Here is a 70,638-nt window from a genome sequence, read left to right as displayed (position 1 = left end):
GAGGATGTCATGTACACCATGGTGACGAGAGCTAACAATACTGTATTATATATTTGAAAGTTGCTAAGAAAGTAAATTTTAAAAGTTCTCGTTACAGGGTAAATAGTTATAGCTATCTGTGGTGATGGATGTTAACTAAACTTATCGTGGTAATCATTTCACAGTGTATACATATATCAAATCATTATGTTATTTACTGAAAGCCAGCACATGTAATATGTCAATTATATCTCAATTTTAAAAAAAAGTATATGTGGGGCAGAAGTGGGGGTGGAAAGATGACCAGAAGGAAATGAGCCAGACTGTGAATAGTGGTTCTCTCTTGTCAGAGAAGTAGAGTTGGGGAGATTGGGCTGGGAACATGAATGACCACTGAAAGAGGGCTTGCTTGACTCACTCTTGAAACTTCTATTTCATGTAACACTTGCCGTTAAAGTCAGATTTGTTGTTGTTGTGTAGTCACTAAGTTGTAGCCAGCTCTTTGCGACCCCAAAGACTGTAGCCTGCCAGGTTGCCATTTCCTTCCCTAGGGGATTTTCCCAACTCAGGGTTCGAACTCGTGTCTCTGCGTTAGCAGGCGTATTCTTTACTGCTGAGTCAAAAAGACTTACTGCTGGGAAGCCCAAAACCAGATTTATATACAGTAAAATTCATCCGAATGGGTGTATAATTCTATGAGTCTTGACAAATACACACAAATATGTTACCACCACCAAAATCAAGACATAGAATGTTTCTGTCACCCCCTAAAGGTCCCTCATGCCCCTTTGTAGTCAGTCCTCTCCCTCCCCACTAGCCCTTGATCTGATTTTTGTTCCTTATAGAACTTTCGTATACTAATAACACATTTGTGTATCACCTATGTAAATAAATCCATTAACCTAAATAAGGTTATTCTTCCTTTTCCCATTATCCACTTGTGCTCATTTCAGGGGAATAAAAGCAGGAAATATAATATGGAATCAGAAGATGAAGTGCCAGTAACATCTTAATAAAGTTCTAGTAACATCTTCCAACTTCCTCAAATAGGCAGCTCGACCACACTTCTCTAATATGTTTGCTCCAAACTGACTCACATACGTTAATTTGTCCTGTAATTAGCTAATTATCCCAACTCTCTTTATTGAATGATATAATATCAGAGTCTATGGTCCAGCTTACTCCTTGGAAGGAAAGTTATGACCAACCTAGATAGCATATTCAAAAGCAGAGACATTACTTTGCCAACAAAGTTTCGTCTAGTCAAGGCTATGGTTTTTCCTGTGGTCATGTATGCATGTGAGAGTTGGACTGTGAAGAAAGCTGAGTGCCGAAGAATTGATGCTTTTGAACTGGGTGTTGGAGAAGACTCTTGAGAGTCCCTTGGACAGTAAGGAGATCCAACCAGTCCATTCTGAAGGAGATCAGCCCTGGGATTTCTTTGGAAGGAATGATGCTAAAGCTGAAACTCCAGTACTTTGGCCACCTCATGCGAAGAGTTGACTCATTGGAAAAGACTCTGATGCTGGGAGGGATTGGGGGCAAGAGGAGAAGGGGACGACAGAGGATGAGATGGCTGGATGGCATCACGGACTCGATGGACATGAGTCTCAGTGAACTCCGGGAGTTGGTGATGGACAGGGAGGCCTGGCGTGCTGCGATTCATGGGGTCACAAAGAGTCGGACACGACTGAGCGACTGATCTGATCTGATGGTCCAGTGAGTGGTGGATGGTGAAGGTACAGGGAAGATGAGAGGTACCTCAGAGGCAGAACTGACGCAATTGACACAGCTGTTAAGCTATTAGTAAATACTGGGTATTTAAAGCCTTATGATGTCACTGCAGAAATAAGAGAAGCTGGTTTTAGGGGTAAGCGATTGGGTTCGAGTTCAGCATGTTGAGCATGTAGAAGGCTCACAGGGTGGTCAGAAATACCTTTTTGGGGACTTACCTGGCAGTGCAGTGGTTAAGACTCGGTGCTTCCACCTCAGGGAGCGTGGGTTCCATCCCAGGTCGGGGAACTAAGATCTCTCATGCTACACACAGTGCGGCCAAAAAGAGAGAAACACCTCTCTCAGAGAGAATCAGCAGGGGGGCTGTGGATTTAAAATTCATCAATTAGAAGTGGTTGTTGAGAACAGGGAATTGGACAGTCACCCAAAAAGAGTACAGGGGAATCATGGAGACGTGGGGGACACCTTGTGAAAGAGCCCCACCTTGGAGATCGCCAGAAAAAGAAAATATGCCAGAAATAGGAAAAAGAAAGGTGTCGTTAAAGAGGCTGGCAAAGAATCAGAAGAGTGTCAGGAGGCGTGGCAGAATCCACAAGGACACTGTGTCCAGCAGCCAAGGAGGAGAGTTGTCATCATTAAGATGCTGATGGACACTCGGTACAGGTTCACGGCGGCCGAAACTGGTGTGCGGAAGTGACGGAGGAGAGCGCGCTGCTCTCAACAAGGGGCTGAGGCTCTGTGGCTCTGGCCCTCTGTGTCCCCTTTCTGTCTTCAGTCTGGGAGGAGTGTGAGCAGAGAGGTGAGCCATGTGGCTCGTATTACTCTCTAGAGGGCGGGGAGGAAACCTCTGACCTCACACTGTGTATATCCTATCGAAGGTGTGGATGTCGTGTGGCTTGTGGGATCTTAGTTCCCTGACCTGAGGAATCAAACCCCAGCCCTCAGCAGTGAGAGCACGGACTCCTAACCACTGGATGGCCAGAGAATTCCCTAAACCATCGCTTAGTGTGCATATTCCCCCATCGCACTCTGCACTTAGCACCATAGCAGTGAAGACAATTTTTAAAATGATGTCCTTTACAGATACCTTCTAGCTTTGCGTGTTTAGGGGGTGATTTTCTTGGCTTGTCGTGGTGTCCCCAGCTCAGGAGAGAAAAGGCACCTGGCCCGGATGGAGGAAATGAAGGTCACTCTGCTCTGCACTAGCATAGAGCACTGAGGAGTTTCTCAACAACCCCAGTCCCTCACTGCCTAGCCTACCTTTGAGATGCCCCCGCCCAGAATATCTGCTCAGATGTTACTCCACTCACCAATGAATAACTCACTCCCAGTGGTGGCAAGACCAAATTATGTCTCAGAACCCTAAACCAAGTTATTGTCCTCGTACACAATAGCCCCTCTGCCCAGGATTTCTTTATCTGAAACGGCTGAGAAGGAATGTCTGGATTCAATTGTGAGCGGCTGGTCTCTGCCAGACCCAGCGCTGAGCACTGGGTGGATGACAAGGTGGCACAGACGAAGGCTCAGGAGCCCTGTCTCTCCCTGAGGCCAGAACAGATGCTCCTGCCCATAGCATAACCCTAACCATAGGCTCCACCACCAGCAATGCCTGCGACACACAGGCACGGGGCCAGGCAGCTGAGGAGGTGCTCTTTTACACGCTCTCATTTGGTTTCACAACAGTCCTTGCAACAGCCAGACCAGCATTTTTTTTTTTAATTAATTTTATTTTATTTTTAAACCTTACATAATTGTATTAGTTTTGCCAAATATCAAAATGAATCCACCACAGGTATACATGTGTTCCCCATCCTGAACCCTCCTCCCTCCTCCCTCCCCATACCATCCCTCTGGGTCGTCCCAGTGCACCAGCCCCAAGCATCCAGCATCGTGCATTGAACCTGGACTGGCATCTCGTTTCATACATGACATTTCACACGTTTCAATGCCATTCTCCCAAATCTTCCCACCCTCTCCCTCTCCCACAGAGTCCATAAGACTGTTCTATACATCAGTGTCTCTTTTGCTGTCTCGTATACAGGGTTATCGTTACCATCTTTCTAAATTCCATATATATGCGTTAGTATACTGTATTGGTATCTTTCCTTCTGGCTTACTTCACTCTGTATAATAGACTCCAGTTTCATCCACCTCATTAGAACTGATTCAAATGTATTCTTTTTAATGGCTGAGTAATAACTCCATTGTGTATATGTACCACAGCTTTCTTTATCCATTCATCTGCTGATGGACATCTAGGTTGCTTCCATGTCCTGGCTATTATAAACAGTGCTGCGATGAACATTGGGGTACACGTGTCTCTTTCCCTTCTGGTTTCCTCAGTGTGTATGCCCAGCAGTGGGCTTGCTGGATCATAAGGCAGTTCTATTTCCAGTTTTTTAAGGAATCTCCACACTGTTCTCCATAGTGGCTGTACTAGTTTGCATTCCCACCAACAGTGTAAGAGGGTTCCCTTTTCTCCACACCCTCTCCAGCATTTATTATTTGTAGACTTTTGGATCGCAGCCATTCTGACTGGTGTGAAATGGTACCTCATAGTGGTTTTGATTTGCATTTCTCTGATAATGAGTGATGTTGAGCATCTTTTCATGTGTTTGTTAGCCATCTGTATGTCTTCTTTGGAGAAATGTCTATTTAGATCTTTGGCCCATTTTTTGATTGGGTCATTTTTCTGGAGTTGAGCTGTAGGAGTTGCTTGTATATTTTTGAGATTAGTTGTTTGTCGGTAGCTTCATTTGCTATTATTTTCTCCCATTCTGAAGGCTGTCTTTTCACCTTGCTAATAGTTTCCTTTGATGTGCAGAAGCTTTTAAGTTTAATTAGGTCCCATTTGTTTATTTTTGCTTTTATTTCCAATATTCTGGGAGGTGGGTCATAGAGGATCCTGCTGTGATGTATGTCAGAGAGTGTTTTGCCTATGTTCTCCTCTAGGAGTTTTATAGTTTCTGGTCTTACGTTGAGATCTTTAATCCATTTTGAGTTTATTTTTGTATATGGTGTTAGAAAGTGTTCTAGTTTCATTCTTTTACAAGTGGTTGACCAGATTTCCCAGCACCACTTGTTAAAGAGATTGTCTTTAATCCATTGTATATTCTTGCCTCCTTTGTCAAAGATAAGGTGTCCATATGTGCGTGGATTTATCTCTGGGCTTTCTATTTTGTTCCATTGATCTATATTTCTCCCTTTGTGCCAGTACCATACTGTCTTGATAACTGTGGCTTTGTAGTAGAGCCTGAAGTCAGGTAGGTTGATTCCTCCAGTTCCATTTTTCTTTCTCAAGATCGCTTTGACTATTCGAGGTTTTTTGTATTTCCATACAAATTGTGAAATTATTTGTTCTAGCTCTGTGAAGAATACTGTTGGTAGCTTGATAGGGATTGCATTGAATCTATAAATTGCTTTGGGTAGTATACTCATTTTCACTATATTGATTCTTCCAATCCATGAACATGGTATATTTCTCCATCTATTAGTGTCCTCTTTGATTTCTTTCACCAGTGTTTTATAGTTTTCTATATATAGGTCTTTAGTTTCTTTAGGTAGATATATTCCTAAGTATTTTATTCTTTTCGTTGCAATGGTGAATGGAATTGTTTCCTTAATTTCTCTTTCTGTTTTCTCATTATTAGTGTATAGGAATGCAAGGGATTTCTGTGTGTTGATTTTATATCCTGCAACTTTACTATAATCATTGATTAGTTCTAGTAATTTTCTGGTGGAGTCTTTAGGGTTTTCTATGTAGAGGATCATGTCATCTGCAAATAGTGAGAGTTTTACTTCTTCTTTTCCAATTTGGATTCCTTTTCTTTCTTTTTCTGCTCTGATTGCTGTGGCCAAAACTTCCAAAACTATGTTGAATAGTAATGGTGAAAGTGGGCACCCTTGTCTTGTTCCTGACTTTAGAGGAAATGCTTTCAATTTTTCACCATTGAGGATAATGTTTGCTGTGGGTTTGTCATATATAGCTTTTATTATGTTGAGGTATGTTCCTTCTATTCCTGCTTTCTGGAGAGTTTTTATCATAAATGGGTGTTGAATTTTGTCAAAGGCTTTCTCTGCATCTATTGAGATAATCATATGGTTTTTGTTTTTCAATTTGTTAATGTGGTGTATTACATTGATTGATTTGCGGATATTGAAGAATCCTTGCATCCCTGGGATAAAGCCCACTTGGTCATGGTGTATGATCTTTTTAATGTGTTGTTGGATTCTGATTGCTAGAATTTTGTTTAGGATTTTTGCATCTATGTTCATCAGTGATATTGGCCTGTAGTTTTCTTTTTTTGTTTAGGGGGTGATTTTCTTGGCTTGTCTTGGTGTCCCCAGCTCAGGAGAGAAAAGGCACCTGGCCCGGATGGAGGAAATGAAGGTCACTCTGCTCTGCACTAGCATAGAGCACTGAGGAGTTTCTCAACAACCCCAGTCCCTCACTGCCTAGCCTACCTTTGAGATGCCCCCGCCCAGAATATCTGCTCAGATGTTACTCCACTCACCAATGAATAACTCACTCCCAGTGGTGGCAAGACCAAATTATGTCTCAGAACCCTAAACCAAGTTATTGTCCTCGTACACAATAGCCCCTCTGCCTAGGATTGCTTTATCTGAAACGGCTGAGAAGGAATGTCTGGATTCAATTGTGAGCGGCTGGTCTCTGCCAGACCCAGCGCTGAGCACTGGGTGGATGACAAGGTGGCACAGACGAAGGCTCAGGAGCCCTGTCTCTCCCTGAGGCCAGAACAGATGCTCCTGCCCATAGCATAACCCTAACCATAGGCTCCACCACCAGCAATGCCTGCGACACACAGGCACGGGGCCAGGCAGCTGAGGAGGTGCTCTTTTACACGCTCTCATTTGGTTTCACAACAGTCCTTGCAACAGCCAGACCAGCATTTTTTTTTTTTTAATCCCTATTTTTAAACAGAAGCCAAATATTTGTAGCAGCACTCTTCACAGAGTCAAAAGGTGAACAACCCAAAAGAAACAACCCAAATATCTATCAGCTGATGAACAGATACACAAAATGTGAAAAAAAATGTGGGCTATCCATACAATGGAATATTTTCAGTCTTAAAAAGGAATGAGATAATAGATACAAAAAATATGCTAATTAAAACAAAACAGATATAAAAGGCCATGAATTGAGTGATTCCATTTGTGTTAAATGCCCAGAATAGGCCAATCCATGGAGACAGAGAGCAGATGTTTGGGTAGGGAGCAGAAGGGAATGGGGAAGGGGGGCAGATAGTGACTGCTAAAGGCTGTGAGGTTTCCTTTTGGGGTGATGAAAGTGTTTTGGTAGAGGTGGTGGTTGCACAGTACTGTGAATATACTAAATACCAATGAATTATACATGATAAAATGGTTAAAGCAATGAATTTTATGTTATGTGAATTTTAACTCAATTTTTAAAAAAGAAAAAAGAAACCAGTGTTCACTAGTGTCAGAAGCTGGCTACAGTCACCAGGGTCAATGTTGAAAGTGAGTCGCTCAGTCCTGTCTGACTCTTTACAACCCCATGGACTGTATAGATACAGGGTAATTCTCCAGGCCAGCATACTGGAGTAGGCAGCCTTTCCCTTCTCCAGGGGATCTTCCCAACCCAGGGATCGAACAACCCAGGGATCCTGCAGTGCAGGAGACCAACTCAGGTCTCCCGCATTGCAGGCAGATTCTTTACCAACTGAGCTATCAGGGAAGCCCTAACAGATTTAGGGCTTCAAACTAAAAAACTAATGCTTCACCACTGAAAACCACAAATATTACCTATTTTCTATGATTTTGGTTTTTTAAGATTCCACCCAGAAGTAAGATCCTTAGACACCTTCAACTCACACACAGATGTATGTCAATCACAACTCAGTTCAGTTCAGATCAGTCGCTCAGTCGTGTCCGACTCTTTGCGACCCCATGAATCGCAGCATGCCAGGCCTCCCTGTCCATCACCATCTCCTGGAGTTCACTCAAACTCACGTCCATCGAGTTGGTGATGCCATCCAGCCATCTCATCCTCTGTTGTCCCCTTTTACTCCTGCCCCCAATCCCTCCCAGCATCAGAGTCTTTTCCAATGAGTCAACTCTTCGCATGAGGTGGCCAAAGTACTGGAGTTTCAGCTTTAGCATCATTCCTTCCAAAGAACACCCAGGGCTGATCTCCTTTAGGATGGACTGGTTGGATCTCCTTGCAGTCCAAGGGACTCTCAAGAGTCTTCTACAACACCACAATTCAAAAGCATCAGTTCTTCAGAGCTCAGCTTTCTTCACAGTCCAACTCTTGCATCCATACATGACCACAGGAAAAACCATAGCCTTGACTAGATGGACCTTTGTTGGCAAAGTAATGTCTCTGCTTTTGAATATGCTATCTAGGTTGGTCATAACTTTCCTTCCAAGGAGTAAGCGTCTTTTAATTTCATGGCTGCAGTCACCATCTGCAGTGATTTTGGAGCCTAAAAAGATAAAGTCTGACACTGTTTCCACTGTTTCCCCATCTATTTCCCATGAAGTGATGGGACCAGATGCCATGATCTTCGTGTTCTGAATGTTGAGCTTTAAGCCAACTTTTTCACTCTCCACTTTCACTTTCAAGAGGCTTTGGAGTTCCTCTTCACTTTCTGCCATAAGGGTGGTATCATCTGCATATCTGAGGTTATTGATATTTTTCCTGGCAATCTTGATTCCAGCTTATGCTTCTTGCAGCCCAGCGTTTCTCATGATGTACTCTGCACATGAGTTAAATAAGCAGAGTGACAATGTACAGCCTTGATGTACTCCTCAATCAAATCGAAAAAACAAACCTCCCACAACCAGTGCTTCATCATGTACAATGTTGACTTTTAGCAAACCAATCAACCAACAAGCCAACCAACAAATAAAAAGGCCACCAAAAATAAATAACAAACCTAGGGTTTGTCCCAAAATGAAGGAGGTACATAGTCAATAACATGTGGAAGAGAAAGATTATATTTCCTAATATAGGCATAATGTTCGGTGTTCAAAAGAGTACTTGAGCTCAGCCTTAGCCTGTGGGCAGCCATCACACCATCGTGATAGGAGAAGCTGTTGGCTGCTGCCGGATAGCTGCAGCTGCAATCTCCAGGACCAGCCCTCGAGGGCTCCTGCACCCTGCCCTCCCGCCGCCATCCAGTCAATTCACTGCTACTTCCACAGGTCACAGGAGACAGATGAGGAATGCGATACCCGCTGGGTGACATACTTCAAAACGTCAGATGTTGATGCTCAAGAGTTGCGTAAAGGGAAGAATATACTTGCTGGCTATGATCTCGTTCCAGAACCCAAAATCACTGTTGCTGGTTTGTGAGCGTACCTATGCTTAAATGATTTTGCTAGTACAGTTCACATCATAGAGGTCATTAAGAGCAAAGCAGGACCTCATAAGGAAATCTATCCCTGTGTCATCCAGGAACTTAGACCAACTTTAAATGAATTGGGAATCTCCAGTCCAGAGGAACTGGGCCTCCGCAAAGTGTAGACCTCATGGTTGGGCTTCCCACGGATTTATTGACAATGCTACTTGATTATAAACAGTCACCTAGAAATACTGGTGACAACAAATCACCTTTTTTTGAACCAGTTTTCCTTTGTTGAATACCAAACCATGTGATGTACCTTGGACTTTAATAAAGGAAATGGGTTTGAACTGAAAAACAAAAAAGAGTACTTGAGGGAGTTCCCTGGCAGTCCAGTAGTTAGCACTCAGCACTTTCACTGCTGTGGACTTGGAATCAGTCCCTGGTTGGACAACAAAGATCCCATAAGCCTTGTGGCCAAAAAAAGGAGTACTTAAAATGTGTGTATGTTTACTTGAGACAAGTTTGTGTTTATACTGGCGTAATTATTGGGATGGCCAAAATATTTGTTCAGGTTTTCCGTAACGCCTTATGAAAAAAATGGAACGAACGTTTTGGCCAACTCAATCTAAGTAAATATTTGTTGATTTTCTAGTGTGTGTTAAGGATTGGAGATTCAAACTGACTTGGAATCATTCCCTGCCCTTGAGTACTTTCAGTCTCGTTAGGGAGCAAGGTGACACTACAGGACACCATTGGCGAGGGCGAAGGAGTGGGGCAGACAGTAGAGGGGTCAGAGAAGATTCTTTGGAGAGGTGGTCCTTGAATACAGGCGGTCAGGCCTACCAGGCAGAGAGACAGAGGATCTTTCCTTTGAAGGAGGGCGAGGCAAGTCTGAGGAAGTGATTGGGGCTTTATCCCAGCTTGAATTTGGATCACATCATTTTTGCAAGAGGGAACCTCCGACAGTTTCTGAGAAGGGTGATGATGTGTGCTCAGTTAACTAATTTGCACTTCTTTGGTGGTGTTGAATCAGAAGAAGCAGAGCTTGAAAGAAAAGAGACTTTTAGGTTACAGCACCAGTCTAAACATCAGGGGAACATCTGAATTAGAGTGTGGAGTTCCGTTTCAACACATTTAAGCACCTACTATGTGTCTGAAACTCTATGAGAAGCAAAGCAACAATGATGGAGGCAAGATGGCCCCTGCCCTTGAGTTGCTCACATCTAGTGGCAACAGAAAAACTAGCATTAAATTTGAAGTTAAATTTGGCCCCCAGCTGTATTCCTTACTAGTTCTAGGGTCTCAGGTCTCATCTTCCTCATCAAATGATAAAATTGAACCATGTGCCTTCTTTGGGGACACTTTTAATTCTGTCCTTTTTACGATGAAAAGAAAATACGAGTTATAGTAGATGCATTTTAAAGGAGAAGACTGTGGTATAGGTCTTGATTCTGTATGATTCTAAGCTTTTGCATGTCAGGGCTATGTAAATGGTAGTATCACGGACAGAAATGAGGCAATCTAGAGGGGGCTACTGATTTAAGGGAAACTTGTAAGACCTCAAACCGTAAAATTCCTAGAAGAAAACATCGGCCATACACTATTTGACACGGGCCTAAGCAGTATTTTTTCTTTTTTGGATCTATCTCCTTGGGCATGGGAAACAAAAGCAAAAATAAACAAACTGGACTACAGCAAACTAAAAAGCCTTTGCACAGTAAAGAAAGCTATCAACAAAATGAAAAGGCTGCCTACTGAATGGGAAAAGGTGTCTGCCAACAGTCTATCTGATAAGGGTTTACATAGCCAAAATATACAAAGAGCTCATACAACTCAACATCAAATAAATAAACCATATGATTTTAAAATGAGCCTTTTTCCAAAGAAGACATGCAGATGGCCAACAGATGCAGGGGAGGGAAGGGGCATGAGTGAACTAGGTGAGAGAGATTCAGAGACAGAAATTTCCAGGTACAAAATAAACGAGTCACAGGGATGAAGTATACAGCATGGGGAATATAGTCAGTAATATTGGAATGACTTTGGTCGCAGATGGTAGGTAGACTTGTGATCATTTTGTAATGTATAGAAATATTGAATCACTATATTGTACACTTGAAACTAACATTGTTATAGGTCAATTATACTAAAAAAGAGAGACATGTACAAGAATGTTCATTAGCAGCTCTAGATATCGCCAAGCTGAAAGCAACTCAAATAGTTATCAATGATAGAATGAGTAAATAAGTTTGGCTTTTTCATATAGTGAAATACTATACAGCCACAAGAATATACAAATGATTACTACACCTCAAAACATGGGTGAATTTCATGAACATAATTTGAGTGGAAGAAGTAGCTATAGAAGAGCACAACCTATATGATTCCATTAATATAAAGTTCAAAAGCAGACAAAACTGGTGTACGGTTTTTGAAGCCAATATGGTGATCTTCTTTGGGGAAGAAAGGAAGAAGTAACTGTGAAAAGGGCATTAGGGAGAATTCTGTAGAGCTGCTAGTGTTCTGTCTTCTGGTAAGAGTGTGTTCATTTTGTGAAAATTCATTAAACTGTACACTTACGATGTTGTGTACTTTTCTCTGTGGATGTCATACTTCAACAAGAAAAAACTTTTTTTAAAAAAGAAGCCATTTACAATAGCAAAAACAAAACCCTGTAAGGTATACTTGTAAGTTAGTTTAACACACATCTGTAAGTCCTGTATGCATAACATTTTAAACTCAATGGAACAATATCAAATATGACCGGAATAAGTGGAGATATAGCTCAAGTTCATAAATAGGAAGACTTGGTACTGTAAACCTATTGTGTGTGTGTGTGTGTGTGTGTGTGCACGTGCACACTCAGTTGTGTCTGACTTTTGGAGACCCTGTGGACTGTAGCTCACCAGGCTCCTCTGTCCATGGGATTTTTCCATGCTGAGAATACTGGAGTGGGTTGCCATTTCCTTCTCCAGGGGATCTTGTCAACCAAGGGATAAAACCCACATCTCTTATGTCTCCTGTGTTGGTAGGTGGATTCCTTACCAGTAGTGCCACCTTCCAAACATATTAATCCTTTCCAAATTAGTCAATAGAGTCAATGTAGTTCCTTTCATAATCTGAATAGGCTTTTTCATGGACATTGACACATTGATTCTAAAGTTTATATGAAAAAAAGGAAAACCCAAATAGAAACCAAGACACCGGCTAAAGGAGAACAGGGTATGAACAGTAGACTAACCAGATACCAAGATTTATTATAAAGCTATAATAATAAAGACAATGTGGTATTGGCAAAAGGAGAAACAAAACAAAACAAAAAATCCCTGATCTTTATAATAGTATAAAAGACGCCCATAGAACTGTATAGTTGGCTCTCCATATCTGTGGATTCAACCAGCTGCAAATCAGAAATACTTGGGGGAAAAAATTGCAGAAAGTTCCAAAAAGCAAAACTTGAGTTTGCCATGCATCAGCAACTATTTACATAGCATTTACTTTGTACTAGGTATTATAAGTAATCTGATTTAAAGTATATAAGAGGATGTAGGTAGGTTATATGGAAATACTGTGCCATTTTATATAAGACTTGAGTATCTGCAGATTTTGATATCTGGGTTGGGGCTTTCCCAGTGGCTTAGTGATAAAGAATCCGTCTGCGATGCAGGAGCTGCAGGAGACTAGAGTTCAGTCCCTGGGTCCAGAAGATCCCCTGGAGGACGGCATGGCAGCCCACTCCAGGGTTCTTGCCTGGAGGATGCCGCAGATAGAGGATTACAGTCCATAGTGTCACAAAGAGTGAACACAACTGAAGCAGTTTAGCATGCATGCATGCAGCTCTTGAGTTGGGAGGCAAATTCATTGAATTATACTATTTTTGCTTTAAAACTTATATATACTCTTTTATAAACCTTTACAATATTTTTAAAATTAAATAATTTAAAATAGTAAAATAATCATTAGCATACTGTATATTCTTGTTTTCCACTAAAAATAGCATACAGATTGTTCCCTATCAGTACACGTAGATATACCTCTTTCTTTCCAATGATTAGTATTCCATTGACTACACCATCATTTATTTAATCAGTCCACCCTAAGGATGATTATTGGTTTTTTTTTAATCTATAAGCAGTATTACAGTTATTATTATGCATGCCTCTGATGGAGTTCAGGACACGCCACCACAAAATAGCCCACTTTGGCATATTGGGGCCTCCCTGATAGATCAGTTAGTAAAGAATCTACTTGCAATGCAGGAGACCCCGGTTTGATTCCTGGGTTGGGAAGATCCCCTGGAGAAGGGATAGGCTACCCACTCCAGTATTCTGGCCTGGAGAATACCATGGACTGTATAGTCCATGGGGTCGCAAAGAGTAAGACACGACTGAGAGACTTTCACTTTCACTTGGCATATTGACTATTTTGAATTAAATTTACTTAAAAAACAACTGGTACAAGAAAAACACTCTGACCCTCCTTCATTACCTTAAGTGGAGGAAATAAATCTCCCACGTGAAAGGTGCCCTCCTATACCAGAAGGTAGAGAGACATCCTTATCAGAAACAGGGAATTCAGGGATGAGAAGGCTATATAAACGAAGCTTGTTACTTCTTTACTAATTTACTGCTCCAAGCTCAAACTTGTCTTATCAGTTCTTCACAAATTTATTGTTTCTTTGTTTAAAAATTATAAAATTTGCCTGCCCTGGTCACTTCTTTGGCTCTCATAGATTTAGGGCCCCATACATATGAAATTAAGTTTGTTTTTCTTCTGTTAATATTTATTTTATTACAGAGGGTATCTCAGCCCAGAACCTGGAAGGGTAGAAGGAAAATTATTTTTCCTCCCCTTACACATCTTTATATAGTAAGCTGAAAGATTAAATTTCTAGTAGTGGAATTACTATGGTAAGAAATGTATTATAATTCTGAACAGATGACTAAATTGATTATCTAACTTCAGACAATAGGAGTTTAAGGCAATGGTGGAAAACCCAAATATGGGAGTCCTACAGATACCATCATTAAGAAGTCCCTGAGGACATCTGTGAGTACTGGAATGCTTTTTGCACATGCAAGATATTTGGAACAGAGTAAATGTGAAAGTGGAGTGAGAGGGGCTATTTAGGTATTCACTACTTGAGAAAGCAACATTAGTGATGCAAGGCCTCCCTCCATGCTTGGTGGACAGCAATTCCACAGCCAGCCTATGGACTCAGCCAAACTCTTGCCTTTTCCCAGAGGGTGGGCCAGAAAAGGCTTGGAAGGGAGAGAATAAAGGACAACGCTCCTAACCTTGTGTGTGTGTGCGCTCAGTTGTGTCTGACTCTTTGAAGCCCGCCAGTTTCTCTGTCCATGGAATTTTCCAGACAAGAATACTTGAGTAGGTTGCCATTTCCATTTCCTCCTCCAGGGAATCTTCTCGACCCAGGGATTGAACCCATGTCTCCTGTGTCTCCTGCAATGGCAGGCGGATTCTTTACAACTAGCGCCACCTGACCTTGGACATGTCTGTAGCTGGGATAGCCCCTGGGGCATCTGAGCTAGGCTTTTCCCACAGCACTGGCCCAGCGTAGAGGCACACCCCAACAACAGCATAAACAGGGGTGACCCTGAAAATACCTTTTTCTGGGAGAGAACAAAGCCAGTTAAATGGATGCAGCCTCAGTACCAGGATCCTTTTATTACAAACCACGAGCTGAAGTGGGCAAAGCTGTGTGCAGTTCTTCCGTGTTATAAACACAAACCACGAGCTGAAGTGGGCAAAGCTGTGTGCAGTTCTTCCGTGTTATAAACAAACCTGGATGAGCACCCTTGATCTTCCCTCCCATCCAGCATGGTCACTGGGCTTCACTTCTTTAGATCCCTATTTCTTTTTCTGTAATGGCAATGTGATTCTCAGTTCTTCCTTCAGAGCCCTCTCCAGAAGATGAGACTAGACTGAGGCAACTCAGGCAGTCGCTCTGTGTGCAAAATTTAAGGGTACGCCAAAAAATCTCAGTAATCAAGATAATACTTTAGGGACCTCCCTCGTGGTCCAGTGGTTAAGACCCTGTGTTACACTGAGTATTACACTGCAGGGGGCAAGGATTCAATCCCGGATCTGGGATTTGAGAATCCCAAATTCGGCATGGCAATAATAATAATAATGCAGTATTTAAAAAATTCAAAACTAGTGCAAAAAAATCCATGATGAACAAAATACTAAAACTTAAAGCGTTAAAGACAAGATCCAACTCTTCATGTTCACTACCCTGCTTCACTCCTCTCACCAGTCCTAGTTCCACTAAAACTTTACAAAAGCAGGTGGCCAGCCCACTGACTGGTTTGCCAGTATTCCTATTAAAAAAAAAAAAAATATATATATATATATATATTTTTTTTTTCTGGTAAAGTAGACATAAAAGTGACCTTTTAAACCATCTTAAAATTTACAGTTCAGTGGCACTAAACACATTTACGTAATTTTAAAAATATTACATTAAAATATTGTGTGTGCTTAGTCACTCAGTCATATCCAACTCTTTGCAACCCCATGGACTGTAGCCCACCAGGCTCCTCTGTCCATGGAATTTTTCAGGCAGAAATACCGGGATGGGTTGTCATTTCCTCCTCCAGGGGATCTTCCTGACCCAGGGATGGAACCAATGTTTCTTGCGTCTCCTGCATTGGTGGGCAGATTCTTCAGCTTCTGAGCCACCAGGGAAACCCATTATTAAATATTAAAATATTTGCCTCCGCCAATATAAAATATTTATCTATTTATTATTAAAATATTATGTGTTGTGATTACAGGGTTTGGGGGCGCCAGAGGCCAGCGTCTTGGTTGCGTTACTCTAGTCACACTGCCTCTCCTCCTCGTCACCCACTCCTGGCGCCTGAGGATGGAAAGCTGAAGGTTTCTCCCAGGTGGCGATCTGGGAGATCGGTGGAGATAAGGCAGCGGCGGTGGCGATCAGGCCAAGGAGCACGTCTGTCCGGACCGCCGCCGACGACAGGAGGACTCGCCCTGCCCCCATCCGCCTGCCCCTGTGCTCTCGACAACGAGACGCACCCGGCTGGCGCGCCCTCGGCCTGCCTAGGACCACCCGGTGCAGCGCGGACCCCGGCCTGCCTCGGGCCACCTGGCCGAGCGCGCCCTCGCCGGCCCGCCCTGCTCTGCCAGGCGTCCCGCCGGCCAATGGCGAAGCGGCCCCCGCGGAGTCCCGCCGCGCGGCCAATGGGAGCGCGGCATGCAAATGAGCAGGTGCGGTGGCGGCCGGCCCGTCAAGGCGGCGGCGGCCGAGGGCTGCCAGAGGCGCGCCGGGCAGCCGCCGAGCCAGCCGAGAGCTCCGCTATCCCGCCATGGCCCCCGCTCCGCCCCCCGCCGCCTGCTTCTCCGCCGCCGAGGTCCAGCGGCGCCTGGCGGCCGGCGCCTGCTGGGTCCGCCGCGGGGCCCGCCTCTACGACCTCACCGGCTTCGTGCGGCAGCACCCGGGAGGCGAGCAGCTGCTGTGGGCGCGCGCGGGCCAGGACGTGAGCGCCGACCTGGACGGGCCGCCGCACCAGCACTCGGCCAACGCGCGCCGCTGGCTGGAGCAGTACTACGTGGGCGACCTGCAAGGAGATCCCGAGGTACAGCCGAGCGGTGGTCCCACACCCCTGCTTCCTCCCCCACCACCGGCTCACCACTGCCCTCGAGCCCCGTGCACCTGCGCTCCAGGAGGGCCCAAGGTGACAGCCACCTTCTTCTCTCCTGGTAACAAACCCCTGTCCGCCACCACTGGCTCCCCAACCAGGAATTTGCCCTTCCTTTCCAGCACTTCCCCTGACCCTCTGCTGTCTGCTACTTCTCCCACCTCCCAAGGTATCTCCTACTTCCTGCTGGTTCCTGCTGCAGCCTCTGGCCATCTGACGTCTTGGGTCACTTTTTCCCTCCCAGCCCCTCACACACCCAATCTTTCCTTCCTGTTCCCTTATCAGCCTCTCCCTTTTTGCAACTTCTTTTCATTTCTGTTTGAATAATAGCTTCCAGGCTCACCTGTCCTCCCCTCCCCATCTCACTCTACTCCTGCATCCAAAAGGCACAGGCTGGTCACCCTTCTCAGTTTAGATTTCCCTGTGCCACCTTGTCTTGCGCCAGGGCTTCCCTGGCCCAGTGGAAAAGTTGGGGCAGTGCCTTAGACGGCCTGTGTCCTCCCGCCCTTCAGATCTCCCTTCGTTTAGTGCCCTGAGAGCTGGCCTGGGTGTCCAGCAGAGTGACGTGACGGGGTATGCCAGTTTTGCTAGGGAGAGGGAAGTAGCACTCTGGGCTGCATGCAGCTGTGCATTCCAGGCTCATGATGATATTCAAACCTCTGTCTGATCCCCGGGTGTATTTTATTATCTCCATTTTAGGATGTGGAAACTGGGACCCAAAGAGACAATATAGTAGTTTGAGGTCAGTTTGTGATCTGAGGGAATCTGAGCTAGATAGTAGAAAAGTCAGGTGTGTCTGATTCCAAAATCAGTACGCTATCCATTCCAAGAACCTTTGGGTGTGGGAGATGATCTTATCTATTGGGCTCCAGGTAAGCCTGAGCCAGAGGCAAACTGACTCTTCAGGGCTACCCCAGGCCCAGCTGTAGGACTGGGGACAGTGGGGCCATCATGCTTGGACATAAACCAACAGGTGCTCCCTGCTTCTAGCTCTTCGTTCAAGATGGCCCCAGCAAATGCTTTTAGGTCTTTGGATGAAAGGACTTGACTCTCACTGTTCCAGGTGTCTTCACTGAATCATCCTGCCCAGTTCTTTAATCATTGATTCACTCACTTGATGTGTTGATGATTGGCAGCACTGAGCTAGGTACTGATACCAATGGACTGAGGTACCAATGGACAAAACAATGTGGTCTCATTCATGGACCTAACACGCTGTGGTAATTCTTCAGTTGCCTGGTGCTATCAGAGTAGGAATCAGGGAGAACTTTCTGGAGAAAGTACTGTTTACTCTGGGAGCTAATCAGTGGATACCTGGCTTTAGCCAGGTGGAATGTGGTGAGAACAACACTCCAGACAGAGGGAACAGAATACCTGGAGGCTCTGAAGGGTAAGGACTTGGCAGAGTCAAGGGACAGAAATAAAACCAATGTGACCAGAAGCTGGTGGGCACGGAGACGGAAGTGGAAGGAAGCCGGAGATCAGCCAGGCGGCTGTGGTCAGGATTTGGGGCATGATTCTAAGAACAACCAGAAGCCAGGGAATGGATTCAAGCGGGGATGTTTCATGGTCAGATTTGCACCTTTGGAAGAGCATCCTTGCTGCAATGATGAGAAGGAGTGGAGGGAGCCAAAGTGGGTGTGCGGAGACCAGGCAGGAGGCTACCCTGTAGCCCAAGTGAGAGGTAACAGTGGCTTTGACCAAGAAGAGGGGAAGATTGAATTTGGGAGACTTCATAGGTAAAATGACAGGACTCACTATTCTGCAGCAGGAGCCCAGTTTAATGTTGGAAGCTGACATTTGGTGTCAGGTCATGCCGAAGGGGTTTAGCTGTAGGTATAACTGAAGCTGAGTGCAGGAAATGAGAGGCAGAGGCCAGAACACTAGAGACTTCCAGGCATGTGATGGCTTATGGAAGGCATCCTGTACTGTAACTATAACCTATCAACAGGAGCCTAGGGTGTGACCTCTCCTCCCAGCACCGTCCAGAGTATCTCTCCTGAGATGGCTCCACCTCCCGGCTCTGCTAGCCACCCAGCACTGTGGTTTGATTTGGCTTTGTTTTGCTTTGCTTCCCTCATAGCTCAGTTGGTAAAGAATCTGCCTACAATGCAGGAGACCCTGGTTCAATTTCTGGGTCAGGAAGATCCCCTGGAGAAGGGATAGGCTACCCACTCCAGTGTTCTTGGGCTTCCCTTGTGGCTCAGCTGGTAAAGAATATGCTCGCAATGCGGGAGACCTGAGTTCAATCGCTGGGTTGGAAAGATCCCCTGGAGAAGGGAAAGGCTATACCCACTCCAGTATTCTGGCCTGGAGAATTCCGTGGACTGTGTGGTCTGTGGGGTTGCCAAGAGTCGGACACAACTGAATGACTTTCACTTTCACTTGCTTTGCTTTACCTAACCTTCAGAGAAGGCTCTCAGTTTGCTTCCTATGCCTGCCCTCACCTGTTGCTCCAAGAGTCCCAGTGTGGCCATGTTTCAGGTGTCCTTATAACTGGGCTCCCACCTGAGGATATGGGGGAAAAAACTAACATCATACTTACAAACCTGTGGCCCAGACTTGACCTATGGCCATAATCACCCAATACTCCAGTTGCTTGTCAGCTTCCGTCTGCAGATTTCTATTCTGGAAACAAGTGTAGGGTTGTCTTTATATTGAGGAGGAGAGGTAGCCAGACGAGAAATCTAGAGAAGCTGTCCCATCAGAGAGAAGCCCTCCGTGTAAGGCCTGAACACAGAGAAGACACTTCTGTTCTTCTCCCTGGTTAAGCCCTCCTAGCAGCCCCTGTGCTGCCTTCTCCACCTCTCTCCTCTGCTCGGACTTGACCAGGGACACTGACACCTGTTGAGGCTAGAACCCAGCTCCTGTAACGTGAGGACAAGGAGGGGCCTTGACAGGCAAGGGAGTATCATGAACCAGCTCTATTCTCTGGGGCTCATTTCTGAATGTTGCCCATCCTCAGAATCCTTCTTCCCAAGTGTAGTCCTTGGCGAGGAGCCTGCTGGAGCTCTGCCATAGAATTGCAGGGACAAGACTCAGCCCCGTTGGTTCCCCTGTTCCCCACTTTACCACACCCCCTCTGTATACACACTTACACACACATTCATTCACACTCACAGGAAAGCACACACACGTGAAACAAGTCAGACTTGTTTAAGCCAACATACTGTGGGATGAGACAAGGTTTGTTATAGCCTTGGACTTGAGGAAGAGGTGAATCAGTGATGACTGAGCAGGGAAGTTGGCCCTCTTCTCAGCCGGGTGCTCTGGGCTCCTCACTCCAAGCTTAGGTAAGAGTGGCTCACATTGTCAGGGGGTGTGAACCCCATTGATTGAGCTGCAACCAGCTTTTTTTTTTTTTTTTAAGAAATAAATGACCTCCCATGAATCAGTGTCCCAGTTTTTTTTTTCAAATTGGCATAGGACTTGAACTATTTAATGTTTATCTGTAAGTAGACTCACTATCTGTTTTACCACTTACTTGCCCTGGGCATTATTACCAGTGAAATCACAGGTTTTACATGCATGTTGAAAATAGAGCTGTTAAAATAAATGCTCATCCTCCCATCCCCTAAAATCCTGAGCACCATCAGTGAAGTGAGTATCACACTTTGGAAGACACCTAAAGCGAAGCTTCTTAACCCTGGTGACCCGCGGAGTATTTTCTGAGATTGATGGAAGAGATGAAATAATGTGTAAAAACGCATGGTTGTGCATTTTTCTGGTGAGAGAGCTACAGCTTTCATCACAGTCCAAACAGAATCCTTCCCTCACTCCAGACCTGCCGCGATGAGGAAAATAACTCTGAAAGGGCAGATCATATTCCCCCCACCATATCACACTGCTAGACCTCAAGAATGCTTCTTGTGGGCAGACATCTAAGCTAGCCCCTGGAGAAAAGCCCTGTTTGAGGAGACCCTGGAGGAAGGCAAGCCCTGACTCCCAGCGCCTCGCCTGCTGTTGGGCTAACCCTGCTTTCTGAATGTCTCTGGGTGTCGTGTCCTAGTCCCGCAAGGCATACCTATCTCTGAGTGGCTGAGAAATCCACAGATTCTGCCATGTGTGCTCTGCCAGGTTCTGAGGGTCCGGCCATGCAGAGGTTCAGAGCTTGAGTAATTAAGGAGGAGATCTAAGTGCAGGAAGACTCAGGGTTTCCACCCCACCCCAGGCTCCAGAACAGCTTGAGCACAGCGCAGCTTGGAGCACAGGTCTGAGCGGAGAGTTCAGGTAACAGCCGGTGCTTGGGGAACTTGCCAGACTGCCCCACCTGCATAGCAGAGTGGGCATGACAAGTCTGCTGACTGACAGGGATCACGCTCTGCTTAGCCTACAGGAGGGCCCCCTAAATGGGCCTGCCTGGCCCATCAGCGGCTACCATCCTTTGCTACCTGCCAGGGCCTTGTGGTGGCAGGTGTGCTTTACCTGGAGGATGAAGCTAGTGCCAGCTGGGAGAGAGCCAGGGACCCAAGTCATGGTGGTTCCATGTGACATGGGGTAAACACAGGCTCCAAGACTGCTCCCTGGTGTCACGCTGGAATTCAGAGAAGGGGCTTCAAGACCTAAATTAAGGGGAAGGTTGAAATTAGGGCTTCCCTTATGGCTCAGCTGGTAAAGAATCCACCTGCAGTGCAGGAGACCTGGGTTTGATTCCTGGGTTGGGAAGATCCCCTGGAGACGGAAAAGGCTACCCTCTCCAGGGTTCTGGCCTGGAGAACTCCATGGACTGTATAGTCCACGGAGTCACAAAGAGTCAGACACAACTGAATGACTTTCACTGTCACTGGAAGTTAGGACTCTATGGGGGAAATTAAAAGAAACAGGAATCTCAGAAACACCTGAGAGTAATCATTTCTGGAAGCATTCCCAGCAGAGAACCAAAATTGATGCCTGAGCAGCTCCCATCGTCTTCACTTTCTTTATTATTTATCTTAAGACACACACTCACCATTGGTCCATACGTTGCCTTCCGTTCATTTAGACAGACAAGTTGTGAGCATCCTGTTCTCTCTGAAACCCACCGTGGTACTGAAAGTGCCCTTGTCAGGGTCATCGGGACCTTCCCCTGGCTAAACCTGATGGTCAGTCCTCACCTGGCCTGGCAGAACTCTGACATGGCCATCACTCCCCTGTCCTTGATAGGCTGTGTTCACCTGGCTTCTGGATACCTCACTCCCTTAGCTTTCTACCTGCATTTATTTTCTTCTGCTGCTGTAACAAATTGCCACAATCTCAGTGCGGTGAAGCAACACCATCTTCTCTTCTGATTCTGGAGTCAAAAGTCAGAAATGAATTGGCAGGGCAGCCTTCCTTCTGGAGGCTCTAGGGGAGAATTTGTTTCCCCCCTTTTCTGGCTTTTAGAGGCTGCCCATGTTCCCTGGCTCCTGGCCCCAGCTACCAGTCACGTTGCTCTCTCCTCTGCTCTTCTGTCTCTTCTCGTTCTTGGCCTCTGATTCTCCTGCTTCCACCTCTCACTTATAAGGAACCTTGTGGTTACGCAGTGCTCCTCGCTCCCACACACACACCGGACAATCCAGGATCATCTCATCACAAAGTCCTTAGTTTAACCACACTGCACAGTCCTCCATGCCATATAAGGTAACATAGTCACGGGTTCCAGGTGTTGGGATGTAGATTTTGGAGGGAGTGCATTATCCCACCTGCTTCACCCCTTACGGTTGTTAGTGCTCAGTCTCCACCGCTAGTTCCTCTTGTTCCTGGTTTCCCAGAACGGCACATAGAGCTTAAATGGAACCACACAGTGGCGTGCCCCTCGATACAGCTTTTTTCACTCAGTACTACATCTGGGAGATGATCTGTGTTGTCCTGCTGACTCCATTCCCTGCTCTGTCCTAAAGGATCCAGAGGCTATAGAAGGGAGTGGGGGATAAAGCAGACTGGTGGCTGGGGCAGACCCTTGCTCATCCTCACGGGCCTTCTGAGTCTTCCTTCAGACGTCTGCCCACTACTCCCCTGCCATGGCCAGAGCCTCGTTACACTCATTACTGCAGCAGTCCCCTGGGCAGTTCTCTCCCTCCCAGCATTCCCTGCAGCCCATGGCCTGCGAAGCTTTCCAAAGAACGTGGTTATATTACAGCAGTATTCCTAAATCTTCAGTGGCTCCCAATTGCTGCATCCACGGCTCCACACCCAGAACACTTAGTTAAATTTGGAGTTAATTCAGATAACTATCCACTCTACTTCTTCAGTCTCCTTCCTTTCCCATCTAGAGCTAGGTTTTTCCTTCTCGCACACTCACATAGCACTTGGCCTCTACCTACATTACAGCATTCAAAATGTTCTTCCCTATTCACTGCTTTCACTGCATGTCTTATCTTCTCGACTAAATTGTAAACTCCCTGAAGACTGAAATTGCTGGACTCACCTGGGTTTCCCTGGGAGACACTAGCACCCTCGTGCCTGCCAACAGGAAGTAATAAATGTCTGAATGAATGAATGAACGAGCTGCTGAGAGCAAGGACGGCTCTCGATCGGCGTTTCCAAATGCCGAGATACGTGCCAAATTGCAAAGGAAAGCGGTGATGGCACGCACAGGATGCTTCAAGTAGTAAGATGTGGAGTCGCAAACAAACCTCTTTCCAGTTTCTTCTTTGTTAGCGGAAAGGACTGTGAGCTGATGGAAAGTATGGAGGACTATCAGGTGAGTCCCTCATTTCTGCCTTTGCCCTCAGTTTTTCATCAGCCGGAAGGAGTTGCCAAAACACCTTCCACGTGAGGCTACTGCAGTTCACTCCTACCCGAGTCCCCGACAAGGGTAGAAGTCAAAGGAACCATAGGAAATGCCGATCGAGAGCCCTGCTTGCTCTCAGCGCTGTGGCTTGTAACCGTGTGTCTGTAAGTGTTTGGATGATGTGTGGAGGTAGAACCCAGGTTCCTGGGTTTCCAGTTCTGTTGACTCTTCCCTGTGTCTTTTCATGCAAAACTCTCTAAAGCGTGTCATCTCCAAACTGTGATTGTCAATCATCTCTAATTCCTGCTTATCTAAAATGGGCAGAAGATTCTAACGACCTCTCTTCCCACCTGCTCTTGCCCTCTGATGGAAACCAAGTTCAGTCATAATAGTAAGGTTGGAGAATACCAAACTTGATGCTAGCAAGAGCTGTAAAGTTATCATTGAGAAGTAGAAACCTCACTCAGGATTTGTTGTTGTGAAGCCTTGCCCTAAAACACAGTTATTCAAATGCATTGTTTCTTTATTGCGATAGTATATTGCAAGGTGTTAAAACAGCAATACCAAGTAAGCAAATTTGAGGGGACTTGTTTTAATATATTTGAACTGCGATGCATACAGAATGTCTTAAGGTCCTGTTAGAAGAAAGCTAGTAGCCAAAAATTCCATTGATGTAACTACACGTGACTACACACTTAAAAGTGAGCCATGCAATCTACATCAAACGTGGTTGATAATTACCTGAATGAATTGGTCATACTTTCTCCTTTAAAACAAGTAGAATTTAAAGGGAATAGCTCTGTTCATCCTTATATGCTCAGCAGAACCTTTTTCACATCGTTTAGCATTGTGCAGTGCTCACATTTCCCTCTGGAAAATGGAACTGGAGATTTTAGTAATGGCTAGTTTTGTTTTATAAAGTCCGAATGTTAGTAGTCCATAATAACCCACTTAATTGCTAATATATAGCCCCTAGTTTTGTGTAATAATGAACTTCTATGAAACAAGATCACTTACCCACAAAAATCTAAGAAGGATCTCACATTTTTAAGTCAAGTTAAGGCCCACACTTTGAGACTGACTACCATGGAGAAATAAGGAGCAGTTAGATTTTGGCCAAAAAAAAAAAAAAAATCTGACAGCAAAATTAGGATTGCACTTGGCTGCTTATTCTTAAATTGAGCAAATAATGCGTTCAAGTAGTTGTTTTAGATGTGGGGTTTTTTTGGACAATATGTATGAAAGCCGTGTGACATTCTAAGCTCTGCATTGGCTGTTCACAGCATGATCGTAAAGAGGGTCATTTTAGCAACAGCATTTAAGGGCTGAGGATCTCCTTTGATCCTTGGTAAACAAGCCCTTCTCTTTTGAAGGGCTTCATCCTTTGTCCATTGCCTGTGTTTCAGTGTTAAACAGCCTACATTTGCCAGATCGTTACTTGACCGTGGAATTGTAACTAAAACAGTTTTCTCTCACTTTCATTGACTTCATGAAATTTTATAAGTTTTTGCATTGATTTTGAACTTTCACTTTGCAGTCGGGTTCATTTTATTACATTGTATATTGTCAGATGGTAGTAACCCCAGCTATCAGCTTGTCTGTTGTCATAATTACCTGTGAACATAGTTCATACACAAATTTAAATCACTAAAAGGAATGTGCAAAAAAATTGGGTGCCCCTCCCAACCTAGTCCCTGTGTAAACACTATCAACAATTCCTGGTGACCTCAGAGAAGCACATAAATTATTCTTTCTATTTCCCATGTAGAGGAGTTGTATGGTCAGGCTCCTTGGCAACTTGCTGCTTTTTTTTTTTTTTTAACCTAATGATGTATTTTGTACTTCCTTCCACATCAGCCATGAAAGTTTTCTCCATTCAAGAACATGGGCTATCTTTCCATGTCTTTGAATCCTTTTTTATTTCCTTTATTAATGTTTTATAGTTTTCAGCATATGCGTCTTTCCTTGGTCAGGTCCTTTCCTGACATCCTTGGTCAGGTTTATTCCTGGGCTTTGTTGGGGGGAGGGGTGCAATCTTGAAAGGTATGGTCTTTTACATTCCCTTTCTGATATTTCATTGTTAATGTAAAAAAATGTAATCAACTTCTGAATGTTAATCTTGTATCCTGCTACTTTGCTGAATTCACTTATTAGCTTCTGTGTGGAGTCCTTAGGGTTTTCTGTATATAGTATCATAGTATCTGCATATAGTGGCAATTTTAGCTCTTCTCTTCCAATTTGGATACCTTTTATTTTTTTTCCTTCTCTGATTCCTGTGGCTAGGACTTCCTATACTATGTTGAATATAAACGGTGAGGGTCGGCATTCTTGTCTTGTTCCAGATTTTAGCAGGAAGCCTTTCAGCTTTTTTTCACTGTTGAGTATTGTGTTCGCTATGGGTTTGTCATAAGTGGCTTTTATTATATTGTGATATGTTACCTCTTTGCCCACTTTGATATGAGTTTTTATCATAAATGGATATTAAATTTTGTCGAATGCTTTTTCTGTATTTATTGAGATGATCATGTGACTTTTGACTTTGTTTGTGTGGTATACTACAAGATGATCATGTGACTTTTGACTTTGTTTGTGTGGTATACTACATTGATTGACTTGCATATGTTGAACCATCTTTGTGAACTTTGGAAGAATTCCACTCAGTTGTGGGGTATATTTTTTATGTGTTGTTGGATTCAGTTTGCTAATATTTTTCTTGAGAATCTTTGCATCTATATTCATCAAAGACACTGGTCTGTAATTTTCTTGGTGGTGACTTTGCTTCGTTTTGGTATCAGGGTTATAGTGGCTTAACAGAATGCCTGTGGGAGTGTTTCCTCCCCTTCAGTTGTTTGGAAGAGCTTGAGAAGAATTGGTGTAAGTTCTTATTTGTATGTTTGGTAGAATTCTCCTGTGAAGCCATCTGGTCCTGGACTTTCGTTTGTAGGGAGTTTTTAAATTATAGATTCTATTTCACTTTTAGTGCTCCTTGTTCAAATTTTCACTTCTATGAATTACAGGAGAAAGTCTTGTAATGTGTATTTTACACGTTTCTGAACTGTTTACACCTTTTTGGTAAGCTGCCTATTCAGGTCCTTCGTCCATCTGTGTTGGATAGTTAATCTTTTCCCTATTAGTTTACGTGTGTGTGTGTGTTCACTCAGTCGTTTCTAACTCCTCGCAACCTCATAGACTTGCAGCCCGCCAGACTACTCTGTCCATGGAATTTTCCAGGCAAGAATACTGAAGCAGGTTGCCATTTCCTACTTCAGGGGATCTTCCTGACCCATGGATCGAACCTGATCCCTTGTGTCTCCTGTATTAGCAGGTGGATTCTCTGCCACCGTACCACCTGGGAAGCCCTAGTGATTTATACCGCTCTTTATATATAAAGTATATTAGCCTTTATCCATCATGCATATTACTACTTGTCTTCCAGCTCTCATTTGTCTTTTACCCTGTTTAATGTTTTTTTCCTCCATTTAAAGCTTTTAGCTTTCGTCATTCTTAGGAAGATCACCTCTACTTTATGATTTTATATATAAAAACAAAAATAGTATCCTGTTCATAGTTTTTATCCTTAATGATTCTGTTATTTGTTTGGTTTTGCTTAAATGTTTTATCTACTGGAAATGGGGGGGGTATTATAAGTGACAAAATAGAGATTATTTTGGGTTCCAAATTCTCTAAATGACCAACTAGTTTTCCCAGTAGAGTTATGGAATAATCTATCTTTTCGCACTAACTAAGGAAAAAAAAAACCACCTTTCCACACATTAACTCAGCCATTAAAAAGAATACATTTGAATCAGTTCTAATGAGGTGGATGAAACTGGAGTCTATTATACAGAGTGAAGTAAGCCAGAAAGAAAAACACCAATACAGTATACTAACGCATATATATGGAATTTAGAAAGATGGTGACAATAACCCTGTGTACGAGACAGCAAAAGAGACACCAATATATAGATCAGTCTTTTGGACTCTGTGGGAGAGGGAGAGGGTGGGGAGATTTGGGAGAATGACATTGAAATATGTATAATATCATGTATGAAACGAGTTGCCAGTCCAGGTTCGATGCACGATACTGGATGCTTGGGGCTGGTGCACTGGGACGACCCAGAGGGAGGGTATGGGGAGGGGGGAGGGAGGAGGGTTCAGGATGGGGAACACAAGTATATCAGTGGCGGATTCCTTTCGATATTTGGCAAAACCAATACAATATTGTAAAGTTTAAAAATAAAATAAAATTAAAAAAAAACTCAACATTCAAAAAACAAAGATCATGGCATCCAGTCCTATCACATCATGGCAAATAGATGGGGAAAAAGTGGAAACAGTGTCTTATTTCATATTCTTGAGATCCAAAATCAATGCAGACGGTGACTGCAGCCACGAAATTAAAAGATGCTTGCTCCTTGGGAAAGCTGTGACAAACCTAGACAGTGTATTAAAAAGTGGAGACATCACTTTGCTGACAAAGATCCATATAGTCAAAGTTTTTCCCGTAGTCATGTATGGATGTGAGAGCTGGACTGTTAAGAAGGCTGAGCACCGAAGAATTGATGTTTTCAAACTGTAGTGTTGGAGAAGACTCCTGAGGGTCCCTTAGACAGCAAGGACATCCAACCAGTCAGTCCTAAAGGAGATCAGTCCCGAGTGCTCATTGGAAGGACTGATGCTGAAGCTGAACCTTCCAATACTTTGGCCACTGGATTTGAAGAGCCAGCTCACTGGAAAAGACCCTGGTGCTGGGAATGATTGAGGGCAAGAGGAGAAAGGAGCAGCAGAGGATGAGATGGTTGGATACCATCACTGACTCAATGGACATGAGTTTGAGCAAACTCAGGGAGATAGTGTAGGACAGGGAAGCCTGACGTGCTACAGTTCAAGGGGTCACAAAGAGTTGGACGTGACTTAGTGACCAAGCAATCACACAACATTCACATACATGTTTTGGACTATTCTTTTTTTAGTATTTATTTATTTGGTTGTGCCAGGTCTTAGTTGCAGCATATGTGATCTAGTTCCCTGACCAGGGGTCAAACCTGGGCCCCCTGTGCAGAGTCTTAGCCACTCGACAACCAGAGAAGTTCCATATTTCGGTCTATTCTTGGACTCTATTCTATAGTAATGAAATCACTCATTTTTTAAATTTATTTTTAATTGGAGGATAATTGCTTTACAATGTTGTGTTGGTTACTGCTGTACAGTTACACGAATCAGCCATAAGTATACATATATCCCCTCCCTCTTGAACCTCCCTCCCACCCCTCTAGATGTCACAGAGTGCCTGGCTGAGCTCCCTGGAAACCACTCACTTTTTATTAGGTTTAAGGCATTAGGTTTTTCCCCCTCTTTGCTCCTCTGTTCTATTCTAGCCAGACTTCTGCTCCCACCTGCTCCACTGGAGAAAGCAAAGGGCAGGCCAAGACCTGAGAAACAGCTCTGGGTCATGTTGCCAGCCTTGGGGGAACACGGTCAAGTCTGACTTTCAGGAGCTTTGGCTGACCACCGCGCCCTGACCCTGAGGTCGTGTGGCTGGAGCAGGGGGAACGTGGCTCTGAGAAGCCCACCGCGGGCGTGGCCGCAGTCTGCACGTCCGTGGGGAGGACGTGCACACTGAGGTGCAGTGCTTGTGGAACGGCAGTGTTTCTGCAGAGACGGGGAGAGGTGTGGAGGGAGCGCGTGCAGGCAGCCTTGCCTCCGTGGCGGCGGGTCTTGTGTGTCTTCCTGCCTTGTGTCCCCAGCCTGTGGTCAGAGGAGGGTCATCAGGTCAAGTTCTGCACGTGCATGGAGGGTGAGGGAGCTCAGAGAGTCGGGGGGCACCCAGCGAGGGAACCTGCGCCTCTCTTGCAAAGCCCTGTAAATCTAAAACTTCACATCCCTCTGGTCAGGGGAACTGCATACTTATCCCCTCCAGTTTCCTTTCATCAAAGTCAAATGAGGCCTTATTAAAAGCAGATTCCTGGGACTTTTCTGGGATGACAGAAGTGTTCCATATCTTGATGTGGGCATTGGCTACAAGAAGGCATATAACCGTCAAAACATATCGTACAGTACACTTAAGATTGGTGGCTTTTTTCTATATGAAATTTATACCCAATGTTTGCTCTTTCTTTCTGTTTAAGATTTACTCATCTATTTATTTTTGGCGGCACTGGGCCCTCGTTGCTGCGTGCAGGCTTTCTCTCGGTGCGGCGATCGGGCTCCTCTCTAGTTGTGCTGCACTGGCTCTCACTGTGCTGGCTTCTCTCGTCGTGGAGCGCAGGCCGTAGGCATCCGGGCTCAGTGTTGAGGCCCAGGGGCTGAGCTGCCCCAGTGCGTGTCAGGGGCTTAGCTGTCTTGCAGGCGTGTAGAATCTCCCCAGACCAGGGATTGAACCCTTGTCCCCCGCATTGGCAGGTGGATTCTTAACCACTGGGACACCAGGGAAGCGCAATACCCATTTTCTTTTAAATGGAGGCAAATAACTTGCTTCTAAAGATACGACCTCATGATTGTAAGAGTTAGATGTTGGTATGCACCAGACTTTAAAAATTACTTCCCCCCATTATTTTTTTTAAGGTTTCACATATTTTGTTTCATATGTTTTGTTCAGTAAAGAAGAGAAAAATTATGCAACAAATTTTACTTAGCTTTTATTTAGCGTAGTCAGTCCCAACATTCAGCACAAAAAGAGTTTACAGAGGATAGAAAGTGCATTAATAAAAGCCAGTCTTTACCAAAAGAAAACAGAAAATATATTATTGATTCAAAATATTTTACATTTGAATGATAAACTGCAATAACTTATTTGGGGCACCTACTGATATAAGAGAAAGGAAAAGAAGAAAATACTTTAGAAGAGTTCAATCTCCATTTCCCCCCTCTTAATCATTTTACCATTAGTGGTAATTATGTATCAACTGCCATCTATGGGGTCGCACAGAGTCGGACACAACTGAAGCGACTTAGCAGCAGCCGCAGCAGAGATTAGAAATCCTAGCTCAATTAAAAGCATGGAAACTCTGACAGGTTAAAGGAATTGTCTCTGGTCATTCAAATCTTAATATCAATCATGTAAATCCTTTTTTTTTTTTTTTTTTTTGCTACTAGAACTGGGCACATTTGGAGCACATTGAGGGAGTGCTGGTTTGGATTTTGTGGTGAGGGGATGACTTTGGAGAAAGACTCTAGGAAGCGGGGAGGTCCCAGTGTGTGTCCTGTGGGCACAGGAGTGCACCGTGACACGGGAACTGGGTTTCGAAGCGGGGAGGTCCCAGTGTGTGTCCTGTGGGCACAGGAGCGCACCGTGACACGGAACTGGGTTTCCAAGAGCCGGGGGCCGTGAGGTTAGCAGGTGGGGCTGCAGGGTCAACGTTTTACTTAGAACTGTCCACATCCTGTGAGGTGCTGCTTTGTCCCCTGTCTTCTTCCTCTCTCAGACATAAACAGTGTTACAGAAGTGGAATCACACAGTCGTGTAGGCAGACCTGATCTTACTGTGCTTTACTGTTGCATGTCCCAGTACTGTTGTTGTTGTGTTGAAGGTTTCTGGCAACCCTGCCTCAAGCAAGTCTGTTGGCGCCTTTTTCCCAGGGGCGTCTGCTCACTTTGTGTCTCTGTGTCACGGTTTGGTAATTGTTGTGGTATTTCAAACCCTCCTCCAGCAAAAAGATGATAACTCACTGAAGGCCCAGGTGATGGGTAAGATTTTTTAGCACTAAAGTATTTTTTTAATCAAGATATACACAAAAAAGGCTTTTAAAAAGAAATAGAATGTGAATGGTAGGATCTAGGTAGTAGGGATACAGGGATTCACAGTAAGATTCTTTCACCTTGGCTGCATGTTTAAGTTTTTTCACAATAAAATGTTGGAAAAATACTGGTAGTTGCCTCATGGACATCACCTCCAAATTCTTAAAGAATGGGTGGGAGAATCAAACAAGGTAACAGCACGTGAATGGTTACATGCAACAAGGCATCCCGTTTCTAGTGATACTGTATTACTTTCTCAGAGCAGCTCTAGCAGAGTTCCATAGACTGGGTACTTAAAATAGCAGAAATTTATTCTCCCTGTTCTGTGTGTGAGAAGTCTGAAATCAAGGAGCTGGCCAGGTTGGCTCCTTCTGGAGCCTCTAAGGGGACTTACCTCTTTCTTAACTTCTGGTGGGACTGACAACCCTTGGTGTTCTTTGGCTTGTTGATACTTCACTCCAGTCTCTGCCACAGCCTCACACAGGCATTCTTCCTTGTGTCTTACATTTGTGTCCAAATTTCCCCTCTTCCTATGAGGACACCAGTCATTCTGGACTTAGAGCCCACCCTCACCCAGTGTGACCTCATCGCAATGTGATGAATGCAAAGACACTATTTCCAAATAAAGTCACACTCACCAGGTTTTGCGTGGGCATGAACTTGACATGGGTGGCATGTGTGCATGCTTAATCGCTCAGTCGTGTCCGACTCTTTGAGACCCCATGGACTGTAGCCCACCAGGCTCCTCTGTCCATGGGATTTTCCAGGCAAGACTACTGGAGTGGGTTGCCATGCCCTCCTTCAGAGGATCTTCCTGACCCAGGGACTGAACTCGTGTCTTGTGCAGAGAGATACTATTCCTCCCAGTACAGATATCTTTAAATAACTTCTGCCACTCAGATAACCTTGATGGAAGTAAATATGATAGGCCCTGGAAATTGTGTGGTATTTCAGAAAAATGGTTCTAGTAGCAATGGAGATTCTATTTAAGACCCTTGTGAAAAGTTTGATGTTTCATTGAGGTGAAAAAATACAAATATAACTAAATTAGAAAATTAATTAAGATAATTAACAAGGAGATAGATGTGTGTGTACACACACACACACAAATACATGTATACGGGCTTCCATGGTGACTCAGATGGTAAAGAATCTGCCTGAAATGCAGGAGACCTGGGTTCGATTCCTGAATCAGGAAGATATCCTGGAGCCAGGCATAGCAACCCATTCCAGTATTCTTGCTGGGGAAATCCCATAGACAGAGAAGCCTGGCAGGCTACAGTTCAGGGGATCACAGAGAGTCAAACATGACTGAGCAACTAACACTTTCACTTCAACAAGGAGATAGATGTATGTGTGTATATGTATATATAGTTTCATATTCTTGGGCCATTCCCCACATCTACAATATCAGAATCTCTGAAGGCAAGACCTCGAAACCTGCACTTTTAACAAGCTCCCTGTGTGCCTCAGAAGCAACATAAACTTTGCAACCCACTGTCCTAGAAGTTTAAGGGCAGAGGGTAAATGGAGAGGGGAGAGCTGGAGTCACTGAAAGTGGCTTGGTGGGCAGGTCTCGTGGGATTACTAAAGAGTCAGCATCTCAAGCTCCCAGTGTGGAGTTCAGTGCGGAGCAGCTGTGCAGTGGGTACTGCACCTGTCCCCTTCCAGGAGAGTGGGGGCGTCCGGGGACCTGTAGCTCTGGTCCAGCTCTGCGTCTCGTCAGCTACGTGACGTCGCATGAGTCAGAACACTCTCCCGGCCTTTATTTCCCCGTTCACTGCCCCACTGCAGGATTCTGTGTGGCTACAGTGAGATCATGTGAGCTCAGTAAAATGGAGCATGGAGATTAACTGACATGGGATTACAAGCCCTTTCAGCCCAGCTTCCACTAAGAAAAGGCAGGTTTCTCTTAGGCGGTGAGGAACGCGTGGTTTTAGGGTCTTAAGTTGCTATGTGCTCAGACCGTCTTGGGTCAGGCCACTTACCCCCTGTAGTTGCATGCGCGTGGCGATGTTCAATTTCTCAGAGTTGCCTCTCCCCGCAGCGAGGGCAGGTGGGGTCTGCACTGACCTTTTGTCTCTCCAAAACAGAGGCTGGCAGCCACCCCAGTGGTCCCAGGGGCTGGTAGGGCTGCCTCCTTCTCCTTCCTCTGTTCAGCTGCAGACAGTGGTCCTGGTCTCCTCATGCCCCCGCTGAGCCTAATGCTGGGGGTAAAAAGACAACTGGTTGCTGTCCTCACAGGGCATCCCTGCCCATGGAATGAAGGAGGAAGACAGGGCACTAAGGGTTGTGGCTAGAGCTGTAACAGAATATTCTTTGGATGGATGGATGAATAGATAGCAAATAAATTTTAGATCAGGGGCTGTAACAGAATGACAGCTGCAGCTTCTGATGGGAGTGATCAGGGAAGGCCTCTCTGGGGAGCTGGGATCTGAGGGATGAAAAGGAGCTGTCAAAGTAACTGGGTAAAAAGCATTCTAGGCAGAGGAACAGCAAGTACAAGGGCCCTGGGGTATGTCAGGGTTGGAATCCAGAGGGCAGCTCTGGGGTTGCTGGGAGCGTGGCGGGCAAGGGAGATTGTGGGGTAGGGAGAGTGGAGAGGGAGCCGGAGCCCGACGTCAGGGGGGCTCGCTGGTCATTGTGGGGGCTCAGAGTGTACTCTGAGGACAGTGGGCTGCGGCATTGTAAGCGGAACACTGACACCGTCGCTCTGTAGCTTGTTGGAACATTCTGGCTGCCACATGGATGGTGGCTTGAAGGGTGTCAAGAACGAAAACAGGAAGAGAGCAGAGAGGCCATCACTGTGGTCCAGATGACAGAAAGAAGTGCCCTGGAGTGCACAGCCATTGGGATGGAAAGAAGTAGATAGAAATGTCTTGGAGGTAAAACCAGTAGAACTTGCTGAGGGAGTAAATGCTGGGAGTGAGGGAAAGAGAAGAGTTGAGGGTAACATCATGGCTTTGACCTGAACAATTAGGCACGTTGATTTGTGGGAATGATGAATACTGGGATGGAGGTCCAGGTTTGGGATGGCGCAGTTAAAGTTCACTGGGTCCCTGTTGGGTGTAAGAGGCCCAGGAAACACCCAGGGAGAGATTTCAAATAGTAGTTGAAGTCTGCTGTCCAGTAAGGTATCCCCGAGGCACATGTGGCAACTTAATTTTCAATGAAATACAATAAAAATTCAGTTCCTCAGTCATACTAGCTACGTTTCAAGTGCTCAGTAGACATGTGTGGCTAGTGGCTACTATGTTGGACAGGGCGGATCTAGAACATTTCTATCATCGCAGAGAGTTCCTTTGGGCAGCATTGGTCTAAAAGCTGTGGCCCAGAGTCCCAAGGCACTTCTCTCCAGGCTGGTGGCTTCCTGACCTGGTGATTCCGCTCCAGGAAGCTGATGTCCCTGCCTCCTTCACCGTTGGTTCCTTCTTGTCGTCTCTCCCTCTACTTGATCACACCAGATCGTGTATTCAGTGATGCCCCAACACGTGGCCTTGTTGGAGAGGCACTGACCACGCAGAAGGCCAAGTTGCCCTGGGGCTGTTCAAGGACCTCACCCCCTGAGGGTGAGCACCATTAGCGTGATGAGTATAAATACGGTGTTTAATGAGCATAAAACTGGGAGTGTAGGCTATAACTCGTGAAGAGGTACTAGTTCTAGAGCTCACTGTGTGGACTTGGCTAATTTAAGAAACATGCAGTGGATTTGGAAGTTGTCAGGTCAAATGAGGGTGGAAAAGAAAACAGGTTTAGAGTTAGACAGTCTTGTGTTCTCGAACTAACCGTATCCCTGGAGATAAGCCAGTCAACCTCTGTGTACATCAGCGTCCTCATCTGTAAATGGGGAAAAATTCTATGCCTGGCAGGGAGAGGGGAAATTGCTTGAATCAGTAAAAAGAAGTAATGGGTTTAAGACAGGGTTTTTTTTGTTTTTTTTTTTTTTTATTGCTTTGTTTATAAAATAGCTCAGTGACTTGTATCGTTTCTGGCAATATAATCTTTTGCCATTTTGTAAACAGAGGAGAACAGCAGTGTTTTTCTTTCTTAAATTATTAGATTATAATAGGCACATTTTGAAATCTTGCCTCTGGGATAGTGATATCTGAGGTTATTTGTAAATCCATGGTCTTGCTTCTGTTTTAATAAAACAGCAAAATAGTATTTTGAGGTTAATCCTTACAGAAAGGAGTGTTACATCTGAAATTGGTTTTTTATATAAGTTGGGTCAGTGAGCAGATAACATATTTTAGATGGCTTAAGCCTGTCTTCCCTGTGGGTAACACATTCTGTCAGCCTACCTGAGGTGCTTTGAGGTCTCGGACTTGAGAGACCACAGTCTAGAAATGTCCCGTCGAATCTACAAAAGGCTGAGCTTGAGCAGCTTGTCTCCTGTATTTGCTGATGCTGCTCCTCAGAGCTGGGGCTCTTGGTCCCGCCCATCCGACCACTACAGGAGAGGCAGGTTTGGCACGGCAGGACCCAGGAGGTGCCTCTTGGTGACTTCCTGGAAATGGTGCCCTCATCTGAGCAGAAGTGATCTGCGTGGATGCAGACGGTCCATATCAGGACTTGGTAGAGAGTCAAGTTAGTAGCCCAGAGACTTGTGGGACACTGTCGTGAGTCTGGGGTGGTAATTTAGTACTTTCAATCCACTGTCCCCCTTTCCTGATGTCTTGGAATGCCCACCTATGCTGGCTGCTGCTTCTGGTGACAGGGTTGCTGGTGACGTCATCCAAGGGGCTCATTTCACAGTTAGGAGCCATGGTGACGTCATCCAAGGGGGTCATTTCACAGTTAGGAGCCATGCGGGGTCACAGCACTGCTGAAATGGACGTCAGGGATGCGTGGAGGCTGGGAGCCATGCGGGGTCACAGCACTGCTGAAACGGACGTCAGGGATGCGTGGAGGCTGGGGCAGTCTTGTCCACATCCCCAAAGCTCCTGAGTGGAGGCATGAGGCATACCTCCGGACGCGCTTCCTACCCCTGCTCATCGCCTCTTCTCCTTTGGCTGGGCAGGCAGCCTGTGGCTGTGCTCTGGGGCTTCTGTGGCCTGTCATCTGCCAGGCCTGGTTTCGGTTTGGGTTTTGGGTTTTTGCGCGTCAGGGGTTTGTTATGATGTCCTCAAGCTCGGGTAGGCCACAGGGCCTGGCTTCTGATTTCGACTTCATCACTCGGCAGCCTCCTGGGGATGGAAGCAAGCAGGTCCTGCTGTCTTCATTTTTGCCCCCAAGTTCCTGGTGACAAAAACAAATGGGCTCCGGGGACGCTGCTCCCTGGGGACCGCGGGGCGGGGCTCGTTAACACAGGCTTCTCCTGGGCCGCCCCTTGGTGCAGCCGCGGTCCCCCTTCTCCCAGGGCCCGCCTGGCCCACCTGCGCCCAGGTATCGTGAGACACCTGGACCCCCAGCACCCGCTGGGCCCCCAGGGAGTGGGGCAGAGCTGGACACAGGACCTGGGGCACCATCCCATTTCAAAAAAGAGTTTTCAGGCCAAGCCCAGGCTGCAGGATAAAAGGCCGTCTGTCTGCCCCGTGGTGCCCAGCCCCGGCCTTCCCGAACAACACCCCTTTATGCGGCGCCCCCGCCCGCCGCACACAGCCTCCTTTCAGCGCCTCTGTGGTCGGCTTGTTTGTGTGCCCCACACAGTGCAGGCTTTCTGCTGCTCTTCTCTCTGCTCTCCCCCTCACGCACCCTCCAAGCACACCCTCTCTGGGGACAGTCTGGGGCTCGGGCGCGGGGTTGGGAGGCCCACGGCAGGGGCTCGGAGCATCCCGGTGAGTCCCCCCTGGCGGGGACACAGTGAGCACATGGAGGCCGTCAGTGAGGACAGCTGGAAGCAGCTTCCAGGCCAACGCTCCCAGCAGCCGTTGGCGAGCCCTTAGATCAGTGACTGGGTCCTCTGTGCCTCAGTTTCCCTCGTGCGGGAAACACATCCTCAGGGAGAATTGTGTTGATGGCTGTGAACCGACGGCCACACGCACAGGTGGGACTGGCCCTCGCTGGGAAGCGGGTGCCGATGGAAGCCGCGCAAACTGTGGTGGGTGTGGGGCTGGCCAAGTAGGCCGAGGTCTACATCAGAGAGAACTGCAGTCCGCTGGAGCCGCAGGCCAGCCTGCCACCCCAACATAGCGTTCCACGTGCTGGAGCGAGACCGCTCAGGCCCTGAAGAAGGGGATCACAGCCACCCTGGCTCTACACGGGGCCTGTGGGCTGGGGAGGGGGTACCCGAATGCCCACCCTCCAGGGCCATCTGTGTGGGCCTCCAGGGGCCTGGCAGAGGGCTGTGCTGATTGCAAGGCCCCGGTGTCTGCTGCAGCCTTGGGTCCCATTCCCACGTTTCCTTGATCACCTCCATCATCTGCTCTCACTCCCCCTCGGACTCATTCTCCTTCTGGGGCCCTGGGTCAAACCCAGGGGAAACTGGTCCAGGCCTTTGATTTGCTTGCTGGTGCTGCTGCAGTGTAGTCCGCAGACCAGGTGGCTGGGGCAATAGGAGTTGGCGTGTCAGTTCCGGAGGCCAGAGCTCTGAGGTGTGGTGGGCTGGGCTTGTCGCGAGGGCTGTGAGGGAGACCATCCCAGGCTGCTCCCTGGCTGCGGCTGGTTGGTTGGCAAGCTTTGGAGGCCTGGGTTTGCAGGTGCTTGGCCCTGACTCTTCACAGGGTGCTCTCCAGGGTGTGTACTCTTTCCACATTTCACCTTTCTGAATGGGCACCAGGCATGCTGGGTTAGGGCCCACCCGAATCACTTCGTCTCAACGACTTTCAGATAAGGCCACGTTCTGATGTGCTGGGGGTTAGGATGTCAGCACGGGAGTCTGGAGGTGGGCTGGGCGTGGGGAGGACCAGGTCAGGCCTCTCAGGGGAGAGAGACCCTGGAGGCGCATCCTTGGTGCCCGGCCACATCTCCCCTGCAGTCGCTTCACCCCCATGGGTTCATCTCCTTTCCAGGCACCATGAGGGGGAAGAGGGGTGGTGAAAGTCAGAATCCCCGGCCTGCTTCCGCTTCCTGGCCCCCTCTTTTCCTTGGACCCGATCCACTCACCTAGACTGGATGGAGGGTGAGGCCCAGTTGCCATCCACTGAACTTCACAGGGCTCTGCTCCCCCCAGAGCCAGTCTGTCACCAACCCATTGTGGGCCTTGGCAGAGCGGGGTGGGCACACTTGGACGCCCTCTGGGTTCCCAGGGGACAGAAGCCTTGCTCTTCTCGTCCACACCCATCCTTCCCTGCGGCTCCCCCGGGGCGGGAGGGCTGAGCTCCCCCAGGTGCTGCAGACAGGCAGGCCAAGGGCTGTGCTTGGGTTCAGACACATTAGTTTGGCCCACATCGTTCGTTTTAAATGTGAGGCAGATTTTTAAGTTCTGGAGATTTCAGAGAGAAATCTAGTTTTTCAGCTTTTCTTAGAAATCAGAAGGTCTGAGCACTGGGCCCCATCCTAATCTGACCTGGACCTAAGTCAGGGCTGCCCCCTTCCCGTGGGGGCGACCCCTGCAGGTTACTGCAGTGCCCACCCTCCCCTGCTGCCTTCCCCACACCACGACCACAAGACAGCGACCACCGATGACTGTGCGTGTCGCATTTCTTTTTTTTCCCTCTGTACCACTGTCTCCAGCAAAAGGGCTCCTCACGGTTTTGCTTGTTTTTTTGTTTCTTGGTGCCTCTTGTTTTAAGAAAAATGGGAGCGAGCATCTTTCCTCATAAAAGTGAAGAGTATTCCTGTGTGTTTCATTACAAACAATGTGAGTCTGATTCATGTGCCACACTCTGCCTGCTTTGCTCATGGGTGGCACCTGCCCAGCGTCTGAGGAGAGCAGGAACTTGGGGTGCTCTTGCCAGAGAGAAGCATTTCTTGTTCCAAGAGGAAGACCCTGAGGTCACAGAGCAGGTCGATGAGGGATCTGGACCTACAGCTTGGTCTCTGCAGTAGAGTGAATCTGCAGGGCCTGGACTGGGTGGCTGACCCTGGACTCTTCTTCCTCAAGGCTGCCTCCCTGAGAGGCAGGCGTGTTGGGAGAAGTGGCTGGAACTTCAGGGAGCCGGAAGGGAACCATTCCTGGGTCCCCTGTGAGCTCAGGTCTGAACTCAGTTTATGGGAGAGGAGGTGGCGGCCCAGGGAGCCTTGGAGAGTGGGGGGTGCTGTCTGCAAGAGCGTCCCCGTGAGACAGAAGCAGGGACCTGAGCTGGCCCAGGAGGACAGCGCACTCCATGGGCAGCTGAGAGTGGCTGCACTGGGAGAAACCACACCGGTGCTGACGTCTCACTGACCTCTCTCCCTGTGGCCTGGGAGGCCTGAAGGAGCTCAGGGCCTCCCTTCCACATTGCCCAGCATGTCCAGTGGATTCCAGGTGTGGGTGGGCAGTGCCGCCTACCCAGTCTCCTTAGTGGGGCATACTGACCTCCCCCCTCCCCCGTTAGCCATCCTGCCTGCCGGGACCCCCGGAGCCTAACCAGGCCACCGTCTACGCACAGCGTCCCATTCAGGATACATTCGCGCGCTGACCCCGTGCCAGCAGCCGAGGGCCCAGCAGGGAGCGGGGCATCAGGGTCTCTACCCTCGTGGGGCTTGCACTCTGGCTTGGGAGGCAGTCCCCACAAGAGGCACAGCAAAGCAACATTTTTTCAGCCCCTGAACGACTTTGCTGAGCTCACCAGCTCCTCACAAACAGCCTTGGGCCTGACCATAACATGTGCTTCTAGCCAGATCTGCTGCCTGCCTTCACAGGGTGGAATGCTCAGAGCTCTATCCTTGGTACCCTGGGACAGTCTGGAGTCGCTCGGGTAGACCCTCCAGGAAAGCTGTCATTGGGCACAGGTGTCAAGCCTCACCTGTCAGCACGTGGGCTGATCCTTCTTACAAAAGCCACTGTGTGTCTGACTTCAGAGCTATTCACTTCCCTTCCCCAAAGTCTGCGGCTATGCGGTCTGATGGCAGGACCCAGAACAATGTCCTAAACCTGGAAAAGTGCGCAAGTATTCTTCACTTGCTCATGCTTTTTGGTTAAGGCTTTTTGGTTTTAAGGCTTGCTTCCAGGATCAGGAGAGTCTGTTAAATAATGCATTGTGGAAGTTTCTAAGAAATTTTTTTAGAGGCCTTTTAAAGTCTGAGTTGTACCTCAGTCCCTAGGAATGACCTTTACACACTTCTGATTCATGTTTGGTGTTTGACCGTGGAATTCAAGGCTGAGCCCAGCTCACCTATAAAATAAACACAGAGTCCAGGAAGTCTGGAAGGCATGGCCCAGATCAGTGTATGTGGTGCGATGTGATGGCTCCCGGAAGGACTTCCTTCCTGGAACACCCACCCCCTGCCCTGATTCGCATAGGAGCAGCCCAAGTTGGAACGGGAGACCTTTTGAAAACTCACAACTAGACTCTGGAAAAAGAGTCAACTAGAGGATATGACTGAGCAACTTCACTTTCACTTTTCACTTTCATGCATTGGAGGAGGAAATGGCAACCCACTCCAGTGTTCTTGCCTGGAGAATCCCAGTGACAGCGGTGCCTGGTGGGCTGCCGTCTCTGGGATCGCAGAGTCGGACACGACTGAAGCGACTTAGCAGCAGCAGCAGCAGAGGACACTTCCTTGTCCCTGAGGGCATTTCTGCTCCTGGCAGTTCCCATGTGCTGTTTGCTCTGGCTCTCCTTGAAATCTCCTCCCATATTAGAGCCGTGTACAATCCTATGGTTAATAAACCTGGGCTCCTCCCAGGGAGGGCTGTGGTCCAGATGAGGCCACCCGGAAAGCACCTTGCTCATGCCCGCCTGGGATCTGCTGGCTGAAAGCATCCCACTCACGACAAGGCTGCCTTGCGCCTCCACGACCTTCGGGCTGTGCTTACCTGGGGCTGGGACGGCAGGAGGCGGCAGGAAGACAGGAGGAGGCAGCTTTTCCTGCCACTTCCCCCTCTCCTCACCTTTCGGGGCAGCCCTAGACGGGCGCTGGGGCAGGATCCAAGGGCAGTGTGACTGCCTGGGGCCGGGGAGGCAGATGGGAGCCCGCGCTGAGCAGGACCTGGGGCCCTCCCGCCTTCTCCCTCATTTCACCTGAAGTATTTCCAGCCGAACACCAGCAGCAGCAAAGTACCCTGAAGGTTCTGTTTTCATTTTCAGCCAACATCTGTCAGTGAAACTAGATTTTCAGTAATTTGTTAAGAAAACCTTAGAGCTGGAACAAAGAGTGCCTTTGATCCACTTCCTGTTACACAGAGATTAGACCCTCGTGAACCGAGCAAACAATGACGTACAATTAATGCTCACAGAACAAAAATTTAGGTTGTCATTTTTCTTCATTAATAAATATTTTTAAATGGAATCTTATTTTAAATTATTATCATTTAATCCTCATGTGAAGTTGCCAGATGACCTTCCTCGGGAAGAACTGCCTTTTATGCTGCAAGGGTGTATTTTCTACCTACTTCTTTCATTTATGAAATGCTGCTAATGATAATTTTTTTGAAAAAATACTTTTTTTAAAATACATCTTATTTTGGCAAAATAAACTTGTCATTTCATATCAGACTAATGTAGTTTCAGTTCTCTTCACGTCTGTCCCATGGACTGGGGCAAAGGGCACTGAGGATGATATACGGCTCAGGTTACTGGGATTTGGCCCTTGTGTCTGGGCACCGGCCCACCCAGCCTGGGGCGGCATCCTCAGGTGGTGTGTTAAGCGTCCTGCGCCACATCGATTCCAGGCAGGCGTGCTCACACCATTCGATTTGCATTTCCAAGGAGCAGGAGCCTTGTGGAAGTTCAGGGCTCCACCCAGTAACATAGCCAGGGTCCCCTGCGACCCATGCTGCGACTCAGAGGTCTGGAATCTCAGGGGATCGTGACTGGGTTGCAGAGAGCCAACACCAAAACATGGTTCACTCTAGAAACATGAGTGGAGCATGAAGTACGCTCAGGCGCCCACCCCAGGTGCCTAGGAGAGGGAAACAGTAGTTTCCTGCCCTGTTGGGATCGGTTGCACCATTGGACAGGCTCGATCATGGCCCACACATGCAAAAACAACACGAGGCAGAAGATTACAACTACCAACCGAGGCGGTGGGACACATCAAAGTGGGTTTTGTTTTGTTTTTTTCCTAAGTTGGAAAATGAAGACATCATTTCTGGCCAGACTGGTTAGGCAAAAAAAATATGGTGGTCAGGAAAATGTTCCCGAGCCCAACTGCAGGCTCCGCTTTCTCATTAACTATGGTCTGCTTCATGCCTTGGTCCTCTCACCTGTCAAGTAGGAAGAATAATCATGCCTCTCTCATTCAGTTGTTATGAAGATGAAAGGGCTGGGCTCATGGTAAGGCTTCGTGCACACTAACCATTGTTGTCATGATAGGTAGGATGACATTTGAGGAGAAAAATGCAAGGCAAAAGGCAACTCATCCCTATTGCTGAAGGGAAAAGTCTGGGTTAATTCAAGGGCATACGGGAGAAGAGTTTGGAAATAATGAGGGAAAGATGTGAAATACAGGGAAGTCAAGGACAAGCCAACCTGCAGAGGATACTAGTGTGGTCACTCTTAGGAAAGTGGTCAGAGGATCAGACAATCTTGTCAGCCTTTGGGAACATCCTCCCTGGGATAAGGAGCAGGACCAGTGTTAGAGACAGGGACGTTGCAGAGTCTTCTGAGCTGATGCGTGGGTGGCACGCTGCAGATGTTCAGACACCTGTCTGTGGATGAGTCAGTGAGGGCAGTGGGTGTGGATGAGATCCGCGTAGGAGGGGAAACGACCATAGTGATGCTCACTGACACCGTCAGCCCCTGAAGAGGATGCAGATATGGAGCCAGGGCTTCCATCCCTGCAAACTCCCCTCGATGACCCCATTTCTTAGGGTTCCTCTGATTTCCATTGCCTCATGCCCTCCTGTTCATCACCATTCCAGGCATCCCAGTCTTCCTCATAGTGAACAGGTTTGCAGGTCCGAATCACCTCCGGGCCACACCAGCTCTCAACACATGCCAGCAGCAGCAGTCCGTTAAAAAAAAAAAAAAAAAACTTCAGGTGGCCAGAAGTTAGATGAGATGAGATGGTGGTCAGAGTGCTGATGGGAGCTCTGTTCCCATGGCCTGAAATAGGACGTTCCATGACGGGGAGGCACGGGCCTTGTTGTGTGCTGTCCGCATCCCCAATCACACCCACCTTGGAGGAGGAACAGGAACCAGTCATTATTCGTAGAGACCCTATTATGTCCTGAGAGAATCTTAGGGAAAAGCAGATGGCAGTGGTCTGTTCTCGGGTGTATATATAAGCTACCAGGTGAAAACAGCCTGTACAGTCCTAGAGGGCAAGAGCCAGAAGTTGTCCCTGAACACTGCGGCTGCTGAGCAGAGGGAAGACTTCCCCAAGGCCTCCGTGAGCAGAAGCACGGGATGGGTAGATGAGTGTTGTGTCCGGTACTGGTAAACGGACACCCTTCCTTCTGCTTCCGGGGGTTGTTTCGAGGCACATGCCCTAGATAGACCTGTGTCTGCCACTCAGGGATGTCTGAAAAGTGTAGCGCAGACAAAAAAATCACACGCTGATTCAAATGATAACCCCTTCCCTGCTTGGGATGGGCGGACCCCAAGACAAGCCTTTTGTGGAGAGAGATGGATGGAGTTGGAGTGAGTGAGTGGGGTTGGGGTGCAGAGAAGGATTCGATCACCCTACTTAAGAAAAGACCTGGAGGGACTGGGAGACAGGAGCTATCTGGGAGGGAGAGAACCATGGTTAGAGGCGCTCGAGGGTGTTTTGAGGATAGCACAAAATTGAAAGGGACAAGATTATTATATGACATTTTTATATTGGATAGTTAGGGAACTTCATTGTATGAAATACTATAAAATTCTCTCTGTCCTCAAGAGATCTTCAGAGATGCTTAAAAAAAAAAAAAAGAATTCAAATATTAACGTGGTGACACAAATTAAAAATACTGAGATACCCAGACCAAGACAGGATCACAAAAGCCCCTTTTACTTGATTGTACGTGGGTTTTCCCAGTAAATGACAGCATCACTGTTGCCATCAGGTTCTGTCAGTTCATTTGGAAGCGAAAATACAAGAATCGTAACAGCAGAAACCCCAACTGGCTGCTCAAGCAGTCTTCTCAGCTTCTTGCAATTCCCCAACCTCTCAGGCCCCCTTCCCCATGGCCCCCAGCCCCACGCCTTCCTTTGGTCTCAGGGACTCAGAGGACAGGCCTCTCCTACTGGCGAGGGCTCGCCCCACCCTTCCTGAAGGGAAATGTGCTCCGTGCCTACGTGCCAGCCAGCCCTCTCCGACTCACCCCACATGACATCAGGGCCAGTTGGGAGCATGTGAGTTTCCAGGTACATTCCATTTCCTCCTCTCTCTGCCTCTGCACCCTTTGCATTTGACCTTGAGGCCATTTGGGCTCTCCTCTGCCAGCCCCGCCCCGTGTCCAGCTGCTGACCCACACCTGGGAGTTCCTGGAGGGCTGGTCTGTGTGCCCTGTGGGCTCTCCTTCTGCGGGCATGTGGCCCTAGATGCCCACCTGTGGCTCACCAGCCCTGTAGACTCACCAGGGAAACAGACACGGTGTGTCATCATCAGGTGTGACCTGGCAAGCCTTCTGGGTGCCACCCTGCGACTCTTGGCCTGGCAACTGCCAGGAGCCTGGGGAGGGGCTGGCAGGGCTCCCCTGGGCCGGAACATTCCCCCTGACGGCTCTCGTTTCCTTCCAGTCTCTTGGCCAGCTTCTCTTCTCCCCTGGATCTTTCTGCCTCTTGCTTTAGTGTGTGTTTCTAAGGAGAAGACGAGTGTCGGGAATAAGACCGCCCACTCAGTGCTAACCCGCTCTCCAGTGCGCTCAGGACCCTCTATTTCCGCCCACCCTGCCCCGCACTGTGCTCCCACGCTCGGCAAGGGCCGCGCGGGCTCTCTTCCCTTGCCGCCATCGGTAATCCGCTCTTGTCTTCATTCCCCAGGGTCCCGTGGAGAATGGGCCTGTAGCCTCTGCGAGCACTCAGAAGACAGACCCTGTGATGGAGCCAAAGCTCAAGGCGGTGGACTGGGAAAAGGTAGCGGGCACGGGGCAGGGCGGGGTGGCACCTGGGGCTCGAGGGGCCAAGGAGAGGGGGCGTGGAGCCACCAGCGTGGCTGGTCATGATGAGGGTAGACGAGGACCCGGGGACAGGCGCCAACAGCTCACGAGCTTGACCTGAGGCAGTAAACTCAGCCCACCGTGGTGGTGGGTCCCTGGAAACCACATGCAAGGTCTGGCTGCAAAAACCCCAGAGGGAGGTCCCCCACCGGGATCCCTGAAGCTGAGAAGGGCCCGAGGATGAGGCAGACACGCCCAGCTTGACCAGTGCACGAGGCAGAGCGGCCCAGGCGCTGGTGACCACTGGCAGGAGGCCGGGATGGGCAGGAGCCCTCTGCATCAGGCGGGTGCAGAGCCCAGCCCCTCGCTTCTCTCGGCGCTCGCTCGCAGACCAGCATCCGGCCCTGGTTAGGCGCACCCGTGTGCTGGTCAGGGGCTCCTGGAGGGGCTGGGTGGTCGCCAGTGGCGGTGGAGCCAAGACGTGCGGGGTGGCATTGCCCAGGGGCGCAGGAGGGAAGGCAATGGCACCCCACTCCAGTACTCTTGCCTGGAAAATCCCATGGATGGAGGAGCCTGGTGGGCTGCAGTCCATGGGGTCGCTAAGAGTCGGACACGACTGAGCGCCTTCACTTTCCCTTTTCACTTTCATGCATTGGAGAAGGAAATGGCAACCCACTCCAGTGTTCTTGCCTGGAGAATCCCAGGGACAGCGGGGCCTGGTGGGCTGCCGTCTATGGGGTCGCACAGAGTCGGACACGACTGAAGTGACTTAGCAGCAGCAGCAGCAGCAGCAGCAGCAGGAGGGAAACAGACTTGGTGCACTTGCCTCCAGCCTGTTTCCTGGGACTTGCCCGCCGTCATCTTGGCATCTCCTCCTGGAATAGACGCAAGTGTTTATGTCCATACATGTTCCCAACCCGTGCTCGACACTGGGAACTAAAGATGGGCAGGACAGGCCGCTGCCTTCAAAGAGCTCAGTTTGGTGAGGAGGGCAGATCTCCCCCAGAACGTGTTATTACAGTGTGAGGAGATGCAAGGAGCACACCCAAGGAGCACAGCTGGCCGGAGGGGCCCACTGGTGGTTTGCCATCTGGCCGGGACTCCGGAGGCCCTGACCCCAGGGGCCCAGAGACGGCATTGGCACTGCCTCTGGGGAAGCCCGTCAGCCCAGGGCAAAGGCACTTGTGCGTCCTTCGATGGAGAGTCCAGGACAAGTGGCCCTGTGCCCCGTTCCCTTCAAGGAGGCCTGTGACCAAAAGCGGGGTCGAGGGCAGGATGTTCCCAGAGGACCCACTGGACCTGTCTCCTGACCCTGACGCCAGACTCAGGCACGACTGCTCATCGCCCAGGCCAGGGCAGAGGATGGGGTTCTCGGTACCAATGGCTGGCTTCTCTGGAAGCTCTGGGGCTCTGGGCTTGCTCTGATGTGACGAAGATGGTGGGGGAGACAGCCAGTGTGAAGAGACAAGGGCTTCAAGCTAGTGAGGTCAGGACCTGGGCTTGAGAGAAGAGGTGCTACAGTGGGAGCCGAGGAGGCTGTGGATGAGGCAGGACGGGGCGGGGAAGCCACAGCACATCCGGCTCTGCGCTCGGTGGGCGGTGCTCAGAGGACCCCATGGAGGGGGCCCTGGGCCAGCGCGTGGGGCTTGGCTTAGGGACTGAATGTCGGAAGGAAAGCACCCTCTAGAGAGCTGACCGGGCCTGGGGTGGGTGGCCAGAAAGAATTGCCCTAGAAGGGAGGGGGCTGTCACATGAGCCTGGCTGAGGATGGGCAGATCACAGCCGTGTGCTGGAGAGGGGTCCTCCCGGTGTCCCTGGGCTCCCCTAGCCTGAGGCAGGGAGTCACGTCCCCCAGGCCTGTCTCGCCACCCCTGCCCCCATCGAGGTGAAGACAGCCCCCGCTCCCGTCCCCCAGGGCCAGCCCCTGGCCCCTCGCCAGCATGCCCAGGTCACACCTGACTCACGCACCCCGCCTCTGTCTGTCTCTCTCTTGCACACACTTTCTCTCTTCCTCCTGTCCCTCTTCCTGCGTCCCTGGGCTGAGAGAGGGGGACAAGGACTGGGGCGCAAGAGGCCGTGGAGACCCGCTGCGAGCAATGGGGGGTCAGCTTTGTGCCTCCCCCAGGCACCGAGAAGACCCAGCTCAAGGAGCTCACTTCCCAGGGAGAACGAACTGTGCTTTCCTTGCCTTTTCCCTTTTTTAAATTCACCTACCGTGTGGTCCATCCCAGCCCTTCTGGGAGATCCCCATCTGTTTCTGACCCAGTCCAGGGGCCTCGAGGAATTCTCGAGAGAGGTGAAAAGGGCAGGAGGTGTGTTGAAGCCAGGGATCTGGGGTGGACTTGCCAAAGCTAACCCTTCATGCTAAGGAAGGGCGTCTCGGGTCGCCTGGCCCGGCCACCCGGCCCTGGAAGCTGGGGACAGAGTCAGCCATGCTGAGAAGAATGAGGGGAACAGGGATGGGGTGCTGAGGCATCGGGTAAAGATTCTGAAAGGAAAGGGCCAGGAAGCAAGCCCAGCAGGCCCTGCCCTGCTTAGAGCTGCAGCATCATCTGGCTTTCAAGCTCTGCCTGAGGTTTTATTGGAATTATTTTTAAATCATACCTTCCGTCACCTGTTGGGCAGGACCCCAGGTTTCCCTGTGGGACAAGATACCAGGTAAGCTCCTCACCTCACACTGTGTCCTGCACAGCTCCCTGTTTCCTCCCCGGTAAGGCCTGTGTGGAGCCTTGCCCAGCGGAGCTGCTGGAGCGCCGCTGCTCCTGGCTTCTGGGCACACCTGCCCCAATTGTCCCTCTGTCCTTGCTGTTTTGCTGTGTCCTTGGCAGGGCTTCCCACTTGGAGTGCCAGCCTCCTGGGAACCAGATTGAGCTAGTATGGTTTGAGAGACTTGCAGAACCCCCTGCCCAGATCCCCCTGGACAGTGGGGTTAGCACCAAATTAATTCTTCTTTTATTAAGCTCTTACCCTGCGCCAAACACTGTACGCTAAACACTTTGATGGTATTATTGTTTTGAAGTTGTCATTCTCAATTATGTCTATTATTTATCTTTCTAATTTATTGGGATATAGTTGCTTTACAATGTGGTTAGTTTCTGCTGTACAGTAAAGTGACTCAGCCGTATGTATAGATATATTCCCTCCTCTCCCACCCTACCGCCATCCCACCCATCTAGGTCACCACAGAGCACTGAGCCGAGTTCCCTGTGCTATACAGCAGGTGCCTACTAATTACTTATTTTATACATGATGGTGTATATATGTCAGTCTCAATCTCCCAGTTCATCCCACCTGCCTTCTCTGCCCCCCACTGTCTACACACATCTGTTCTCTGTGTCTGCATCTCTCCTTCTGCCTTCAGTTCAGCTCAGTCGCTCAGTCGTGTCCAACTGTTTGTGACCCCATGAATCGCAGCACGCCAGGCCTCCCTGTCCATCACCAACTCCCAGAGTCCACCCAGACTCACGTCCATCGAGTTAGTGATGCCATCCAGCCATCTCATCCTCTGTCGCCCCCTTCTCCTCCTGCCCCCAATCCCTCCCAGCATCAGTCTTTCCCAATGAGTGGGTTTATCTGTACCATTTTTCTAGATCCCATAATATATGCAATATTTGTGTTTCTCTTTCTGATTTACTTCACTCTGTATGACAGACTTCAAGTCCATTCACATCTCTACAAATGACACAACTTCATTCTTCTTTATGACTGAGTAATAGTCCATTGTGTATATGTGCCAAATCTTTACCCATGTGTCTGTCAGTACACGCTGAGGCTGCTTCCATGTCCTGGCTGTTGTAACCAGTGCTGCAGTGAATATCGGGGTGCACGTGTCTTTTTGAGTTACGGCTTTCTCAGGGCATGTGCCCAGTGGTGGGATCATGTGGTAGTTCAGCAATCTACAGATTCAGTGCGAGTCCTATCAAATTACCAATGGCATTTTTCACAGAATTAGAATAAAAAACTTTACAATTTGTATGGAAACACAAAGACCCTGAATAGCCAAAGCAGTCTTAAGAAAGAAAAACAGAGCTGGAGAATATGCTACAAAGCTACAGTCATCAAGACAGTATGGTACTGGCACAAAAACAGAAATATAGACCAATGGAACAAGATAGAAAGCCCAGAGATAAGCCCATGCACCTATGCTCAGCTAATCTATAACAAAGGAGCCAAGAATATACAATGGAGAAAAGACAGTCTCTTCAGTAAGAATATCTCTTCAGATAGTCTCTTGGTGCTGGGAAAACTGGATAGCCACATGTAAAAGAATGAAATCAGAACACCCTCTAATACCATACACAAAAATAAACTCAGGACTTCCCTGGTGGTCCAGTGGCTAGGACTCTGTGCTCCGGTGCAGGTGGCCTGGGTTCGATCCCTAATCCAGGAACTAGATCCCACATGCCACAATTAAAGATCCATTGCAGCCAAATTAATTAATTATTAAAAATAATAATAAACTCAAAATGGGTTAAAGACCTAAATGTAAGATTGGACACTATGAAATTCTTAGCAGAAAATATAAGAACACTCTTTGACATAAATCACAGCAAGATCTTGTTTGACCCACTTCCTACAGTAATGAAAATAAAAACAAAAATAAACAAATGGGGCCTAATTAAATTTAAAAGCTTTTTCACAGCAAAGAAAACCATAAATGAGATGAAAAGATAACTGACAGAATAGGAAAAAATATTTCCAAATGAAGCATCTGATAAGGAATTAATCTCCAAAATATACAAACAGCTCATGCAGTTAAATTAAAAAAAAAAAATCAAAAAATGGGTGGAAGACCTAACTAGACACTTCTCTTCTCCAGAGAAGACATCCGGATGGCCAAGAGGCACAGGAAAAGTTGCTCAGCATCACTAATTGTTAAAGAAATGCAACACAATGAAGCGAATACCTCACATGGTCAGAACGCTGCTGCTGCTGCTGCTGAGTCACGTCAGTTGTGTCCGACTCTGTGCGACCCCATAGACGGCAGCCCACCAGGCTCCCATCCGTGGGATTCTCCAGGCAAGAACACTGGAGTGGGTTGCCATTGCCTTCTCCGCATGGTCAGAATGGCCATCATCAAAAAATCTACAAACAATAAAAGCTGGAGAGGGTGTGGAGAAAAAGGAAGTCTTCTACACTGTTGGTGAAAATGTAAATTGATACAGCCACTATGAAGAAGAGTATGGAGGTTCCTTAAAAATATTATCTTTTATCTAATTTCGGGTAGCTCAATGGGTGAAGAATCCACCTGTAATGCAGGAGATGCAGGAGACTCAGGTTCAACCCCTGGGTCAGGAATATCCCCTGCAGGAAGGCATGGCAACCCATTCCAGTATTCTTTCCTGGAGAATCCCATGGACGGAGAAGCCTTGAGGGCTACAGTTCATGGAGTCGCAGATAGTTGGATACAACTGAGCACTCATGGACACCCCTCTAGCTTAGCTGGAAGGGATCTGGTTCAAGTCTGAGCTGACCCTGATGCTAGGAAAGAGTGAGGGCAGGATGAGATGGTTGGACGACGTCACTGACTCAATGGACAAGAGTTTGAGCAAACTCCAGGAGATGGTGAAGGACAAGGAAGCCTGGCGTGCTGCAGTCCAGGGGGTCGCAAAGAGTTGGACATGACTGAGCAACTGAACAAAGATCTGGTTTCATTCTTCCAACAATACAAAGAGATAATGATCCTGATTTAACTCATGAGGAAGAGCTTGTCTCCTGCACAAGGTCAAAGTCACTCTGCTGGTTAGCTTAGGGGTCACAGCTGAGCCCCCTGACCTGCCCCCTCCATGGGTCCCAGAACACTTTCACCCTGACAGCTGGCCAAGAGAAAGACCCTGAGGCCTGTGACCGGGAGAGGGGGTGGCAGAAGGTGAGGGGGGTCTGAGCAGGCACTCCTCCGGGAGGCCTTTTCCCATCCCTCCCCAGGCTAAGCCAGACTCCAGCAGCGCTTGCTTCCCTCAGGCTCCTGGAGGCCTCCAGTGGGAGTGAGCTGCTCTCTTCCTTTAAAAGACAGGTAGAGTCATCCAGCAGGTCCCCAACCTCCCTGCCCCTACACACACACACACACACACACACACACACCCTTGGCATCAAGGGCTGCCTGGCAAAGATGTTGATGTTGACCACCTGGGTTTTATCCTTTCACAACCCCCAGGTAAGTCACTGAGAACTCGGGCAAGTAGAGCCTGGATTGGAACCAGGGTCCCCCAGCAGCTCCCCTGGAGAGGGCCAGTCTTGACATCATGGTCCAGTCTCTCTCCCCAGGACTCTGACCCCCAGTCACCCCAGGCCCCGGTGAGCCTCCTCCCTCCCTTGGCCCACCCAGAGTAGCAGTCTGGAGGGCCTGGCTGCAGAGGAACCCATGGGGGCTTCCCCAAGACTGTCCTCCCGGCCCAGTTTTCTCCCTGCTCCTCCCCTCCCCACCTCTGATCCGCCCCGTATGCTCACTGTCCATCACTCAATCTCTTTGCAACCCAATGAACCACAGCCCGCCAGGCTCCTCCGTCCATGGGATTCTCCAGGCAAGAATACTGGAGTGGGTTGCCATGCCCTCCTCCAGGGGATCTTCCCAGCCCACAGATCGAACCCAGGTCTCCTGCACTGCAGGCGAATTCTTTACCACTGAATCACCAGGAAACACTCACCTAAGAGCTCAGCAGTGCTCAAAACTATCCCCAGGGAGACACTAGGCAGGCTGGGCTCTGCCCTCTTTGTCCCTGCAGGGGCACTGGACCAGGCAGGCTGGGGGCAGGAGCAGCCGCCCGGTGACCACAGACAATTCCGGTCTGTTTTCCCATCAACAAGAGGAGGAGATTATTCCTGCCCGGTGTTGTGTGGGATTGTCGGGACGATCTGGAAGAACCTACAAACGGGGACCAGAAAGTGAGCTGCTGGTGAAAGTCCACCCGCCGGTGTGGGCTGGGCGCCTGGGCGGGGCTGCAGGGCGCTGGTGTGTTCGCTGTGCACTGTCCCAACTCTCTGCGGGCCTCCCAGCGCTCGTCTCCTGGAGCGCGCAGAGCGAGCCTGAGGTCCCCTCCTCTGGTGCAGGGAGGTTAGGGAGCCTGTATGCAGGGCAGAACCCCTCCTGTGGGCTGGAGCTTGTCCATCTGGGAGACCCCAATTAGACCTCATGGGACGGGCCTGCAGCGACCCCTGTGAGGCCACCAAGAGCCCCCGTGGGTCACACACTAGACTCCAGTGCTGGGTCCCTCACAGCCTCTGTGCCGGAGAATTCACTGCCCTGGGGGGGGTCCTGAGCCAGCTGAGGTTAGGACCTCGGCCCGGAGCTGAGCGGCACGTACAGCTGGGCTGTAGCCTCAGTCTCCTCATCTGTCAGATGGGCTCATCAAAGGCGTCGACTAGCAACATTCTGGCTTCCAAGAACAGTACACCTGGAGTCTGAGCCCAGGAGCTGGAATTCTCCCCGGAATTCTCCATTCTCCCGTTCCCGCCTCCTTGGCCCAGAAAGCTGCCCTGGAGCGGTGCGCCTCGGGCTTGGGTGCGTGTTGCCGGGAACAATCGCCTCGGCTCTTGTCGGGTGGTGGGCGGAGCTGCTGACGCAGAGCCGCTGCCCCCTCGGCGCTCCCCTCACCCCCAACCCCCTACCCCGTTTGTGCCTCGCCTCGCCGCCGGGGGATGAGCAGGTTCCCACTGTCGAGCGCGAACTGCCCCGGAAAGAGGACTGTGCCACCCGGCCCCGCACCGCCCAGGACAAGGGGCCACTGGGGAGAGGATGAGTCAAGAAGAGAAGCCCCCTCCACCCTGGCAGCACCCTTGCACCCGCCCTCCGGGCAGCAGGCTGCCCTGTCCCCCTGCCAGCCCTGCTGCAGCTGCATTCCTGGCATACTCAGGAAACTCCCGCCCTCTGCCTGCTGGTGGGGCAGGGAGGGGGACGCAGGGCCACGCTCACACTAACTGCTGTGCGCTTCCTGGGGCTTGGCCTGTGGCCCCAGGTCTCTGCGTTCATCCCAGCCTCTCCCCCCAACACACACAGGTCCCCCAACAAGCGCACTCCAGAGCGGTGTCTGGGCTGGTCCTCGCCCTCATCCGTGCGGTCTGGCTTTAGCTGGCTGCACTGAGTCGATGCCACGCTCTCTGACCATCAGGTTCCACTGCTGTAAAAGGAGGATTTGCTACTGTGAGGCGGGCAATGGAAGCCCCTCACGCACCTGGGCTGGTCCCCCCTCCTGTCCCTCACCCAACCTTCTTCTGAGGCGGGGAGACTTTTGCTGACACCTTCCCTGTGTCCCAAGCCTCAGGAAGTAGGGGTGCGAAGGGGCCAGGAGCAGGTTCAGCTCCGGAGGAAGAGAGCCGTGTGTGTGTGTGTGTGTGTGTGTGTGTGTGTGTGTGTACGTGCTCACGTGTGTGTGTACGTGTGTGAAGTGGCCAAGCTGTCCTGGCCAGGTAGAGCAGGAAGTGACATTTATCCCGAGTCCCTTCCCACCTCACTGGGTCCAAGCTGTCATCTCTTTCGTGTCTTGCTGTCCTGGCTTCTGGGCCAGTTGCCTGTTGGAAATGACCAGCAAGTGAGCGGTGTTGAGTGTATTCCAACACCCACCTAAGACGCTCATCAGTGAGCAGGATGCTGCTGCTGCTCAGCCCTGTTTGACTCTCTGCGACCCCATGGACTGCAGCTCCTCTGTCCCTGGCATTCTCCAGGTAGAAATACTGGAATGGGTGGCCATGTCCTCTCCAGGGGATCTTCCCATCCCAGGGATGGAGCCTGTGTCTCTTACGTCTCCTGCAGTGGCAGGCGGGTTCTCTACTGCAAGCACCACCTGGGGAGCCTCGGTGAGCAGGACTGGAAGAGAACTGGGACAGCACACGTGGGTCTCTTAGAGTGTGTGGGGGACGCTGTGAGCTGGGGGAGGCGGGAAGGGAGGCTCCTGCTACAGCACCAGCCAGCTCCAGCCCAAGAGCCACCTAACCCCTCTGGGCCTGAGAGTCCTCCTTCTCAAAGTGGGGAGGAAGTCAGCCAAGCTGAATTTCTATGCTTAAGATGGAAGGGTCGCTTTCCTTCCCCTTTGGGCTGGAATCCCTGCTTTTTGCTCACCTAGATATTTCTCCCTGGGTCTCAGGTGAATTAAGCTCACAAATCCAAAGCTGTTTTCTGTGCGCTTCACAAAATAAAGGGAAAACAGGAAAAATTTGCCTAAACTGCTTCTTGGCTAAGAAAGAGGTCTACCTGTTCGCAGTGCTGTGCCACAGCTGGAAACTTTTCTTGTCTAAGGTAGCTGAGTCTGAATTAATTGTCATGTGTATGCAAAAGTGGAACACATAAAAACCAGAGATAGGTGGTAGCAACTAAGAAAAATACAAAAAAAAAGAGGCATCACTAAGATGAGCAGATAATCTAGAATATTTTTAATACTTGGTCAGTACAAACAAGTCAAGAAGTGAAGAGCAGAGCAGGCGAATAGCAAGACAACCTGAAAGGTAAATGGACTGAATACTCCAGTTAGAGTGGGGGCTTCCCTGGTGGTCCAGAGGGTAAGACTCCCCACTTAAAATCCTAGGGGTGCGGGTTTCATCCCTGGTCAGGGCACTAAGATCCCACATGCTGTGCAGCAGGATCAAAAAAATTAAGAATGCAGAGAGTGACTGGATGGAAAAGTCAGACTCGACTATACACTGTCTGCAAGGGACGCAGTGTGAGCAAGGTGAAAGTGAAAGGGTGGGCAAGGCAGGTCATGCAGACGCTAAGCATGAGGAAGCTTCTACGAGAATCAGACGGAATGGGCTCAGGACAAGAAGTCCTACCAGAGCCTGTATTTCCCAGTGATAAAGGGGCCAATTCATCACAGTGTCTTCACCGAGCCGTCTCTGGCAAGTTCCTCTGCTCCCATTTCCCCATCTGCGTGCCAGCAGCAACGCCGCGCCTTCCTCGTGAGGGGTTCGGCGGGGATCAGAGGGCTGAGCTCCCAGGAAGGGTCCAGAGCCACGCTCGGCACGCAACCAGGGCTCTGTGACGCTCTGCCCTCGGTGCTGGCACAGCAGGGACAAAGCCCCATGCGCTTGCTGTGCTCCTGACTGAGCTACTCTGAGGTAGGCTTCTGTGGTCTGTTGCAAGATAAGATGTAAACACAGGCCACTAGCTGGTTCCTCCGGTTCTTTGCTGGTATGTGTGAGGGAGACACAGAGAGAATGTGTGTGTGTGAGACAAGAGGCCGAGGAATGGCAGGAATGAGTCAGTCGGCGCCCAGTGATCTGTTTGCTAGACCCAAGGCAAGGAGGCGTGAGGACTGGGGCCAGGAGGAGTGTCACAGTCGGGCAGGGTTTGGACGGTCGCCTGGTGTAACTGATGCTGTGTGGGATGGCTCTGGGCTGCCCTGGGTCATCTTCCAGCCTGAGAGGCATGAAGGCTGTCAGCACCTGGGACCTGCCAGGCTCACGTGGCCAGAACCACGGCATCTTTGGGCCTTTCCCCCTGGGCTCAGGCACAGAGAGAATGCTTGGGGACCTTCCCCACGTGCCCGGAGACCCTCCGCCCCCTGCTACAAGGGTGTCATGGCAGGGCGGGGACCCTTGCTGGGCCCAGGCCAGCTGTGGCACGGAGGCCTGTGCAAGGAGTAGGTTCCAGATGGGGCTGTGGGAAGGTGGGCTTGTGGACTATAGTTGATGCTTCCTCCCTGGCTTCCGTGGTTGTCCTCCACACGTATCCACATCTGTTCTCTCCACTCCTTTCCGGACACCACCTCCCTTCTCACTCGTGGTGGCAGCCTGACCCCCTGCACTGGAGGTTCATTGAACCCCCTGAGCACCAGACACAGGGTGCATGGACCCCTCTCTCCTATCACGCGTGGGGGTCCAGGCACACCTGGCTTCACAGACACGAGAGACGAGAGGCTCTGGGAGGTAGACGCTTGCCCAGGATCCCACGGCTCATAAACAGCAGGGTTGGGCTTTGAAGGGGGTCGCCTGACTCCAAGGTCTTTTTTTTTTTTGACTGATTTTGGTCTAGATTAATCTTCACTACACCAACTCATCAGAAATCTTCAAGGGCTGCTCATTGCCCAGAGCTGTGGCCTCCGTACTTTTTTGATCTTGCGTCCATATAAGTAAAACATTTTGAGCATATTCTTCATTATATGTCCATTTTAATTATCCACAAATTATTTGCATGAACTTATGTATTCTTGTATTATGTACATTAGAAAGCATTCAAATATGGTCTGTATATGAGAGAAATATATCAAGAGCAGTCTCTAGTATTTCCTCCCCACCTCGGGGAATCAGCCTGTGTGTGCCTCTGCGGTACACATCCATCCTCACCTTGGGGACAGCTGGCCTGGAGGATGAAGTGGCAGCCTCTGGGCCTGATGCTGGGTGTTCTGTCATCTAAAGCCCTCAGCAGATTTCTTTCTTCTGCCCCGCAGATCAAAGTCAGGGGACCAAATGGGCCCCAGTCATTCTGAACGCCACTTCTGCACCCATGCTTCCTCCGCATCTCCACTTCCCTGTCCCTCTTGCTAAGTCTTTCATACTGTATGAACCCAAACCCAAACCCCAGTTTCTGTGCGAAGCCCTCCTCTCCCACCCTAGACTCAGACATTTGTACCAATCATTCGCCTCCGAACCTCAGCCTGCCTGCATCACCATTAAATTATCCTGCCTGGCTTGTCTCACCTTGCTGAGTGCTTGATGCAAGTAGCACTGTTATTACTTCCATTTGGTAGCCAGGGAAACCGAGGCTCAGAGAAGCCAAGTAATTTCCTCAGAGTCACACAGGAAGCGACAGCACCCACCCCTGGAGCCTGAGCTCTGCTTCTGCACCAAGCTACGTAAAGCAAAGATGATCTTTTACATTGTTGTTTATTTTCCCCGGCAACCAGCATGTGCATCAGGCAAAGTGCTGAATGAATGATTGTTTGAATGCATGAATGAATTGCATAGGCCACCACTAAAAAAGGCCTTGGTGGAGGAGAAAGGGCCTACTTGATTCTTCCTACAGAATGTATTGATTCCTGTACTTGAAGAATCCTGGTTAAGACTTCAAGCTTCAGGCATGCGGTGCTGAATCCGGGCACTCCGATGTCATCAACAGAATTTGGTGTCTCCAGTTCCTGGCTTGACCATCCTCTGTGTTGACTGAGTCCTCAGACAGGCTCCCCTGGCAACTCCAGGGTCATGCCCCACAAACCTAGCCATCCCAGCAAGAGGAAAGGGTGTATGATGGCTCACTGCACCAGCTTAGGCCATAGGCCTGTCCTGGATCCCATTTCTGTGGCCCAAGGGTTGGGATGAACGGTTAGTTCCTGATCTCTGCAGTAGGGAGTGTGGGTTGCTCCATACAGACCATGAGAGTTGAGGTGGAGCTGGGGATGGATGCCGTAACCAGGGGAACAAAGAGGTGTGAGTCTCAAGTGTTCGCTTGGCTTTGTCTCCTGAAGGACCTGGTGGATTGGCAGAAGCCCCTCCTGTGGCAGGTCGGACACTTGGGAGAGAAGTACGATGAGTGGGTCCACCAGCCGGTGTCCAGGCCCATCCGCCTCTTCCACTCAGATTTTGTCGAGGCCCTCAGCAAGACCGTCTGGTGAGTCCTGCTCTGGGGTCATGGTGGGCTGTCCCCTCTCCTGATGGTGCCAGCCCGATGCGAAGGGGAAGGGTCCGTCCCTGGAGCCCAGAGCGGTACTGCAAGTTCTTGGCAACGGTGGAACATGTCATGGGCATAATCTATTCCTGTGCATGGTTTTTTCCACCGAGTGGCAACCCAACATGTAGCCATAAGCTGCTTTGAATGTCCCTCCTGTTCTGTTTCAGACTCCTATGAGGCGTTTTTAGCCTCTGCTGCCCAAGAAGACAATGGCACCCCACTCCAGCACTCTTGCCTGGAAAATCCCATGGACAGAGGAGCCTGGTAGGCTTCAGTCCATGGGGTCGCAGAGTCGGACACGACTGAGCGACTTCGCTTTCACTTTTCACTTTCATGCATTGGAGGAGGAAATGGCAACCCACTCCAGTGTTCTTGCCTGGAGAATCCCAGGGATGGCGGAGCCTGGTGGGCTGCCATCTATGGGGTCGCACAGAGTCGGACACAACTGAAGCGACTTAGCAGCAGCAGCAGCAGCCTTTGGGGGGCAGTTTTGCCTGCAATTGCATCCTCTGCCATGAGAGGGCAGCACCTATACAACTGCACTGTCAGTAGCCACAGGGATTCTTTTTGTTTTCCGTTCCAGTAACTCAGAGACTGAGGGAGATAGACTCACAGCTGCTCTCTTCTTTCCTCCTCCTGCCCCCTCCCCACCCCCGCAGCAGTGTCCCTTTGACAGCAGGTCTCCATGTGCTCTCTGCACCTGCTTTAGTTCCTTCTCGTCCCCCCTCTAGTGGAGAGGTATGTCTCTCGGGAAGCTGGGCTGTCTCAGGCTGCTGTGCATGTATCTCTCTCACCCTGATGGTCTTCCTGCAGGTACAGCGTCCCCATCATCTGGATCCCCCTGGTCCTGTACTGCAGTTGGTCCTACTACGGCGCCTTTGCCCAGGGCAACGTCCAGCTCTTGGCACCCTTCGCCACAGGTGATGTCTGGTCTTCCTGCTGTGCAGCTCCCGTGGCTCCTGGGGGCGTGGACCTTGGTGCTCTCCCTGCTCCTGAGTTTCTGAGACCTTAGAACCCTGAACCACATCACAAGCATTTTAAAATGAGGTCTATCTGTAGAAATACTCTTCCGAAAGAAAGGTCAGACTTCCCCACCCTCCAAAAGAGGAATTAAAAAAAAAAAAATAGCCACACATTAAATTAAATCATTTCATCAAGTGGTATAGCAATAAAGAAGGGGATTTCCAGTGAGTCAAAGAACAGAAAAAGTATGACCTGGTGTTGTTTGTCAGGAAACTAAATGAAGTCATTTCACCAGGTAGGACAGCAGAGCTGAATTCAGAATGGTTCACGAACAAAACGGAGATTAGAACCTAGAGGAGAAAGATTGGAAACAAAGATCAGATCCGAGGCATCCTAGTGTTCCCCGGGCAAAGGGCCATCAGCAGAAGCCTGACTCGGAGTAACTCCAGTAACCTCTACTGAGCACTCATCACATGCCTGGGACTTGCCAGGGACCATCTCATTTAACCCTCCCAACAGCCTGCAAGCAAGGGACTTATCATTACACCTTTTTAGAGATAAAGAAATGGAACCTTAAGAAGTTAAACAAGCAGGTTAGTTTCACGTGGCTAGGATGTAGCTGCCAGGTGTCACCCAGGCAGGCAGGGGAGAGAGAGAAGAGCCTGTGAGGCTGAGTCTCAGGGCAGCACCGTGTGGGCATGGCCTCTGCTGTCAGCCTGCCTCACCAGTTCATCACCTACCTCAGGCCTCCAGGTCCGGACCACCTGCCCAGGTAACCTGCCCATCCTGGCAGAGTCCGCCTTGGGAAAGTGCTCACCCATGCTGAGTGGCTCAGACAGAAGCCAGGAGTGGGGGACAGGTGGAAGAGGTACCTCTCCTGATCACACGTCACATTCCTGACTATGAACCTCTGAACCCCTGTGTGCGCCAAATGCAAGCTCCTTCTCTCCACGCTCCAGGGCTCTCTCCTGCCCACCTCCTCCAGGAGGACAAGTTGAGGGCTGAACGGTCTAGATGAGAGGGGCCACAGCCACAGTGCGGGGAGCCCCAGTTTTCCCACCTGGTCCAGGATGGGGTGGGGCTGAGCCAACTGTAGGAAGTCCCCCAGAGCTAAGGCTGCTCCCAGACACCAAGGGTTAATGTGTGCACCCCTCAAGCCAAGGTTACCCACTTCTGCCCACGCTGAATAGCTCAGGCACAGCACAGGGCTTGTTGCTCAGACGGCCTGCTCACTGAATCGCCCACTGTTTCTGCCCAGCGCTCCCCGAACAATCGCCAACAGTGGCGGGCCCGACAGGGCTGGGGCCAGAGGGAGAAGGGAACGCCGGAGCTTTGGCCCAGGTCCCTCTGCAGGAGTCCTCGGGAGATGCCACTCGGTACCAGCTCCGGCCTGATGGGCCGACAGGGGTGGTGCTGGGGTGAGGGGGCGGGCAGAACCTTGACCTATAGGAGGCAACTCTGGTGCAAGGCTGGGCGGGTGATTTGACGGTGCTGCGGAGAGCTGAAATGTGCCAATAAAGGTCCAGTGTAGGGTTAGTGGGCTTGTGACCAGGATGCCAGCAATGGTGGCAAGAGAGCCGCACATGCCTCCCTCACCCCCGGCTTGCCAGGCAAGGCCCAGGCCCAGGCAGGGAAAACAGAGCCACGAAGTGAGGCGAATGGAGACTCGGCAGGGTCCCAGCACAGCTCCTGGACAAGAGATAGGCTGCAGGAAATGCAGGAACTCAGGGTGCCAAGGAACAGTGGGAGCCACGCGCAGGCAGCAGTTCAAGGCTGAAACTCGCAGCTGCACGTGTGTGAAAATGCTTTGGAAAGCAGAGAGGGTCTTCACCTCCCAGCTGGCCCCCAGCACGGTTCCTGGAGGTGCGTTAGAGTGGGTGCCAAGGAACATCCTAGGCAGGGATTGTGGTGGGAGCCCCAGCAAAGGTCAGGACCACAGCCTGGGGCCAGGGAATGCTTTTGTATGTCCAGTCCTTTCCGAGAAGTGAACTACGCAGCAAGAAAGGACTCTTGCACTTTAGGAGGGAAACTCCTCCCCCAACCAGGGACCCTCCAGAGCCCTGCAAGAACTGAGAAAATGCCGCCCGGGGAGGACTGTGGCTGGATGTATTTGGCAGATAACATTTAAAGATCATAGCAGCGACCTGTAACATATGAAGAGTGTTATTTATTATGATATGTTCATACACAGTATATTATTCTTACATGTAAGTGAAGTGAAAGTGAAGGCGCTCAGTCATGTCTGACTCTTTACGACCCCATGGACTGTAGCCCACCAGGCTCCTCCGAGATACATACTTATCACACTGCCAGGTATTATATTCCCTGTGTTCTAGCAACAGCCCTTCACAGGTGGTAGGATATTTTACTGTTGAGAAAGCACGTAGATAGTACAGGGCGGAGACCTGAACCCTGCCCTTCAGCAGGGTGTCCTGAAGGACCCTGGAAGTGGCCAGCCGTCCCTCAGAGGGGGACCTGGTCAGCCAGAGCCGCCCAGCAAGGCAGCGCTGACAGGCAAGTGTCAGCCTGGGTGTGGACACCGCAGGCCCTGCTGATGAGAGACATCAGAGCAGCTTACCACCTGCTTTGAGAGAGACGGGTCCTTGGGGGGTTGAATCTTGGCTGAGTTGTGTGTTAGTTTCCAGGTGAGGCATGAAAAATCCTTCTTAGTTTAGAGACTCATTTGGAACCGTTTGTCATAGTGGCCCGGAATCTGGTCCAGAGAGCTGGAAAGTCACCTCTCCTCCCCACCACCTTCCTGGGCTCTCTCCTTCCGCAGTGATTCCCTGTGGCCATTCACACTGGGCACAGCCCTTCAGAACTGTTTCCTTAAACAGAACGAGAGGCTGCCTTTGGAACAGCACAGGTCAAATCTTATCCATGTCCAGCCCTCTAGAGAGGCGTGGGTTGGCCCATGAGTCTCCCACAAGTGTCTGAGCATCTGCTGTGTTAAGGGCACAGGAGACAGAACAGAATACCCTCTCTGCCCATGAAATACCCTCTCTGCTCATAACCCGGTGGGGGTGAAAGAGTGAAACAGAAAGGATGATGTGGAAGGCCTTGCTCAAACCCTGCCCAGGTCAGGGCAAAGGGCATCTGCAGCGATTTCTTACCGGAGGAAGGGAGGGAGAGGATTCCAGTGAAGGAAAGATGTGTGGGGAGGGGAGTGTGGGGAGGGGAGGGGAGCGTGGGGCCCCCAGGGGTCCCACGTGGTTCAGTGGACCCCAGACGGGGTGGCGGGGAGATGAGGCAGGGATGATGTGGACAGAGCTGGTCTCAAGGGACCCTGAGTGCCAGGCTCGGGGGCTGGACTTTACTTGAGAATGAGGTACCAGAAGAGGGTTTTAGCAGCACGTAGGGGCAGAGAGTTGGAGCAGGAAGCTTCTGTGGGGTGCTGATAAGGTCATGGGGGAGTCAGAGCGGTGAACTGACCCAAGAGATGTTTTTTAACTGAAATGAGATACATACAGAATTAACCATTTTGAAGTGAATGATTCAGTCCACCACTCTGTCTAGTTCCAAAATGTTTTCGTCACCCCAGAAGGAACCCCATTCCCCTGAGCAGCTGCTCCTCATTCCCCCTCCTCCAGCCCCGACAGCCAGCGACCTGCTTCTCTGTACACTTGCCTTTTCAGGACGTGCCATGTAAATGGACTCCTCCGTACATGGTCTTTTGTGTCTGGCTTTTTTTTTTAACTTTATCTATCAAAAGATATTAAGGAGAGGGAGCTGACAGAGCTTGGTGACACAGATTGGACATGGGAGAGAGGAATAAGTCAAGGCTTTGGTAATGTGTGGAGTCATTAACCTCCCCCTGGGGTGCGGTTGGGTGGGAAGGAAGAAGAGGATGATTAGCTTCATTTGGAAGCTGCTGACCTTGCAGGCGGGGCTGTGCACAGCTGCGTGGAGATGGCCAGTAGCAAGTGGCTATCCAGGGCTGGGCTGGAGACACAGATCTGGGGGTTGTCAACAGGTGGGTGTGACTGACATCCTAGATCAAACGAGGGCATTTGAGAGCGGAGGGTCAAGGTTTTGACCCTGGAGACAGAGACAGTTTCCACAGTGGAGCCTGACAGAGGGCCCCTAGAGAAGAGGCGAGGGCATTCCCTGGAGGCCCAGTGGTTGGGACTCTGCACTCTCACTGCCGAAGGCCCAGGTTCAATCCCTAGTTGAGGAACTAAAAATCCCACAAGCCCCATGGCAGAAAAAAAAGGAAAGAAAGAAAAGGAAAAGGAGAAAAAAGGTGGGAAGAGAAGAGCCAAGCGTTCCAGTAGGCAGGGAGTGGAGCTCTGTGCTCAGGTCGTGTTGGTCCCAGCGCTCTGCGAATCTGAAAAGTCGGGGATCTGCCCCAGAAGGACGCACACAGGTGCACTGTTTGGAATACCATGTCAACAGGTTCACTCTGAAATCCAACCAGGGACTCTCTGGGCGTTCCTAAACCTCAGGCTGGGAACTTCTGTGGTTACAGGTTCAAAAATAGAGTGGTCACCAGCATCATATGCCACAGCCAATTTTAGAGATGAATTGAAAAAATTACTTTGATCTGCCAAGAAATACATCACAAATGGCTTTCATAGTTCTTTGAAGAAGGCAGACTTTAGAGGCTTGAGCGAATGGAAAGAAGTGAAGTAGACTTAAGTCTAACTGACCTTTTCAGGGGGTTTGGCTATGAAGGGACTGTGTCTATGACGAGAAAGTCTTAAATATGAGCAGAAGAGCAGTGGAGGAGAAGCTGAAGATGCCCAGAGGAGTTGCATGAAGGGGGTGGTGGGGGGCAGACTGAGGGTGAGCTGGTCAGTAATGTAATAAGTTGTCTGTACTTCCACACCCTCAGTGACAAGGGCAATGCCAGCATTTCATCAAGTTGGAGTGAGACGAACGTGACGTGTAAAGCACTTGAGTGGCACCTGGCATGTAGGGGCTGGTGAATACACATTTGCTGCTGCTGCTGCTATTACCATTGCCAACCACCATCCAGGGCCCAGGCACCCGAGTGCACACTTCTTCTCGGAGGAGCACGAAGTTACAGGGTTGAAGCATAATCAGGGCTGGTTGAAGGTGGACGCTTATGGAGGAGCCATTCTCCCCCTTCCTTTCTTCTACCCCAAGGAGTCTTTTTCGTGTGAAGTAGGAGGCTGGATGGGAGGGAAAGGGGGTGTTTGACGGCAGTGAGGAGGGAGCTGGGCCTGCAGACAGGAAAGGATCTCCAGGCAGTGTCTGAGGCCTAGCTGAGGCTGAAGGCACCAGACTCATGGCTACACACGGCTCCTCCTCCATCTTCAGCGGCTTGGGTCTGGGGTGGAGAGACAGACTTTTGTGCTCATCCAGGCTTGGGAGGTCATGGGGGCAGCTGAAGTCAAGGTTAGCTTTAGAAAATAGTTTGGTGGTGCCCCCAAAGTTAAACATAGTTGCAGTAAAGTCCCAGAAATTCTACTCCCAGGCGTATACCCAAGACAACTAAAAACACGACTGTTCATAGCAGCATTATTCAGAATAGCCAAAAAAAAAACATCCCAGCTGTCCATCAGCTGGTGAGTGGATAAACAATTATGGTGCATCCATATTAACAAGGAATGAAGTTCTAATACATGCTACAAATGAATGAACCTTAAAAATATTGTAAACAAAAGAAGCCAGTCACAAAAGACCACATATTGTGTGATTCCATTGGTATGACGGGTCCAGAATCAGAAAATACGATAGAAAGTAAATTAGAGGTTTCCTGGCTCTGGGAAATGACAAAGGTTGGAATGACTGTTAACAGGTAAAGGGTTTCTTTCTGGGTGATGAAAAGGCTCTAAAATTGTGGTGATGGTTGTGCAACTGTAGATATACCAAATATCACTGAACTGTACACTTGAAAGTAGTGAATTGTAAGATATGTGAGTTATATTTCAATAAAGCTGCCACTTTTTTAAAGAGAAAGTATAACCAAAGCAGTGGCTAGTGGAGAAAAGAAGTCAAACTCAGAGGGTGATGGTAGACCTGAAGAAACAGTGAGAGCTGAAGTCCCTGTGAGGTTAGAGAATCAGTGAAGTGGAGAAAAGGAACAAAGGCCGTGCGGACTGCAGGCTCTCCTCCAGGAGCTGGGCGCGGGGGCCTCACTTGATGATGATGACATCACTCCAATCTTCTGGTCTCCAGGCTAATCATCTTCCGTTTTTTCACATCTCCCTCATATGCTGTGGTTTTAGATGTTCTCAATGAACCTTTCTCTCCTTGGGTTTTCCTGACCCTCTTGGCCCCCCAGTCCCATCTTCCCTTGGAAGATGGTTGTTAACATCTTCCATCAACAGCCCCCAGATCTGCTGGCTTCATCAGGATCACCCTGCCCTCTCCTTCATGCCACTGAAGCAAGGTCAGTCTTTTCTGGTGTCAGTCCATTTGGGCTGCCGTAACAAAATAGCATAGACTAGGTGGCTTGTAAACAACAAATTGATTGCTTATGATTCTAGAGGCTGGAAGTCTGAGATCAGGGTGCCAGCATAGTCAGGCGAGAGCCCTCTTCTAGGTCAAAGACTCCTTGAATACTTGTATGTCAAAAAGGGGAGGATTCTCTCGAGCCTCTTTTATAAGGGAATTAGTCCTGTTTACCTGATGACCTGAGCACCTCTCATCACCTTGGAGGTTAGGTTTCAGCATGTGAATTTGAGAGAGCACACGCAGACCATAGCACCAGGCAGGGGTCCAGCGTTGGCCGTGGCTGTTCCTCTTACGGTCCCTTTAAGGAAGATCTCAGATCTCTAGTCATATCTTACCATGATACCAAAGTCAGACAAAAATACCACAAGAAAGAAAACTCCAGAGCAGTTATCACTCATGGATCAAGATGCAGCAGTCGTCAACAGAATACTAGAAGACTGAATCATATTAAAGCATTATGCACCATGACGAAATGGGATTTATTCCTGGAACGCAAGGGTGGTTCAATACCTGAAATCAATGGGATCCACCACATTAGTCATCCTCTGACAGGACTCCTCATAAATAAGCCCACACACATCCTCACAGTCTCCCTCCTGTTTTGACTGTCGGGCCCCAGTGGTGGGGTTGGGCTCTGCAGCTGTGGGCAGCCCCCAAGGTGACCGGGCTGGGCCTCTGGGGCCTCCAGCCCCTGACCTCCCTGTCTCGCACCTGATGCAGAGTACTCAGTGGCCATGCCCGAGTCAGCGTTCCCGGGCCTCTTCCTGCTGGGGCTGTTCCTCTGGAGCCTCCTGGAGTACCTCATCCATCGCTTCCTGTTCCACATGAAGCCGCCCAGCGACAGCGCTTACCTCATCATGCTGCACTTCGCCTTGCACGGCCAGCACCACAAGGTGAGCGGTGCAGTGCCCCTCAGGCTATGCTGCTGACGCCCGCCCTCAGGAGCTCCCATCTCAGTGGGGGTTGGGTTGAGGGCGAGGAGAAGTCAAGGGCGTGTGATTGGGTCCAAGCCTGAACCGGCTGTGGACAGAGTGAGCATGCTTGTCCAATGCTAATCCTCACAACAGCTCATTCATTTGCTCGTTCAACAAATGCTCACTGAGCACTCCCTATGTGCCATGTGCTGTTCTGAACATCATCGATCAAAACAGGCCAGAATCACTGACCTTGTGGAGCTTCCCTCTGAAGCGGGTACTGCCGTTCTCCCCGTTTCACAGAGTGGCAGACTGAGGCTTGGGGAAATAAAGGAACTAAGCCATTCACCCAGGGTCACCCTAGCACATCGTCCCCTGTGGATGCCAGAGTCTATACTGTTGGTCATCCACCCACCCTGGGGCTCCTTCAGGGCAACACACGAGGGTCCCGGCAGTCAGGACTGGAAGCCAGGTCCATCCAGAGGATGTCCCTGCCCCACGCTGTTCCCGTCCTGGCGCAGGGTGCCCACCCTCCCCTTGCCCTCCTTCCCCTTTGACCAGGAGCTGGGGTTCCGGCACAGAGCCCCGCAGGTCCTGTTGTTGCTCCGGTCAGCGGGGAGCGGGGCCCACGTCAGTGTAGTGTTCTGTCTCAGTCACCTGATCGCTCGCTCTCTCCTCTTTCAGTCCAGAGAGGGTCTTGGGATACTCGCAGAGTCTAAAATTTTACCTCTGCCAGGCCCTTGGCTTGTGAAGCCTCAGGACCAAAGGCTAGGCTCTTTCATGGTCTGGTTCAATTTGACAACACCCACTTGGAGCAAAGAAGGCCACCTGGCGGGGAGACCTGCCTGTTAGCAGCTCCAGGGTCACCCAGCATGTGTGCCTTCATCACCCTCAGGCCTCGAGCTCGATGCCCTGCATGGTCCTTGGGGTGGGGGTGAGGGCTCCTCTCCACACCTAGCAAGTTCCAGAGCCAGAGTGGCCTCTTGAGCGCAGAGCGGAGCATCTCAGGCAAGCTGCTCCTACCTGTGAGCATCTTGCCCACACCACCCCACCCCCACGTTCCTGGAGCTTTCCAGCTCCTGTCCTGACTTACTGGGGCCGGACAGGCTCTCCAGGGCTTCAGGCTTGGTGGCCTGCCCTCCCCAAGCCGCCGATGGGGCCTGCGCCCTCCCTGGCCCGTCTGGGCCGCTCCAGCCCCTGTCCCGAAGGAGCGTCGCCAGCCAGCGAGCGGTGTGTGACCACAGGCAGGCCCCGGGGCCCCGGGCCGTGTCCTGACGCGTGAGCCTCTGTCCGCAGGCGCCCTTCGACACCTTCCGCCTGGTCTTCCCGCCCGTGCCGGCCTCCCTGGTGATAGCCTTCTTCTACCTGGTGCTACGGCTCATCCTGTCCGCGGCCGTGGCGGGCACTGTGTTTGCAGGGAGCCTCCTGGGCTATGTCATCTACGACCTGACCCACTACTACCTGCACTTCGGCTCCCCTCACAAGGGCTCCTACCTGTACCACCTGAAGGCCCACCACGTCAAGCACCACTTTGCACACCATCGGTCGGGTGAGGACCCACCACGCCACCCCCTCCCCCAGCTGCTCATTTCCCGTCTGACAGCCCCCGCTGAGCTTCCAGCCGGGGCCAGCCTGGGTTCTGGGGTTCACAGTCAGAAAGGCAAGCCGGGGACGCCCATCCTAGGCCCTGGAGCAGGGGGCTGTACAGAGACAGAAAAACCAGGAAACCAATACAGAGCAAAGATCATTCCAGAGCAGCGATAAGTGCCAGCAAGAAAAGAAAGCCAGGCGACCGTCAGGAAACCGTGTCAGTGGGAGGGGGTCCCACACTTGCGAATAGAATGCAGTGTGAGTTATAGATGGGATTTTACATTTTCGAGGAGCCACGTTAACAAGTAAAACTAAAGCAGTGAAGTTAATGTAAATAATACACCTTATCAGGCCAAATATAACCGAAATATCATCATTTTAGCATGTGATCAAACACTGTTGGGAATGCCTGGGGGTCCAGTGGTCAGGACTCAGCAGTCTCACTGCTGTGGGCCAAGGTTCCGTCCCTGGCTGGGGAACTGGGATCCCACAAGCCGTGCAGCGTGGCTAAAAAGATTTTTAATGAGAGATTTTACATTCTGTCCTTCTGTTAAGTCTTTGATATCTGGTGTGTATCTTGCACTTTACAAGCTCATCTCCATTCAAGGGCTAAATCTCCATTGGAAATACTTCATTCATGTTTAGAATTTATAAAATTGACAGTCAAAAAAGTAGATTCACATATATGAACTGCTCCAAATGTGCCTATAGGTTTTCCAATAACTGAACCAAGTTTAGGTTTTTACACTGGAATGTAAGTTAATTATTAATAAAATTAAATAAAATTAGGAATTCAGTTCCTCTGTAGCCCGGGGCCACATTTCCAATGCTCAGGAATCACATGGGTTAGTGGCTACCCTACTGGAGAGCAGAATGCTAGCTGAAGTGGTCTAGGAAGGCGTCACTACACAGACACCATTAGAGCTGAGACCTAAATTAGGAGAAGCCAGCATCTGACGCCTCGAGAAAGAGCATCCCAGGAGCAATAGGTCCGAAGCCTTGAAGCAGGAGTGAATTTGGCATCTTCAGAGAGAAGGAGGCGACTGGACTGTTGGGGGAGAGAGGAAGAGGCAGGCAGTGCCAGGCTCTCCCAGGAAGGCAGGCCAGATAAGAGCCTTGAGGTTCTTCCCACAGCACACCTGGGAGTCTAGGCACGCTGGTACCCTGCTTCTGACCTCTGCCAGGATGGCCCTGGGAGTTAGGAAGGTCGTCAGGGGTGATGTTGAAACTTGCCCACGGGCACGCCCCGCCTGGGCTCCCTCCAAGCAAAGAGATCCCACTCCTCAAGAGCGCCTGACCTTCTCCCCATGTCTCCCGCCCTAGGGTTCGGCATCAGCAGCAAACTCTGGGATCACTTTTTCCACACCCTCACTCCGGAAGAGCCCCACCAGAAGACACAGTGACGTCGCCCCGCCCCACCCTCAACCCTTCCATGGCCACTACCCCAGTCCACCCTGCCCAGATCCTGCAAGGAAGGTTTGCTTGGCTGGACAGCGTGGGCTTTGACCAGCCCTCGGGCTTGGTGGAGGGTCCTGGGGAGACCCTGACCAAGGATGACCCTGAGCCTGCCCTCCTGACCCGGTGCAGGAGTGCCCCGTCTGCTGGGTGGCCTAAGAGCCCTCGGGGACCGGCTCTTCCCTAGAGCACCCCAGCCTTTCCACCAGCATCCGCCTAGGGCCCCAGTCCCCAGGACTGCTCCAGGAGCCGGCTGGCGGGGACGTTCCTGGGGGGAGTGAAGGCAACTGACCCCTGGGCCCAGGCCTGTGTCTTAGCACCTTGGGCTCCCTAGGAGCTGCCCCCTGCTGCCCTGGAGCTGCTACATGCACAGCGAAGAGGGGGTCTGCGGGGCCCACCTTCCCTTCCTGGAGAGGGTGTGGCAGTTCTGGACTGGAGAACACGGAGATGGATGAAGCGGTCTCAGAAGAGAAAGCATGAAGCCTCTCGCGGCCCACAGCCAGTCCTGGGGCGATGCCTCTGTCCCTGCCAATGACCAACTCCAGCTGTACCGCCAGGTGCCTTGGGCAGAGACACCTCCAGCGTCCACACAGCGGCCCTCAGCTGTCTGTGCAGGTGGGCTCAAGGCTGGAGGGAGCCCCCAGCCCTCTCTTTAGGAACCGGCTCTCCCGTCTCTCCTGGCCTCCAGAATCACAAAGCTTTTCCCCAAAGGAGGGTAAAGAGACCTCTCCGTGTGTGGGAACCTGCTCCCGTCCCCAGGCGTTCTCAGCCTCCCCTTGGCATAGGTGGGCCCCCGCCCGCCTCACTCAGGACCCTTCCAGCCGGTGCCTCCTCGAGCCGAGAAGGAGCCTTGACACGGTGCCTTATCTCCCAGCAACACCGCCTCAGCCCCCCGGGTGTGTTCCCACCCTTTCCTCCTGTAACCAAAACCCTCGATGCCCATAGAGGGTCTTATTTATAAACTATATAAATACCCTTAGTGGGCCCCGGACCAAGTAGCTGCTCAGATTGCCCTTTCTAATCCTACATGTCAAGCTTATGTAAAAAAAAAAAAAAAAATTTTTTTTGGTCTTAGTTTTGTTCCCTTCTTACCCACAAACCATTACTACTTGAAACTCAACATGTGTAAAGGTTAAAGGGAAGCAGTTGGACCGATCCTGTGATTTGTAGTGTTTACTGAGGAGTTATTTAAAGATTTTGGAATAAATATACAAACTACCATTGTGAAATAAAGGTGTAAATAAATTGTATATTTTGAAAAATAAAAACATTGGAAAAGAAACCACCAAAGATGAGGTGCAAGTTATTGATGGCAACTCACAGATTTAGTCAAGGCCAGGGGGGCGCAGAAGGGTGGGAGGGGGCGGCCAAGGGCCACAGGAAGGAGTATTGGCTTGATCACTGACCAGCTTGTGCAGATGTGCTGGGGTATAGTTGATGGTAAAAAGCAGACCAATCCTTATCCTCTTCCTGGGTTTCGTTACTGTTTTCCAAGTCCTGATC

At 49.6% G+C, this 70,638-nt stretch overlaps 1 protein-coding gene across 2 annotated transcripts; it reads left to right on the top strand.

Annotated features, from left to right (window-relative positions):
* The first annotated feature begins 16,258 nt into the window (after positions 1-16,258).
* Positions 16,259-70,417, top strand: FA2H (fatty acid 2-hydroxylase). 2 transcript variants are annotated; one of them, XM_061386737.1, is made up of 7 exons: positions 16,259-16,759; positions 45,083-45,175; positions 57,588-57,730; positions 58,604-58,710; positions 65,897-66,069; positions 67,387-67,639; positions 69,004-70,417. In XM_061386737.1, exons 1-7 carry the CDS (start codon positions 16,391-16,393, stop codon positions 69,081-69,083), a joined length of 1,218 nt encoding a protein of 405 aa, XP_061242721.1. In that variant the 5' UTR covers positions 16,259-16,390; the 3' UTR covers positions 69,084-70,417. The 2 variants fall into 2 exon arrangements, with proteins under 2 accessions (XP_061242721.1, XP_061242722.1); XM_061386738.1 differs by having other exon boundaries at positions 16,335-16,660.
* The last annotated feature ends 221 nt before the right edge of the window (positions 70,418-70,638 follow it).

Source organism: Bos javanicus, chromosome 18, assembly GCF_032452875.1.
Source record: "Bos javanicus breed banteng chromosome 18, ARS-OSU_banteng_1.0, whole genome shotgun sequence".
Taxonomy (NCBI): Eukaryota; Metazoa; Chordata; class Mammalia; order Artiodactyla; family Bovidae; genus Bos; species Bos javanicus.
This window is presented reverse-complemented; position numbering and strand designations above follow the sequence as displayed.

What these genes read in the sequence shown, in the direction of transcription:
- FA2H (XM_061386737.1), top strand. Translation starts at nt 16,391, where the DNA reads ATGGCCCCCGCTCCGCCCCCCGCCGCCTGCTTCTCCGCCGCCGAGGTC. An exon ending in GCGCTCCAGGAGGGCCCAAG is followed by an intron (nt 16,760 to 45,082) that starts GTGACAGCCACC and finishes TTCATTCCCCAG; the next exon opens with GGTCCCGTGGAGAATGGGCC. An exon ending in CTTGGCACCCTTCGCCACAG is followed by an intron (nt 58,711 to 65,896) that starts GTGATGTCTGGT and finishes CACCTGATGCAG; the next exon opens with AGTACTCAGTGGCCATGCCC.